General features: G+C 41.2%; 3 protein-coding genes across 5 annotated transcripts; 2 read left to right on the forward strand and 1 right to left on the reverse strand.

Annotated features, from left to right (window-relative positions):
• Positions 1 to 1446: 1446 nt before the first annotated feature.
• On the forward strand, positions 1447 to 5218 carry hrh2a (histamine receptor H2a). 3 transcript variants are annotated; one of them, XM_070836901.1, is made up of 5 exons: positions 1447 to 2576; positions 2759 to 2930; positions 3330 to 3503; positions 4578 to 5072; positions 5114 to 5218. In XM_070836901.1, the coding sequence occupies exons 1-3, from the start codon at positions 1571 to 1573 to the stop codon at positions 3337 to 3339; spliced, it is 1188 nt and encodes a 395-aa protein (XP_070693002.1). In that variant the 5' UTR covers positions 1447 to 1570; the 3' UTR covers positions 3340 to 3503; positions 4578 to 5072; positions 5114 to 5218. The 3 variants fall into 3 exon arrangements, with proteins under 3 accessions (XP_070693002.1, XP_070693001.1, XP_070693003.1); XM_070836900.1 differs by having other exon boundaries at positions 4578 to 5218; XM_070836902.1 differs by having other exon boundaries at positions 4586 to 5218.
• Positions 5219 to 16920: 11702 nt separating this feature from the next.
• On the forward strand, positions 16921 to 19436 carry tlx3b (T cell leukemia homeobox 3b). Its single transcript, XM_070836480.1, has 3 exons — positions 16921 to 17347; positions 18392 to 18629; positions 19253 to 19436. The coding sequence occupies exons 1-3, from the start codon at positions 16921 to 16923 to the stop codon at positions 19434 to 19436; spliced, it is 849 nt and encodes a 282-aa protein (XP_070692581.1).
• Positions 19437 to 21209: 1773 nt separating this feature from the next.
• On the reverse strand, positions 21210 to 35008 carry LOC139206883 (A-type potassium channel modulatory protein KCNIP1). Its single transcript, XM_070836481.1, has 8 exons — positions 34892 to 35008; positions 25151 to 25275; positions 23976 to 24045; positions 23811 to 23881; positions 23566 to 23673; positions 23337 to 23441; positions 22858 to 22920; positions 21210 to 22312 (listed from the first exon to the last, which is right to left on the reverse strand). Exons 1-8 carry the CDS (start codon positions 34947 to 34949, stop codon positions 22265 to 22267), a joined length of 648 nt encoding a protein of 215 aa, XP_070692582.1. The 5' UTR covers positions 34950 to 35008; the 3' UTR covers positions 21210 to 22264.
• Positions 35009 to 66505: the final 31497 nt, after the last annotated feature.

The raw sequence follows: 66505 nt of genomic DNA on the forward strand, positions 1-66505 counted from the left end.
TTATCAGGAGAATGATCACTATGGAATAAGTCAACATTAAAAGTAACAAATACCTTTACATTTGACAGCAACACACATTAAAAAAAACAAACACCACAGTCATAATAAATAATGTTGTGACTGTATTAATTATTACTATGGCAGTCCCACACAGAATTATTTACCATCATAAATCACACAAGTAACGTTGAAGGGTTTAAATTCAGAATCACACAAACTATGTAGACTTCTTGTTTCACAGATCATGCAGGCCAGAACTAAGTTTAGCTTTAGTGTGTGTGTGTGTGTGTGTGTGTGTGTGTGTGTGTGTGAATCTGTGATTCATCTTTTAATGTGATTACACACTTCATTGGAAACTCATCAGAGAATAAAAACAGTGTTTAAACAACAAGTTTACTTGTTTCAAAGGCAGATTTTGTGTACATTTTCCAACAAACTGTGAGTCACGATGCCAAAAATGTATCTTTCTTATCAGCTCCCACAAACCTGGTACCAAATTAGTACTGTGACTTAAGTTTGGTTGTACTTGATTTCTTTTTATTTTCTAGTTCATGTCTCTGCTCATCCAAGAATATTTTGGATATACACTACATGAGTGCATTTCATTGTTTAGTGTCCATATTGATCCATAGATAGAAAAATGGAGGCTCAGAGGGCATGTTTACCAAAAGATATGAATAGCTGTAATCATAAGTGGCTTTTAATTTTTTTCATTCAGTTACAGTTGTCATACTTTAATAGTTTAATGCATGTAAGTGTGGTTAATCTAATATATCACAGGGATTGTAAGAAATCATCTATCAACAATCAGTAAGTTATATATGATAAGTTACAGTTATAACCAAATAAAAGAAAGTAAGTGCTCTTGGCTGTGTAACATGTGAAACTCCTGATTGCCAACTGTGTTTCTCATCTCTGTCCACTAGGTGACACCACAGTGATACAAGATGGTGTTGAAGCCAAGGTGATGAAATGGACCACCAGGGATCAGATACGCAGACAGAGAGCTGTTCAACAGCCATCACAGACATTTCAAAAGCCAGGCATAATGCTGATTTGCAGTTCTCAGTAGCAGCATTTTTCAAGAGACAAACATTCTTCAACCAACTTCTTGCAAGACCTTTTTGATGCATATTTTTGCGTGTGGATGGGAAAGCTGGTTTGGACAAGTCACAGGAGAGTTGTAAGCTGTGGCAAACAGCTAACAGCAAACAGTCAAGTAAATTATCACCCAAAACAGAGGAGATATTGGGAGAGAGAGGGAGACAGGGATCACATGTGGCCATGATCTTAAGTAACATCTGACCATGGACATATTGAGATTAGATTGTATGCATCTTAATAAATGGGAGCACTCAAACTGAGTGAACATATTTGATAACATATATATATATATATATATGTATATATATATATGAGCCCACAGCTCATAATGTGAATGACTTATTTGCAAAAAGCGAGACCTCTCATCTAGTTTAAGTCTGAGTCTGAGACTTAAGAAAACATAACAATGGTTCACATAGAGCTCCAATGATGTCATCAGCCTGTCTGCAGTGAAGCACCAGCAATAATGTTGTCAAACGTGATGCTGGGTGTCCTCCTGTCCCTCCTCATCCTTCTGACTGTCGGTGGTAATGTGCTGGTGTGCCTGGCTGTCTGCGCCTCTCGACGCCTCCGCTGCCTTACTAACTGCTTCATCGTGTCGCTAGCTGTCACAGACTTGCTGCTCGGCGTCTTGGTCCTCCCTTTCTCCGCCCTCCTTCAGCTAAACAATGAGTGGCCGCTTGGCCCGGTCTTCTGCAACTTCTACATCTCCATGGATGTCATGCTGTGTACTGCCTCCATCCTCACCCTGCTGGCCATCAGTGTGGACCGCTACCTGGCAGTGACTATGCCTCTGAGATACACCTCACTGGTGTTGCCATGGAGGGTTGCTGTGGCCATGGCTAGTGTTTGGACAGTGTCTGTGGCCGTGTCTTTCTTGCCCATCCAAATGGGTTGGAACACTGTTAATGGGACAGTGCAGAACCACGGGCCTTGGGCTCCAAAGGGGAAATGTCGTTTCGAGCTGAACAGACCATACGTACTGACCGACTCCCTTCTTACTTTCTACCTGCCTCTGGTGGCAATGTGCTGGACCTACCTCCGAATACTTCGCATTGCACGGGCACAGGCCAAGCGCATTATCAGTGCCCGACCCACTTGCATCACTAGCTACAACTGCAGGGACAATCCTTCCACCAGCACCACTGTTGTCTCCAGTGTTACAGCAGTGGCTCTGCGGGAGCACAAAGCCACAGTTACACTGGCAGCAGTGATAGGAGCTTTTGTGGTGTGCTGGCTGCCGTATTTCCTCTTGTTCACAGTGTTGGGCCTGAAGGAGCATCCAGACCCTAGCACAGTACCAGAGTATCCCATTGTGTTGTGGCTGGGTTATGCAAACTCAGCCCTAAACCCTATTCTCTATGGAGCCCTCAACAGGGATTTCAGGTCAGCATACACTCATCTATTGAGATGTCGATGCCCTTCTTACAGTGGCTGGAGGAGCCGACAGCCATCTCTCACTGTAACAGCAGGTAAAGCATAGAAACAGCTTTAAGTGTGCAGGTAAAACTGTATAGTTTCTGTCTCTTAAGTTTCAGAATCAGCTTCATTTAAGAGTGGATATTTATTTTTGACCAATGAAATGCAACCAGTGCAAATATATTATATGTTTTCCTCAGTTTCTCCTGTCTCCTGTAAATCTTCCTGTCCTCAGCCAGAGAGACGCTTACAGAGGTGACACTGCTGTGTGGCCACACCCCCGACACCTGCAGGGCAGGACTAACAGATCAAAACTTCATGCTTCAAGAAATGAACAGCGGCACATCCACAGCAACTATCCAATTTGCAAATGGCACTGTTTCCACAGATGTTAATGGTAACGAAAGGTAAATTATTATTCAGCATATACTCATCTTATGCTTCAGGAAAATAAACACAAAATGTCATGGGTTGACATGATGTAAAGAAGTCACCAACATCAGCTACGCAGTAAGCTGTAACACGCAGTAACAACATTAAAAAGGAGTGATACTTCACATCCAAATTGGGCTGAAAATGCAACAACACTCACATTCACTCACAATGAGACAAATACGGGGTTAGTGTTTCACCAAGAAAGGACCTTGCAGTGCATCAGTGTGTGTGACACCCTGCTCTCAGTATGTAATTGCACTGGATCGTATATTCTGTCTCTGTCTTACTTTAAAACACAAAATCAGATCAGTGACACAGCCACACAAATGTGCCGTACTCCTCTCATCTCTCATTGCCTTCTATGAGCCCAGGTCGTGCTGAGCCTGTGCTGGTGAGGAGGGGGCACTGTTCACTATACTGTGGTTGCAACCAAGAACCAGAATTCATCAGCGTAAGGAGAGAGAGAGACAAGAAGACTGACAGATTTACAGTCCCTCTATTTGGAAGCCTTCAGTGCCACAGAAGAAGCACCCATAATACACCATGTAAGTAGATATGCATGACATCCCTATAGCTCCCACAGACCATGTCAGGGCCAGAGCAAATGAACTGTGACACAGATCCTAGCTGTGTCATCCACGGAGCATCACGCCATATGGCAATGTGCTTATTAGGCCAAGAAATCTGCTTTCAGCACAGAGGAGAGACATTATCCAGTTTCACATCCTGCTTTCATTTCTTTGTTTGCACTTTTGCAAACAACATTGACTAAGTGGTTTGCTCTTTCTTTGTACATACTTGTAAAGTGTGTATTAGTTAAAGACAAAAAGACAAAAGTAGCTTTTTCTTCAAGGTTACCAACAGTACAATACTGTAGCATTCAGCACACAGACAGAAAATCCCATACAGAAGAGCTATCTATGTATGTCTGTCTATGCAAAGTAAATGTGTGTATGTATTAATACTGTCCTCAGATTTGCTGCCTAGTACTTACTGTATTCAACTGTGAGAACAGTAAAGCATTTTAAATACATCAAATTAATTAAAAGCAACATCATATAACACTTCCCAAAATTCGCTGTGTCTGCCCACATAAACACATTCTTATAAACTGAGAGTAAAAGATGTTTAATATGGCCAGATAGGGTGAAAAAAGACTTACTAATTATGCTTAGTCGTGTAAAAATCATGTCATATAACTAATTATATATAACTAATTTTCTACTGATATTATTCCACTTAGTGTAATATAGTGTATGTTCTGGTGCAAAATTGTTACAAGTGTAATTATTTGCAGTTTTTGTTTGGAAAAATAGACTATGAACTGTACATTCATGGAAATTCATGCTCTTTTTTCCAGGTGATACAATAGTTTTGTATGTGCACACCACTTTTAACCTCTCCAGCATCTGTACTACCTTCTAAAAATGTATGTGCAATCCTGTATTGTAAGTGATTACTGATACAGCAAACTGATAAATCACCAAACCAAGAGTAGGAGCTAATTCACACTCGCCACAGCAGCCAAGTGAATGATTCTTTCCTCCCTGCATATTGTGCACCCAAAATGATTGAATAGAATGTACCTTATGATCCTCTTCATTTGTGTGTCTTCTCAGCCTCTTAGCAATCACTGTACCCATAATTTAACTAACAAAAATGGGAGCAAATGGGACCTCCGCACCTCATCAGCAAGAACCAACAGTGTGCACACAGCCAGCCTCTATCCGTTCAGGACCGAACAAATGATGACGCTTCTTCGTGGACGAAGCAAAGAGTCTAGTTGACTGACAAAATCCTTCCACTACATCCAGCCATCACATGGGACAACATGTGGCCCTGATATGCTCTTGAACTAACTGTGGAGAGTGTTGAAGCCCTAGAGGACTAAATGAGAAGAGCCGATTAATTTGTTATTAGTTCTTTTATGCTGACTCAAGAGTGCTCTCCAGTGGAAACACGGAGAATCACATATTTAACCTGGACAAAGTAAAAGGAACTTAATGTTTCACAAAATCAGGGAACGAAGGAGAGAAATTGATAAAACAGACTTTTTTACACTTATCGTTTGATTTAGAAAACATTGAAATGTGTTACATTTGAATGTGTAACATGTAAATTAATGTTATGTGTATATTTTGAGGAATTCCTCCAGATTTTGTCTTTACTGTTGCTCATTCAGTGGCATAAAGCTGGAAAATGTATCTATTGTATCATAATGTAAAAGTAACTGAGGACTGAAAAATAATGGCATGTACTGTTCCTCCAAAATAGAAAATTACAACCATGCTGCGCCAATAAAGAGTAGCTTGAATAAAGAATAGAATATATACTACCATTTTGGAGGCGATACAGATGGGCTGTAGTCAAGTATGGATTGGGATTATCATGTGGGATGATACGGAAAACACTGTATGGAAACAATTCATCACAGCTGTCAGCACACATCCCCTCAAACTATTGCCACATTAACACTTAACCTTCTCCATACTTCAAGCTATTTCCTTTGAGGGCTGACACAAGTGTACATAATATCCATCTGCATGTCAGATACCAGCTGGAAACAAATGATGGAGGGGATTTTACAACCCATTCAACCATATGGAAACACTCATTTGGCATTTATAGCAATCTGAATCGTCATTTTTTTCAATTCAGCTCCACAGATTTTGTTTTTTCTGTTATTCATTTGGGGAACATTAGCTGAGCTTTACTAAAGGAACTTCCTGCTCCACCCTCATTCACACCAACATCCATATCTGTTGACTGATGAGTAACTCTACCGGAGGTTTAGGGATAAGTTCTGAATTTAATAGTCTATCAATCTGTCAATCAATAGTCACATGTCATATGTATTTATATACAAATATAAATAACAAAATACACAGTCCTCATTCAGTCATGCACTTTAACGCCTTCCTGCGAAGATGTATTTTTGGGAGCACTCAAAGGATTAGAGGAGTTACTCCCAAAAAATACATAGTAAATAAATGTAAACCACCATTAACATTAAAGCTTAGCAAAACAACTGCACCAAATCCAAACTCATATAAGGAGGAAGCTCCATAGTGGAGAGAGTAGTGTTGGAATTAGGAGTCAGCAGTGTAAAAAAACTCCTTAGTCCTCTCATATGAATGTGACTGGATGTTACTAGTTAGCTGGTAGTTGAGATGAAGCATCAATAAGCCAGTGATACTGAGCATGAATGAAACAGCTGAAGCCAAACTGTGCTGAGTGTTTTGCCTAAACGAGTGAGTGGACGTGCTCAGTCGGCCAATAAAGACCCCGGTGCACTGTGTTTGAAAATGTAGAAATTATTATTCCATCATGTTCTATCACTATCAGCAACTACACACACACACACACACACACAATACATAACACACATCCTCATATGACCAGACAACAAATAGTAGCATAGTTCTCAAACACAGTTTTCAGTTTGTGATCACTCTACTTATTCATTACCCACATCAGAAACATGACATCATGTCCTTTTTGGGGCTGCACATGGGGCAATTTAGTTTATCAGAAGGGTAATGTTACCATATCTTTAGCCTGATAGTTTGTAGCTTTATTGCCGGTGTTGGGAAAAATAACAGAGCATATCCCTCCAATGTGGCCCAGCAAAAAGACATTGTTCATGAAAACACAGAGAAGAATTTCATACTTAATAAACTGTAACTTTGACAGCTACCCAGCTGACTTGACTTTGGCCATGCAGACTGCAGAAGCTTTTCATCAGTCTTGGCTGAACGTTAGAATACATTTTTGCACTGAAGTGGGAAAGGATTTTGGCCCCCCCATTTCTTACAGAGGAGCGCTAGACAGGACCACAGTGAACAACTCTTTCCATAAACTTTGCCATTTAAACTATAAATTATTAGCATGATAACAAACTATACCAAATCCAAATGTATAATTTAAGCTTTAAAAAGGCTTTGAAAACAATCTGACTCACACTGTGATGAAAATGACAAGCAGATGCAGTTTTTTCATGGCTGAAAACCAGGATAGTTAATAGGCTGGTTTTATCTGTAGTCTCTTCTCTCTAACTGAAAGACATTCATTATGCTTTCATGTCTTTGAGTCGATCTGTTCCTACATGAACATCGTACATCCTTTGGGAGTTATGGTCACTTGCCACCCATTTGGATCCCTCTCTCTTTTTCAGAGTGACCACTGACAGCTCAAACTACATGAAAACCATTCATCATTGCTTCTTTAACATCATATTAATGTGGGGTAAAACAGAAAATATAGACTCTTTCTGTCACTCTGACACACAGATCCACACACACACAGCGCACACATCCGACAAGCTCTGTATAAGCTATCAATCATAGATATTGTCATTATTCAACTGTGTCATGGACAAGCTCCTCTCTCTCTCTCTCTCTCTCCATCTCTTTTGTCTCCTCTTCTCTCTCTTTCTCTCTCTCCCTCTCTCTCTCTGTCACACACATAGACAGACGAGAGAATCATGAATCATAAATCTTATGAATGCCATCTAAAGACTGCTCAGCGCTATGAGAAAGAGAGATGATTGATAGATCTGAGTGACTGTGGCGAAAGCAAAGAAGATGGACAGAAGGTTGTAACCAGCAACACCGACGTCTGAAACTGCAGTTCAAGGGTCAAACACATCGGAGGAGGCACAATATGGCCAAGAAGGAAGGAGAAAACGGGGGGGAAGAGGGGAGGGAGTAAATGGTTGAAGGGGAAGGGAGAGAGGAGGGAGAGAGAAGGGAGGAGGAGGGTGTGGGGGGATGCTGCCACAGTGAGGCTAAAGCCATAACTCATCTTTTATTAAAAATAATGAAAAAAACTTAATGAGTTAATAATATCATGGAGAAAGAGATAGGGAGTGAGACAGAGATGGAGGAAGGGACAGGAGGAAGGAGGAAAGAGAGGAAAAGAAGAAAGGAAAATGAGAGAGAAAACAGAAGAGGCAGAAAACAGAACAAGGTCAATGTGTGTCTCTTTTCACCCTTTGGTCATTTATTCCTGTTTTCAAAGTTCACGCAAGAACCATTACAGCGGCAGGGAAAATCATAGCGATCTCCGTCTTTCTGCCGACATAAATCCCAAAGCGTGCTTGGTAATTAAAGGTACTTAACAACCAATTAACAGTGATGAGCTAAATTAGCAGGATATTGTCTCCTTTGACTAGGCTACTGCATTATCAGTGTATTGAAACAGCAATGAACAAACCTCAGTGGCCCGTGTTTGCATGTAGGCAAATGACGGATTAATTACTATTAAAACATCAGCATCTTAATGAGCTTGGAAACAATTAGAGAGGTCGTTAGCATGTGGAGAACGGCTGTGAACAGGAGATGGGGGGAGTGAGCACAAAACAAGAGAGAAATCTTCATTGGGAAGCAATACTGATTAAATGGACGTACGGTCGCACTCATCGCCCAATATCCATGGACCTATTAAATACATGACATCACCATTTGTCTTTTCTACCATTGAGCTACTTTTCTCCTGCCATCATCTTCCCCCTTTTTCACTGGCTTCCCCAACTCTCTGCCTTCGTTTCGCCTCTCATAAAAAGCCTTTTTCTTGCTCTTCCATTCCCTTCTCCACTTTCTGCTTTTTCACTCCCATTTCTTCCTTCCCTCCTTCATGCTTGGGGGGCACAGTCCTGTGAAGGAATTTAATATGCAACTTTTATATGAGAAACCAATCGCATACGTCTGGGTCTATTGGGCTCGCAATCTATCGGCCCGGACGGCTAATGCAATAGAGAAAGCTGGGGCTATTTATCACACAGGGAGCTATCTTTTCCTCTCTCTCTCCCACTCTGCCCTCGCTCTCTCTGTCTTTATTCAAGCCCAGATTCCTGGCTGCCACTAAATCAGGCCAACTATGAGCTATGGCTGCCCAGAGGGCATCTCCTTCTTTATAGGGGGATTTGGATTTTGTATCTACTGGTTCCTCAGTGGTCGTTGAGACTGTACTAACGGAAGCTATAAACATTCAACAAACAAAGGCAACAACTTAAATGTCCCTCCATCCCAACTGTAATGATCATGAACGTGTAGAGATATATGGAAGGAGGAGGGTACATAAACCTGATGAATAAGATATCATGGCATTTACAGTGATGCTGCAGAGATTTGTTTCTGTGCGTGTCTTCAGATAGAGAGGCAGAAACACATATGAAGACTACGCCCGCATGGACACGGGTATACATGCTATACTGTTATAGTGAGCAAATATGTTATAATTCACATAACAGTATAAACATTAGTCGTACTCAGCAGCAGCACCACTTCAAAAGTGTCCTGCTGAACAACAAAAGCCACAGTGCGTGGAGCACGCTGCCCACCTGCAGCAATTAAAATGACTCAGAAAACCAAATTCATTTCAACAAATTAGCCACATTACCGGCCACTGTGTAATCGCTGATGGCAATTAATAAGAAATTAGTCACAATCAGCCCTATATTAACATCTCACCCAGGGGCCGCGGCTGGAAATTAATAACCGGAGATTCATCTCTCTTACTGTCTTTCTGGCTCTCTCACTCTGACACACACACACACACACACACACACACACACACACACACACACACACACACCTATGCCCACCTATATTGCTCATGAATCTCCTCTAAGACACTGATTTTTTCTGTGTGGATCGTCTCATATGATCCGCAATCTGCTCGTGTCAGCTAGCCAGCTTCCTCTTTACTGGGGTGTGAAAACCCCCTGAAAGAGTTGAGTGTGTGTGTGTGTGTGTGTGTGTGTGTGTGTGTGTGTGTGTGTGTGTGTATCTTCTCACCAGAAGCTGTACTGTCAACACATGTGCTATGAACAGTTCATGGGCATGTGGACATACAGTATATATATATAGAGAGAGATATATACCATACACTGTATATCTGTGTGGTGTGTACTGTATGTGTATATGTGTGTGTGTGAGAAAGGTGCTACACAAATGGGGAGGGGGCATAGGTGGAGACTGGGCCCGCCTCTAGGGGTCCTCACACCAATCAGCACAGCGCACCAAGAATCAATTAACACCAGTGGGAGGGGGCAGAGGGTAAGGCATCACACACACTTAAACACACACACACTGTACACACGCACACTGCCCACACACATGGTACTGTCTGAGGAGATATCCATCAGATCGCACATTGCGCGATATGCCAATGTGTGTGTGCGTCTATCTGTGTGTGTCTTTGAACGTGTGTGTCCCCATCCCAGTGTGCCCCGGTCTCTCATGGTGTGAGGTTGGGGAACAGATTGGGGGTCAGCAGGGGGGTCAGGCCAGGGTCACCCCCATCTGAGCCGTGTGTGTGTGTGTGTGTGTGTCAGTTCTACATGTGTGTGTAGCACAGCCTGACCACCACTTCCAGGGCTCACTGGCAGGCAGAAGTGAATAAGATGGATGATGTTGATTCATACTACGAATTCATTGCTCCCCCTGAATCCATAGAGAATAAATACATCCACAGAAATTATGAAGCAAGGGACCAAAATGAGCATCTCACATTTTATATTCCTTTTTCACTTTTTCTCTCTATGTCTCTCTCTCTCTTTTTCTCTCTCTCTTTGTCTCTCTCTGATGTGGGGACAGCTGCCAGGTACATGAAAGCCATTCATCATTGCATCTTTACCATAAAATTATTGACAGAGAGGAGTGCGAGGAGCTTTATTGGCAACATTTTACAAGGTTGGACAAAGAGAAAAGTCAGCAGGAAGGTGAAAACTTGGATTGAAGAATAAGAAAAGGCACCCAAGGACGATTTTTAGGATAGTGTGGCTGCTTAGCTACGGAGGAGAGCAGAGAAGAGAGACCAAGAAAGCAAGACAAGACATTTCCGCTGCAACAGACAAAACAGAACGGCCAAATAAAGTGATCAAAGAGTGTCTACCATTTGCCCATGAACGTTCCACTGCGAAACCCCACCTCTTTCCTCTTCCTCTCTCTCTCTCTCTACACATTGCCGTCTCCATCTGTTAGCCCGTTGCACTCGTCCGTCCACTACCCCCCCTCCCTCGTTTCCTCTCCTCCTCTGCTCCTCTCTGGCCTTCCTACCCTGAGGGAGGTAAGGTGATCTCCCTGTGCTGGTGTAAGTGACTGGTATTAGTCTCCTTCTCTGTCTGTCTGTTTGATCCCGGCACTAATGACTCCACAGGGACTGGGGTCTGATAATGGGAAATCAATATAGAGAATAGCGCTCTGGAGTGGCCTCACTTAGCTCTCGCTCTTTCACGCCTCACAGCAAAGTGCCTCTGTGTGTGTGTGTGTGTGTGTGTGTGTGTGAGGAGGGGCGTAGTGCAGTGCAAGCATGTGTATCAAGGAAATCTGTGTAAGTGAGCAGACTTTAAATATAGGCCCCCTGGTGCATATAAGTGCACAAAATATTCTTTAGTTTCATGTTTTTCCAATCAAATGACGGATTATTTGCACTTCTTTGGGCTGAAAAAAATTCTGCAATAAATGCAGACATTCTGGGGTCATCCGGCACTAATATGCATGTGTGGCTGTGTATATCTGAGCGTGTGTGTCTAATCGGTCACACTCCTGCGCCTGGGGCCAGACAGGTGGGGCTGGTGGCATGAGGCTGGTGCCCCCCCTCCACCCTGAGGGGCCAGAAGGCCCAGCAAAGCAGGGGGCTGGAGTAGCTCCCTCTGCCAGGCACCAGAGCACTATGGCTGGTGGCAGCTGGTCCTCTGTCCCTCCCTCCCCTCCTCCCCTGCATCAGCGCCCCGCGGGCAGGCAACAGGAGGGGTGAGGAGGTCAAGAGGCAGGAGAGAATGGGTGGAACGGCAGCGACATTCAGGATAATCGGCTTTTATGAAGCAGAGAGGACACAGACAGAGAGAGACGGGAAACACGGCTCTGACACAATGCAACTGACTACAAGCAGTAATGAATTAACACATTAGCGCCACGACCAGGGGCGTTCAGGAGCACTCAGCTGCTCTTAAACACAAATCCACACTGGCACACCCTCTCTCACACACACATAAATCAGTCATAAGTCATTAAAGCAATAGCAAACACACTCGCTTATTAATTACATCAGTCATTTTGTGAATGGCAGATCCCTGTGAAAGCCAGTGACTATAATCAGGGACAAAAAATGTCTCTTACTTTTATTTGGCACTAGATAAGACAGAGATTAACTCTTAAAAGTACAACCAAGACGAGACAATGCCATGGGAATCCTCTTATCCAAACTCAAGCCATGTGTTCAATTATCATCAGCCCCAAATGATCCCCATTAATGCTTTAACTCTTTCTCTCACATCTCAATCTTAGCCATCCATCCATCCATCCTGTCTTTGCTCTCCGCTCTCCGTCCATCCCTATAATTCACGTCTGTGCGGTTACTTACTTCCCTTTCTCACTCTCTTCCTCTCCATCCTCCTCTCCCTCCCTCCCCGACTTTTAACCAGCGTGAAGAGGCAGCCATGCATTCAACCATCAGACAGGCTAACATGGTCCGCCCTCACACACGCACACACAGAGTCAAAGCATATTTTTCCTCAAGTGTAACGAGAATGCAATGTTCATTGAAACAAATATCTACTATATCAGGACATCTTTATGTGGTTAAATGTGCATCCTGATACTTGCAGAGAAAAAAGCTTACATGACTGATTTGTATACAAGAAAATCACACTGAAAATCCCTCTATTGGTTGCCGTTCTCCAAGTGAAGAGTATATCAAATAATCCACCACAACATTTTCATAATCAGCTGCTGCAACATTTTAAAAGCAACATTTTTGCTGGCATGACTTATCTGTCCTCAAATAAAGAGAACCTTTTGGGATGACAGCTTTCATATGTGGTAATTAAAATCCTTTCATATCTACAAAGCAATATATTTGACATTTACGGTGACATTTTACATGGTTTATCTGCTTTTTAAGTGCCTGGCAGATAAATTGTGTCTACACAGTGCACAGAGCAATGGTCCAGTGACAGCCAGGGGATGATGATGGCCCTGACCTGGTCCCTGATGGGGGATCCCATTCCTCTCTTCTCATCCAACAATCCCACTGAGCATGTCAATATGAAACACAATCCCGCCCCCCCCCCCTCCCCACACTGGGGCCATGCTAGGCTCCCCCTCAGTTATAGACAAGACAAGCTTATATTGACAGGGTGAGTCCGTAAACCGCTGCATCTGTGTGTGCTTGTGTGACAAGGTGTGACAAGATGCACGGCGTGCTATGGAGAAAAGTGTAAATTAGACCAAATCAAGTCAACAAACACTAAAACACATTTTCACTATATTGCACTCAATGTGAGCGTGATTTGCTACAAGGCTTTTGTTGTATGTGGGTTGAAGGAAAGCGGGCCGTAAAGCTTTGTTTACCAAACTTTAAAAAATCCACAGCCTTGTAAATGTTGTCAGATGGCCGATGCCAGTGTCTTTCAGCTTAATACTACCTATATTAAATAGTTTAAATATTTCATAAGGGCGGTTTTTAGAGCGAGGGAGGGGAAATCGTTATCTGCGGTAAAGTTTCATTAACTGGTCCCCATTTCGCTGCGAGGCAAACTCATCTCCTCTTATTGTAATAAAACAATCTCTCTCTCTCTCTGGGTGCCGCTATCCACTCAACTCTCTCCACCGCCTCTCTCCTTCTCTTTTACATCATAATAATACACTACATCCCCTTTAAATGCACTATTACTTACCGCTGCCTTTTCATATTGTAACATCACGGGCACTTTAGCGACAATATAAAAGCGTGTCATTCATTATTCAGAAGCAGCCGGCCTCGTCCCCCTTTTAAAAAGTCAGGCGCGCTGCTGAAATTGATAACGGCGCAGAGACGCGCAATAAAAACGCAGCCCCCGGGTACCGAGCTGCAGCCCAGACCCCCGATTATGCAGATCAAGTGGTAATTTCTCAAACAAATCGCACTCTTTCACTCTTTTGTTGTCGTTTCTTTTTGGACTTTTGGAATCAGGGTGTCAGCATTTATATTGCCAGTGGGGGGGGAAACGAGGATTGATGTGCGTCTTAATTGTTGGTGCGGGCTGTAGGCTCCTCAGAAACACTTTCTAAATATTTTGGCCTAAACGAAATCACCTCAAGGCTGCTGTTTAAAAGGGGGGTTGTGTGTGTGTGTGTGTGTGTGTGTGTGTGTGTGTGTGTGTGTGTGTGTGTGTGTGTGTGTGTGTGTGTGTGTGTGTGTGTGTGTGTGTGTGTTTAAATTGACTCTTGGTGTCAATTATTTTTTGCCTTTTCTGCTGTAATCATGATGCAATGAAATGATCCGACATGTCCACGTCCAGAACATCAATAAATTCATAAAGGCTGGAAGGAGGCGGGCTGGGGCTTCTCCTGGTGTGTTTTGGATAACCGGTGTCACGGTGGTATCCCGACAGGTCAGAGCTAATGTGTCATAATCACTCATAATCATTGGATTACACCGGATTACCAACACCCAACATCTGCAACCAGTGGGACCCCGTCTGCTCCGTACAGGCTGGAGCTAGGGGACTGCCTTCACTCTGTGGAGGATTCAGGATAAACGCAATAATTATTAACTTTCATAAAGCACTTGTAGCCCAAGCGTCCGTTTCACTGTAAGTGGCAATGTTATAAAGCAATTAAATTCATTTTAATGTGCGATAGATGCACAATCTTCGCCATAATTACTGGCGGGGAATTGTTTTTGCAAATGTCATCAAGAGAAACATGAAAATGTCCACAAAGATGACAGCTATAACAGACCAATTCTCCCCCATCAAAAGCCACCGGTGAGCTCACATATGGCAGGGTGGACCGGCCAACACTCAGAGTCTGTCCATATTGCCAAACAAACACCTCGGGCCTTGTCCAATCTCATATTGCTTCATAAGACTTTATTGTGAAGGGCGAGATGCGGATCCTTTTTAAAATATACATTAGCCACTATCTTTGCATTTCTGTTTGATTCTGTGGTGTATAAGCTCACAAATTACATTTTAACCGATTATATTTTATTCTATTATATGGATTATTTTATGCAGTTTAACACAGACTAGCAGATAAAGAATTTTCTTAAATAATGGATTGTGATGACAAAAACACTAATGGACTGAAAGGACATAAAATTTAGCAGAGAATAACCCAAATACTAAAACTGAATTATTAACAAAGCTCAGACATTAAACTACATGCCTGCAAAATAATGATTAATGGACATGTTAAATAGATCTTTTAAAAGCCTACAAATACACGCCCCATTGTCAGTAAATGAATATGTTGGGCATTAGTTGGTTAAAGTACTGTAACGTGATAGCTTAAAAAGCCACCTGCCGCATCCAAACCCGATGCGCATTTGTCTGTCCCTGAGACAAGTTAGTGAAAATGTGATTATCCGGTCACTTTGGGCGCCTGTTACATTGAATCTGAGCGGTTAGCAGCTTCTAGAGCCCGGATACTTTATCTGAAGTAGCCCATGGCCTTCCCTTGTCAGGTCATTTAATGTGACACTGGCTACCAGGAACAAATAAAGCCACGGACTGCTTTGCCATGCTCAATGGGTGCTGGGGATTCACTGCCAATGTTCAATTAGGATGTCTTCTTATTTAAAAACCAAAAAAAAGGGACGTGGTGGGTTTCATGTGCGTAATTACGCACCGGTAAAATGATAACTCTGTCTTTATCGTTTTTAATTCTACTTAAATGATCTCCCAGTACACACCATATCTAATAAAAGCTGTTGAAATTCATTAAAAGAAAATGTTTTTTCAGTGATTTTACATAATTTAGACAGCAAACCAAAGCGAATAAACACGAGCATAACTGTTCTGCATTTGCTTTCAAGGTGGAAACAATTCAGTGTTTTTAGTTGCAGCTTAAAAGGAGTTGAAAACATTAAACGCCACAGTGCTGGCGAGTATCAAAGAAATATAAAAATAACATTTGATTATGAGGTGTGGACGATGTAAAAGGATTTACATTAAAAATGAATATAAATTGAACCCAATATTTCTTCATCTTCTTCTCTTCTTTATAATGTAGCCATGATAAATAGTCTCTGGGTTATAAAGCATCTCCAGCTTCCAACCAGTGAACTGTGAACTGATTATTCCCACATATTCCACATGTGTCAGATGATACAGGCTGAGGAGATGGCGCAGACAGCAAGAGGACCAATGAAGCGTACTTTGTCTAATCTGAAAAGTGTTAATGAGCAGAAGCATCAATTCATCAGATCCTAAGGTGTGTAAAAAGTTTTCCATCTGATATCATTCGTCAGCAAAACTTAGACACCCGTTCACGGCGACTACATTTATGGGGACAAGCAGAAAACTGAGGGATGACTGACAAAACACGATTTGGTTGAAACGATAAAATATTACACGTTTGTCGACATGAACCTTGAAGAAATCCATGTTTTGTTTTGTTTTTTTAATTTAATTTAATTTTTTTACATATCCCCTATAAATTCCCATGAAGTTGTCGCTTGCTCTTGACTCTCCCTCTCTCTCTCTCTCTCTGCTTTATAATGATAAAAAACGACAACATCAAATAGTGACTCACTAAAAAGGCACGAAGATGCCATATCTTGCCATAACAAGCTGACGCCCGTGGTTATGGGAAATCTTGGTTATTGTGCCAAATCGTGGGCCTACCCCCATTAACATTCAATCAGTCATTGTGGTGCGAGCCAATGAATGGTGGAGAGGGATGGAGGAGGACGGAGCTGCTAGACGGAGCGTTTTGACGCGCTGAGAGGAGGACAGAGCGTCACATCTCTCCAAACGCCCATCAAACTTTCAGCACAGCCTGTAGAGAGGACCCAGTCCTCTGGAAGAGGCCTGTTAGAGACAACAAGGACACGCTGGATTCTGGACAGGCAGCTGGACAGCGATGGAGACACTACTGGCGACGACTTTTGGTGCAGTTTGACCCTGCTGTGAATCCCCCTGAAAACATCCTGTTCAGTTTTTCTCGTCCTTTTTGCGGCAGAGCGACGAGGATGGAGCAAGCACCCAGCGCGCCGAGCCCTCCTCCCAAACCGGCCCATCACGAGCCCATCAGCTTCGGCATCGACCAGATCCTGGGAGCTGGTACGGAGCCAGAAAACGGGCGCACGGCTGGAAGACAAAGTGGATCCGATCTGAGCAACGGGGACGGTTATTACAGTTTAGGAAGCCCGACCGGGGCCAGCGCGCCCTCTTACACCGCGCTGTCCATCTCCCTCTCCGGTATAATGCCTCCGGTGGAGGCTTCAGGTTCATACGGGGAGAGCAGGAGTCTGGGCAGCCGAGGAGTGATTCGAGTCCCGGCCCACAGACCCATGACAGCACCGGGACCCCCGGCCTCCGTCCAGAGCGGCGTCCCTGGGTTTGGAGGGCTGTGCTTCCCATGGATAGGAAACAGGTTCGCCAAGGACAGAATATCAGGTAGGCCAGCTGTTAGACCTAATGGGCTCCCCTCATTAATATTTCATTATGTTTAAAATGTCAGTAATGCTGCTGAACCGACTTAAAAACACAAACACCTTTGCCAAATATTTGTGAAGCCTGTGGACAGCCAGCTGGAACACTTTAATTATTCAAATGGCTTAAAACAAAGGAGATATACAACAGGAAGCAAGTTTAAACGTCCTTTTAAATAATAGAGTATATTACATTTACAGATTATTAAGAAACACCTTGCCTCTGCGTTACTGACCTCACTCTTGTTTCAGGAGCTCAATAGTTCATTTCTACATGATGTGGATGAGAAAAACAAATGTAGTAGTGCACAATCACAATGCCACTTTTGGTTTTAAGCAACCAAACAGCACCAACATGGTCTGTCATTATTTATTGTTGTGAGGAAAATTAATTTTAATGTTTTTAATAGGTTAGGGAAAAAAGAGAAATAAGAATAAACAAACCAATTGGGCAGTCAAATAACTAACTTCTTAAATTATAGTGAAAAGAAAATAATAAACCCTAAATCTAAATAAAAGAATAAATGATGTAAGATTTTTTTTGTATTTAACAAAAAGGTAAGGAAAGTTGAGGTGTAGCCGCTCACTCCGTTTATTTGAATATTGACTAGAGCCTTTATTAGCAAAGGCCTGTGATAGATAATGTAAAGTAAGATAAACAGGCCAACAGGCCGTTGTCCTCTTTAACCCAAAACAACTTTAAGATGAGTATTTATCTATTATTTATAATTGCATTGTTTCCAATCCTTTGGCCAGACTCATGTTTCACAATAAATCCCTGCTCATATATTTCACACAAGGCTTACACAGTCTAAATAGGGAATTGTTGTCAAACAGGGCTGATATCTGTGATATATGGCCTTGGATTTCCATACAGAGTGGGGAGTGAATTAGTCTGTTGTAGAAAATCTCATCTTCCACTCACCGTGGCTCTCTCTCTCTCTCTCTCTCTCTCTCTCTCTCTCTCTCTCTCTCTCTCTGTCTCTCTCTCTCTCTCTGGTCCCTGCAGCGGCTCTGGTGCCGTTCGCCGTAACCAGGCGGATAGGACACCCGTACCAGAACCGGACGCCTCCCAAACGGAAAAAGCCTCGCACGTCCTTCTCCAGAGTTCAGATCTGCGAGCTGGAGAAGCGTTTCCACCGGCAGAAGTACCTGGCCAGCGCCGAGCGGGCAGCTCTGGCCAAGAGTCTGAAGATGACTGACGCACAGGTGAAAACCTGGTTCCAGAACCGCAGGACCAAGTGGAGGTTGGTGGGACGTTTCTACTCGACTCTTTGCTCTCTGCACTCACACTTGTAGCCGCGTTTGATCAGACTTCAGCCGTAGAAGGGTGAAGTCTGTGTCAGGTGTCCCGTTCAAAAATTCAACTTTCCGCATTTAGCAGTTGACCCCCCCGCCCAAAGCAACTTCCTGTGAATTGACCCCGTTGACACGGAAGACAAAAAAAGAAAAAAACAGACAAAAAACATACATAAATAACATAAACAGCAAAAAATAAAAATAAGTATAATAATAATCTGTTTTACATACTTTTGTCCGCAAGTTTTCTTTTTCCTCATCTTGTTCATCAATTTCAAATCTAAATCTAATCTAAAATTGTTTTTTAATTACAGGTTATTACAGGAAATCTGTTTTAAAAGTCTGTTTAAATCAAATTGTATTAAATCATGTCTTCATGGCGTCGCCTGAGACATCATTTTATTTTTATACTAAGAACTTACCACTTCTGCTCTTTGTGCAGCGTGTGGATATTTTCATACTTCTTGACCCTTTCTTGCTGTCCCGTAATCTTATATGTATAACCCCACTTTTTTATGTATCTATTTATTTATTAATGATTATGTTTTTTTTTTCTCCTGTCTTCTTTCAGGAGACAGACAGCCGAAGAGAGGGAGGCGGAGCGTCAGCAGGCCAATCGCCTCATCCTGCAGCTGCAGCAGTCCGCCCTCCAGAAGTCTCTCAGCGAATCAGCGGTGTCAGATCCACTGTGCGCCCATAACTCCTCCCTGTACGCCCTGCAGAACCTCCAGCCCTGGGCCGAGGAGAGGGAATAGGGACCAGACTGCACGCTGTAATCAATAAGCATCATCTACTATCCCTGGGAGGATAAATACATTCAATTAGACCTACGTGAGGACAGTGGGACTTACTTTGATCCATGCAATGGAGAAAAAAAAAATGTTGGACCAGAAAAACTGAGGAACTGGTCGCAGCCATTTGAGTGGGTGGCTGTGAAAACGGACCTGAGATGATGGTGAGTGATGCCTGTCTAGAAGCAAAAACTTTTCTTGGAATAAATCTTGCAAGTCTGTACGTGGGAATGAACAGTGAGACTTTTTTCAAATCCAAAAAGGAAACAGAACTTGTCTTTAAAATGTCTAGTCACCCTGTGATCGTCCATGTTATGCTTGTACTTATTCTTTTCAGCAGAATAAGACCAGAAAGACATTTACCATTTAGACCTGGAGGAAATTAATTCTCTGCAGTGACACACAACATAACCAACTTCTTATTCTGAAACAAACAGACTTTTGTAAAGATTGGCTCTGTGAACACCAGCTAAATATGAGTACATGCATAAAAATGTGATGAGTTTTAAATAAATTCCCTGCTCTAGTTTATCAAAACAAAAAATCCAGATAAAAGCTGGTTCCGATAATGTTCTTTCATTGTTCTGGTGCTTAATCTTTAATCTGATCTCATTTATAAATGTACCCCCTCCAACCACAACGCGCCACCTCCATCACCTGCACACACAGGTGTGGTGCATCACCTTAGCCTAAGAAAATGATGCCTAAAATGTTACATTATAGGGAAAATGCTTTTGCGAGCAGTAATAAAAAGAAAATAGATGTCAGGATAAGAGGAAAGAGAAGTGAAGAAAATATGAAAGAGGCTGTAAGTTGGGTAATAAAGGGAGTGATGCATGTTCAGTTATGGTGGTGACGTTTTTTCATATGCACATTATCATGCTTTATTTGTGGGCTGTGTCCTTTGGGACTGAGGCACAAAGGAACAACTCTTTTTGTACTTTCATTGTATATGTGTAAATAACAGTATAAACCCTTCTTGTGACCCTGTTTGCTCATGCTTTTTATGGTGCACCTTAAAAATTATTTTAAGGTTTTAATAATTATAAGCTACAAAAAAGAAAAACGTGTCGAGCAACAAGGTAAAAAAAAAAAATAGCAGACATAAATTGATTATTTCTTGAAAAGTTTATTGATAAATATAATGATTTTATACAATATTTGAATACACACATGAATTCGCTCTGACAGTTCTAAGCTGTCTATCTGTTTGTCTTTCTGTCTGTCAGTCTATCTTGAAGTATGTCTGGGAACATTTGAGATGAGCCGCAACACATCTCAGCAAGGTTTTTATTTCACTATTGGTAGCACAGTGAGTGGGCATGACAGTAAATCATTTATAAATCTGTGTTTTTTTTGTCCTGCTCAATCTTTAAAATGATGGCTCTTGTTTGAAACATGGCTTCCATTCCTTCAAATTCAGTGAAAAGGTCTCTCTCGTCTTTTGTCTTATTCTCCGTCTTGTTCCTTCTCCACGCTGCCTCCTTCTAGCTCCCCTCTTCAGTCTCTCCCTCACAGTGAAATGTTGGTCGCTCTGAGTCGACGTTTTTAACAGACAAAACTGAAGACGAAGCTCTCCTCTCTAGCATAAACACGGTCTGTTCAGCTGGACTAATAGTGGTGACCACAAGATGAAGCTACATGCTCGAAAAATGACATTAATTTTTATTCAGGCAAACAGAAACTTTACATCAGGACACACACACACACACACACACACACACACACACACACACACACACATAAATACATGCATGTCCTTGTGTCACTTGTGCCAGTAAACCTCTAAACGGACTCTTTATTTAACAATGAGTGTCAGGTAGAATAATTACAGTTAGATCCAATTTGACAGAAAGATAGACAGATAGTCAGAATCAGAAACACGCAGACAGACACAAATGGTTCAAACAGTAAGAGGAAGCCACAAATACAACAGTTAAATATCTACAGTCGAGTCGTTACAACATTGAAACACTGACTGACACCACTGGAACACACAGAGAGCGTAAAGAGGGTTTTTGAAGTGTTGCACGCTGTCACGAGATGTTGAGACTGCCGCACACTGGCTGAGGTCAAATTCAGCTCTGCTAAGCTTTTCAGCCCTGTCTGAATTCATGAGACGTCTGAAAAGAGATGAGGTGGTTCTGTGAGATGTTGGCTTCCCCAAATTTATGCAACTGCCAAGAATATATCACCGCCAAGTTTTTTTTATGGCACATATATGGTAAATATGCAGTAGTCCTGTCTTGCATGCTTCACAATGTTGCTCACATTTGTTGGATTTACACAGAAATTCAGGATGAAAACAGCCGTTATTTAAGCATCTAATGCACAAGGTCTGCATTGTTTGATCTTCACTGCTAAGCTGCTTTTAGGAATTCCAGTCCTGCCTGATAATGTGGTTCATTTTACACATTTCTGAAAAGTATTCACCCAAATGTGAGAGAATCAGTATTTACACAACGTCCAAGACAACAGTAACTGCGACGACATCAACAAACGAGGGAGATGGAGACGAGGTGAATGGTCACAGAAAGGTCAAATGAAAGGTTTAAGTCTCAAGGACATTTTCTGAAAGCAGTTTGTCGCCATGAATTTGTTACAGCAAGACGCCTTCGATGGAGCTCTGTGGCAACCGTCCCATACAGAGTGACCACATCCTTGTTTTGTTTAAACTGCAAGCTGTGTTCTTCCTATTCTCTTGCACGTTCATCCCTCCTCCTTTTCTTGTTCTTTTCTCTTATCCCACTCTGTGCTTTCGGCTGTTGCACTGTCTCCCTCTTCTTTGTTGTCTAGATGACATTTTCAAAGAGCTGTAGAGATCTCATGATGTTTTCATCCTGTGTGAAGACGATGGAATATTAGGAAGCTGACTGTGAGGAGACAGGCACCCAACAATCACCATTTAATTCAGTTTACTGGCCACTAGGGGACAGTAAAAGCCTGTAAAATGTTAGTCAGTGGTTTCTCTGCAGACAAATACTGATATAAAAGGTAGCAGAGACCATAATTAATAGCCAGTATAGTGAAAAAGGAAAAAGAAGAAGGGTAAGCAATCTGAGGAGCATTTTGCAAAGTAAAATTACTTTAGACTTTTTAAGCAAAAAGCTTCAATAGGCTTAATTCTCAGCATATTTTCTCATTCTCATGTTGACTTGACTTGTTGCAGTAGGAAAAGCACAGATGTTCCTAACAATGTTAACAATGGCTCTGTAATATAAATGGAAATCAGATCCATCACTAAAATCATTTTCAATTTTATCATTTACACCTTTTCCTTCTGTGACATGCCAAAATGTCTGCTGTGATAACAACCTTTTGCAAAGTTAAAGGGATCCTCAGGATTATGTAAGACAGAGGAGAACTTAAAGAACAAGGTGAGTACCTCTTGACAAGAAAGGATGAACTCATCAAGAGTGACCACGCCGTCTCTGTTTTTGTCCATTTTCTGTGGAGAGAAATGCACATACTGTCAAGGTGTGTCAGGGAAGATATCAATCAAAGATACCAAAGTTTGTAAGTAAAAACTAAAACACTAAACTCAGTAGCCTGTTCTGGTAGATCACCGTTACTGTCTCATTTTGGTGTCTTCATTGCTCGTTGCTCTTTGCTGTATCATTTCTGCATGTCTCAATAATCACCTGCCACGATCACCATGCACCACGTATTTTCCCTGGATTTTATTTCATTGCATGTTTGCATGCAAGTTTGTTTTCCACTCTTATTTGCTCTTAAGCCTTGGTGGATATCTCCCCTCATCCTGACTACCCTTTTTTTTCTGCTGTTGCTGCTCATTCATCCTCATTTGGTCGACCGTCAGTGTTTGTTTGTTGGGTTTTTATTAGACTTCAGTTAAGATGTTACCTGAAAGAAGGCATCCACATGCTGTTTGGGTGCATCATTTTTCAAGACAGGGTAAGTGTACTTCCCCATCATGTCATAGATCGCTCTGACGATGTCTGTCATCTCCTGTGAGACGGAAGCACACGCACGCACACAAATAAGATGTCAAGTGTGAGACTAACATAAAAATACAAACACAATGTCCATTTAACACCATTGGAATAATAATGAGGTTTAGGGAAACACAAGCCTCTTTGTTGATGTAGCCATCTCTGTTGATATCGTAAAGGTTGAAGGTCCACTGTAGCTTCTCAGTGACGGTGCCCCTCAGCAGGATGGACAGAGCTGTGACAAAGTCCTGAAGCAGAGAAAAAGGACAGGCTGAAAAAAAAAGGGCTTGTTGGGAGATAAAAACAAGACTACCATTCGAAAAGGAACTTTTCAAAATCTGAGCATTAGTGTGCAAAAATGTGGAAATGCATGAATCTAAAAGACCTCAAACTTTATGGAGCCGGTATGTGCTGAGTCAAATGCATTGAAAAGGTAGTGTGCATAAGTGCTGGCATCTGCAGGAGAAGAAGAAAAAACACTTTTCAATACACTGGGTAGAAAAAACAGAGACAAAGAAGAAGCAAACAACTCAACACACACTCTCTTTACCTCCATGTGGGAAGAACTGGGAGTATATTTGCTTGAAAGTTTCCTCATTTACGACACCACTTGGACACTCCTGAAAAGAGAGAGGGAGACAGAAAGAGATGGTGAAGAAGTGGGAGGTGTAAGTTGTAGATACCAACCCAAGAAATTCAAACAGAGGTGGACAGTGACTGATGAGGGTTCAACAGATGGAGTCTAATTAAATAAAGGATTATACACGTGTTGATGAGAATGTAGCTATTGGTTAAACCTCTATGTGATTAAAAACTGAAATTTAAAATTATATTTTATCATTGAAATTATAATGATAAAATATAGTTTTAAATTTCACCAGTTTTTAATTTGTATAAAGTCTAATATCAAAAGTATAACAGACTGCAGTTACATATTCTGACCTTCTGTCCAAGGTGTCACTATTGAGTCTGGTTTTTACATAGAGCTTTTTATGTAGCTGTGAGTCAGCCAACGGACACCAAAATCATTCATTTGCTCCAGGGGTGACACCTGAGTCTACTATAATATTTTAGCATTTATTACAACATAGAATTAAACAACTTGAAGGACAATAGAGCCAAAACCAAACACAACTATAGTTATAAGCAAATGGCAGCCCCAAAACAAAGTCTGGTCCTCAACCTAGATATTTCATCTCCTGATAAAATAGGAATATTTTTCCCTTTCGGCATACATAAAGCCTTTACAGAATGCGGACAAACAGATCTACTGTAGCTAAACATGAAAACACATGATGTCATTTTCAATTCATGCAAACTAATGCTGATTCTCATTCTGCACCGGACTGTGTCTGTCTGGACTTTAACCCTTACAGTATATCAGGGCTGCTATAGGTATGAGATGGGTTAATGCATAAGCCAGCATGTGACTGAAGGATTCATGGTGTTTAGTGAATCTTTTTTTATCTACAAATGAATAAAAATATATTCAAACATAATTCAGAATTGTTGGGTAAAGAGGTCTTTATTCTTTTATGCCACTCTTGGTTTGCTTGCTCACAAGAAAAATGTAAAAAATATATATAAATCATAAGTTAATTGCGCAAGAGCAAAGAATCTACCAATCAATGCATTTTTGGTATCTATTGTATGTATCTACAAGGTGGATAAATCTCTAAAAACTAAACCTCTGTTCCTCTGAGGTGCACCTGTGCAGCCACTTACATTCTTAAAGCCGCGGTAGAGCACTTGGAGCTCCCTTTTGCTGAAGTTGGTTTGAGCCTCTAGCTGGTCGAGGCCCTCAGGTCGATGGCACACCATGGTCATCTCCAGGTCATCGTCAGCTTTGTCTGGAGAAACAGATGCAGGAAAAAGAAATAAAGCAATGTTCCCTGACATAACTCATATACAACAGCAAGAGAAATGATGAAATCTAGAAAAGAAGAAAGTGGATTAATGGCCCAGAAAGGGGATACAGTACAGTGAATCTGCACACGTCAAGCTTGAAATATTTTCTGTTTATTCTATTGAAAGTCTTTTTTTAAAAAGGAAAGAGAGAAGAGGATGAAAGATGGAGATGCTCAAAGGTAGAGGTCAGTCTAACAGCTCCATGTTCCTCCTCTCACCGGCCCTATCATTAACAACTCATTACTCTCCTCGCTGCAGGGGAGGGGAAAGAGGACAAACCACTGACTCTGAGACAATACACACACACACACACACACACACACACACACACACACACACACACACACACACACACACACACACACACACACACACACACACACACACACACACACACACACACACACACACACACACACGGGCTCATAGTGCCTATATGTGAACATGACCGTATAAAACACCCTCCTCTCTCCATCTCAGACACTCATCTTCCATTTGCACCAGTGCACACATACTCCCTGAAGCAATCTACAATGTAATAATTATGCATACTGTTATAACTGTGCATAATTTAATAGAAATAGTAATAAAAATTCAGAATATGATAAAGTGGTCATAATGTGCCGTAGTAAAATGGTAGACCTAAAAAAAAAAACTTGCTGGTGGTTAAGTAATAAGATGGTACATTTTATGAAGGTCATTTCAAAACAAATGTATGATTGTCCATCACGGACCTGCCTTAACCTGTCCAGCTGTGAGCACATGAGAAAGACTTTATCATCGTCTCCTGCTTCATTACACTGTAGTTAAAAATCAGAGTGATGAATAGGTGCATTGCTCCAATACAACCTTATAATATGAACATTGTGGAGGATAGACTGTTGGACTCTATGCAAACGTTCAGTCTAGTATCAGTCTAGATTGCTGTGTGTGTATCCCTCTAGTTATTTGTAAGCGCAGACTTCCCGTCCACAGCACAGCATGGTGATCAAGTACAGTTTCCTCCGTCACTACAGCAGTCCACAAAACTGCCAGTGTCTGATTTACAGATACAACGGGTGAGCTAAAACACTTTTAAGGGCTCCTGTTCTGCTTTAATGAAGTGTCACAGAGTGCAACGTTCACACTGTCCTTGGCAATCCAGATTTTGAAACATCAACACTCTTGAAATAGAAACGTTTTTATCGGTGCAGTGAGACCATTAGTGCTTTGTAAAGCTTCATTACACCAACACCTCTTCAGATCTATTTTCTCAGTGAATCATGGCTACCAGGTCGGCATTTTTACCATGCCAGGCGAAGACAATTTCATCTCACTGCTAAATGAAGCCTCAGTCAACAGCCTAGCCTTATTAGATTCAGTATCCAGTGTTTCCATTTAATAATTGAACACAGACTATCATGTAAATAATTGCAAAGAAGTGCTGCCATCATGGTTCATGTTATGTTACAACCTTTTGAACCACTGATCTTAATTGATCTAGACTCAAATATACGTAATGATGACATTGTATATTTTGATATGATTATAAAGAAAATACAACTAATTTTAACATAAAATACAATACATTATGTTATCTAGCAATAGCTTATTACACTGTGCCCACTGATTTTCTACATTATCTTTGCATTATTACATTGTGACTTTGTATACCTTCTGTTGAGTTGCTGAGCAGTCTCTCTTTATATAGCTCCTTTTCCCCTGCCCCCCACCCACACACCCAAACACACACCCACACACACACACACACACACACACACACACACACACAGGCAGTTGTTTCATCAGGCAGGCAGTTCAGTCTTTCTCAGTGTCACATTAAGGTGAAGGTTCACACTCATGCCCAAGGTGAGATTATTCACACCCAGCTCCCAGTGGTCTTCAGGTAAAGCCTACTGTACATGGCACACATACACAGACATGAATAAATACAACATGAATAACAAATATGTGCGTCCTGCACATATTCTTGTAAATACATTTGAAACACACCTCCTGATGTGACTCTGACATACAGGACATGGTAAATGTAAATCACCATCACCTGCTTTAATCTTTTTGGTTTGCTCTAACATTTTTATGATTCATGCACCTACTGTATGGAGTTAAAGAGTATGCACTTTTCTGAAAGGCTTCACTGCAACTCTATTGTCCATGCTAAAACCTTGATGGCTCTGGCACAGTCACCGTCACACTGCATGCTTAACTATAAAAACTCCCACAACAGAGGACGTCCCAACTCAAAGCACTATGTATAGAAATGCCTTCCAAAGAGAAAAGAAAAAGTAACACAAATCACTTAATGTGTTTTTTATAGCATCTACTAAGGTCCTGTGACACAAACAGAATATATGAACAATTAGATAAACTTCATTATACTTCTGTAGGTGTTGTATGTTACAGACTATAAAGCCCTTTTTTTTTTGGATTTTGGGTTGTATAAATAAAACTAACTTGACTTACAAGAGTGAGAGTCACAATCAATCAGTGTTCTGGTTTAAAAATGGTTTCTACAACTTAACTCAGTTTTTCTCTAATACCAAACACCGAGCTTATGATCATAGAGAAGGTGATCACATACAGTAAAACTATTTGTGGACAGTGCGATGACTTTCTCTGACTGGTCGCATATGTCTTCTTGTATCAAATAAAAAACAACACATCACCAGGGAAAGGAAGTTACAGATACACTGTATATGTATGCATGAAGAAAACAAATAGGCCTATGAATACACAGTTAATTAATATCACTGCTATGAAAGTATCCATACATGGAGACAAGCTGTGGTCATCCAGTAACGGTATAGTATGATTGTAATAAGCTTTCAGTTAGCTGTAGTTGTATTAGGCTCAGCAAAATTATTATCAGTAGACAAACCAGTGTGGGACAGCCGGCCACAGCAGATTTAGAATATGAAACGCAGCAGAGTAGCAAATACACAAACCCTCTACAGGAACCCTATACTGAATGAATAATGGCAATAGTTCAGGGTTCATTACTACAGTATATACAGTTGAGAGTGCAAGTCTCCACCAATGACAAATTCAGCAGTCTGCAGCTTCTAACAGTTAGTTACGGTTTGTTTATTTATGTACTTTTACTCCCTTTTGATTTTCTGAAAAAGCAGCAGTTGAAAACCACACGTCTACCATTCCCACATGAATAATCCAGATGTTTCTTTCTCACAAACTGCAACGAAAACACAACCTCACTCCAATTTTTTCTGGTTGGGTTCATGCTGGACGACAGTGATAGTAGATGTGGTACTGACTCACCCTCTACAGTGATGACTCCCAGTAGGTGCAGCATTTTGACGGCCCCACAGCACAGCAGAATGATGGCTATAGTGTGTAAGCTGTTCTCACTCTGCTGCTCTCTTTCCATTTTGATAACTTCTTTATTTCCACTGGCCTCTGGAAGCTTTCTGTCTCCAGCTCACCTCCTATTCCTGGATTTTTTAAATTCTTAGACTTTAACTATATTGTACTGTGCAAAAACAAACATGTTCTAAACTTTTAAATATTGTTTCTGTATATGTCTCTCTCTCTCATGCCTATAAACTTTCTGCCCATCCTGCTTCCACCTACAGTGAGAGCAGCACTCACCTGCCTCTCTCTCTGTCTCTGTCTTTTTATCCCCCTGTCTCTCTGCTCCCTGGGGCATCTCCCTCTCTTATCCTGACCTTCGCTCCATCCCACTAACTCACTCTCTCCCCCTTCACTCCCCCCTGAAACATGCTCCCCCTCATTCCCACTTCCCCCTCTGTTACAGTCACTGTGTCCTTCACTCTTTGGAAACTGAGCTTAAACTTGAGGGTCCCACCTGAGTGCACTGTAACAATAATAAACTCCCCTCTACTGTATGACCGTGTGTGCTTGTTTTGACTGTGTGCTTGCGTGCGTGTGTGTGTTCACGGGCAGATCAGCACTTGATTAATTGGCCCCATTAAGACACACAGTCATCCCCGAACAACATAAGGCTTAATTTACTGCAAAGTGACTTTTCCTACTAAACATGCTTAAGTCATTTTAATACAGCTTACTATGCAATGTAAACAACACTTTATCTCAATCAGCCATTATGAATACACCCGGTGAGATAACATGATCCATCTGCATCATGGACTTCATATGAAGAGTCTGAGAGAGCGGAGAACAGGAACAATTAAACATGCTTTAACCTGACTGTATCAGCAGGGGGCAGCAGACACTAACACAGAGGACGACGGGTTTTAAACCTTCTAATCAAGATCAGTAGTATGTTTCATTATATGTTTTATCTGGTTTGTTTAATCATATAGTGATAATACTCAGAATCATGACAAATATCTTAATTATGAAATAAAATGTGCTGTATCTCAAAATATAAAGCAAAAACCTCAGACAATCACAATGATATAAACATAAAATATTTCTAGTAGTATCTCTGTAGTGTGACCAGCTGGCACTCATTTTTAGTCTTGAATGTAAAAAGGATCTGTGACTGTCCAACAACCTGAAGTGCAGACTGCAGGGGGCTCTGCTGTATCAAGAGGTTTCCCACAGAGATGTCAATTGAACGTTTGCTTTATTTACTGTTCAGTTTACTGTTGAGGAATTGCTGGGTAAAATTAAATTTAGTGCAGAGAGTAGCATTTTAATTTCATTTGCAACACATTTAAAATATGCTCCATAGTGTAAACATCACTGAGGATGATAAGGATGATTGAGTGTATATTGTGTTCGTTCACTTAATCAACCTTCAGCTGTCTTTCACTGTGACCAATCAGCAGCATTTCTGTCATGGTATAACACACAGGCACAGTGAACCCAGACAGCTTCCTGCCACACTTTATCCACACGGACACACCTCTCCACAGATACTAGACAAGTCCTGTACACCAAAGAATTATAGAAAACCAGCAAAGGAGAGATGTGGCACATGTTATATGTTCTTAAAGCAGACCTTTAAAACTAGGCATTAATAAATCCATACTAAATCCAGAAAAAGCACCTGTGAAAATAGCTTGTGAATTTATCACATGCAAAACACATTTCACATGTTTATCACATACCAGTACAAAAATGGACAGCATATTTCATACAAAAACATGCCCTGCAATGCACAATGGCAAAATACACACACACAAGACATTCTAAGAAATATAATTATAGAAACAGAAAAGACATGTGGAAAGCCATTTCATGTTATTAATTCACGCAGAGGCACATGTCATTTTTTTTAAACATTTCACATGTAAAATGCAGACATCACACATAATAGCTTTCATTTCCCATGACAACACGTGAAACATATTTCATTTGTGATGAATTCACATATATGCACATGTGGCTTCAGACCGTCTCCATGTGATGACATGAATTTTACATTTTGTTTTGTAATCAACATGGTAGTGGCAAACACATATTCCAGGTTGGAGTTTGGGATCAGGTCATTCCTGCTTTTGATCAAGCTATTTGACAGTGGGGTTCCTGCTTTGGGACCTGCTGACCCACTGGGCCTGGAACTGCTTTTGCAAGCAGAAGTCTAAATGCAAAAGTCTGAGTAAAGATAACTTTTATGAAAGAATAAAGTGAATAAGCTCAGTAACAAGTTCTGGGGCAGTCTACTACTGCAAACTTTTTATTGCAAACAGGTGAGAGCTAGAGACCTGCGTGTTTTGTGTTCTAAAACTGGATGTGCAAACTTAGCAGGTTAGGAAAACCTAGATAAACCCAACCTAGAAAGCCACCTCTAGAGCCTCTCTTCCATCTTTTACACAAGCTATTATAAGCCGTGGAGTTTGACAATGACCAAAAGCCTGAACCCTTTTCTTTCAGAGCTTGTTTGGAGTATTAAGCGGTGGCCTGAACTGTCAGCAAAGAAAGACTGCCTGCCACTCTCCCCCAGCCAGCACCCTGTCACAAAGAATACCTCTTACATCGACACACACACTTCCTCAAGCCCAGAAACAGTTATTTAACTCCTATCTTCCCTCTAACTGCTGCTGGCTCTGGTATTTAATGTTAGCTCCCATTTCTCCTCCATCTCTTCCTTTCTTCTGTTGCCCACTGAATCCTCCTTTCCTCCTTTCTTATCTCTCTCACTCTGCCAAGCTCTATTCTCACTCTGCCACTCTATCTCTGCCATGCTCTCTCTTTCCTTTTTGTGTCCTGTAATCCTTGCCACCAAAGAGTGTCATTTGCATAATCGGAATTATCTTAATCTGTCGTCTAGGTAGCGTTGGACAGGCCTCGCTCTCACCGGCCTCTTCAATGGTGGAGAGCGTTCTTCAAGACAGTAGCAGCTCTACTGGCCATGGGATCCCTGGAGGTATGGAGGAAGTATCTTAAAAATAGATTTCAGCTACAGTCCTATTTACACCATGTGAAAGCTGCACAACATAATCATGTTCAACGGTGTGAATTCAAGCCCTCGTTCTGAGACACACTGTTTTCCCCAGTCAGCATCCAAGCCAGTGGACGCTGGGCCAATCCCTGCCTGGCCTTTGGGTGGTTCACTGAAAGTCCAATGAAATGTTGTGGCTGAAAACACACACAGACACACACACAGCACGTGGAGGGCCATATGTATGTAGTCATACACCCTCGAACAAGACAAACATGAAAACATTATTTCAAGGGTCACAGATAAAATAACAAGCACCCGTGTGAATAAAACAATATACACTCTCATGCTTGCATACTCTCACACACACACACACACACACACACACACACACACACACACACACACACACACACACACACACACACACACACACACACACACACACACACACACACACACACACACACACACACACACACACACACACACACACACACACACACACACACACAGATCTGTTTGCTTACTAATCCTCAGCCTGTGAAGGAGGACTGAAGAGCTGGAGGGTGTTTGTAGTGTTGTGTGCTAGTGTGTACGTGAGGCGGATACATACACGTGCACACACAGAGAAATCCACCCAATGTCACTTCCTCAAATGCCACTGTTAATCATGTTTGGGAAGAGTGAATCAAAAACAGCTCATTTACACACACACATAGTAGCATGCCAATATTGATTTTTGAGTAAATACATGTCTAGACTCAGAATCTGCAGAAATACACACAAACACATGCACACACAAAGGCACATACACACACGCTGCTGGATGCCAAGAGAGGAGAATGACGAGATGACTTAATAAGCACTCACACCAGCTAATGGGAGCCTGGGTGATGGAGAAAGGAAGCAAATGAGAGAAAGAGCGGTGACATAAAAGAGAGAGGAGAGGGAGAGAGGTATGGAGATGAGGGTGCCAGGAGCAGATTGTGGTGGTGGCATGGGAGAGCGTGGCGGGGAAAATTAGAGGTAAGATAAAGAGAAACAAGCGTGGAAAAGGAGTGAGAGAGAGAAAAGGGGGAAACAACAGGGAGAGGAGAAAGCAGCAGGGTAAAATGGAAGAGAAAAAGATGGGAAACGATGGAATATTACAACTAAAAGACAAGGTTGAGGGGTGGGGAGGGAGGCAGCAGAAAGCAAAAAAAAATAAGATAAGAGGAGGAGCAGAGGAGTGACAGAAAAGGAAAGGAGAGAAGGAGAGAAGAAGAAGACTGAGAGAACGCCTGCAGGGAGTAAGTGAGGGAGACAGAGATACAGGGGCTGAGAAGAGATGAAAAATTCACCACAGAGGGGAGGAAAAATGCCAGGTGGAAAAATGAGTTGTCAGAGGCCACCCAAACAGATGAGGAGGAAAACAACCTGCCAGACAAAACCAGGCAGACAAGACAACAGGTAGGAGGAAACTACAGCAAAGGAGAGGCTGTCAGGAAAAAGGCAAGAACACTTGACAGAAAACAAAGCAAGTTGAGAACTGCAAGCAGCCTTGATGAAAACAGACAAGCACACATGCAAATATTCAGGAAGGCACAGGACACAAACACGGTGAGGGATTTATTTTTTATTTTTTTCAGAACACAGTGATGAGCTCGTGCTCAGAGGATCAATCATGTAGGAATCTAATCTTGCAATATTACAGCCGCACACTGTCTCCCTCTCGGTGTTGCTGTCAGTGACACGATCCCGGATAACAAGTTATCTGCAACACCACAGAATAGTCGGCTGCACACATACAAGCCCTGCTGCACTAATCCTGTATACAGCAAACATGTTAAAGCAGGAGAGGGAGAGACACTGAAGTACCACAACACAACAGCAGAATTACAAACAACCTCTAAATAGCTCCAGCTCTACATCCCATTATTTCATGTTTTTGTAGGGGCTTTTATGGAGGTAAAAAAAAAGCCTTGTTTTCATCTGAGTCAGATTTCACACGTTTCCACAATGTGAGAGCATCTACAATCATCCCATTATTCAAAATAGCAACAAATTTACGCCTTGCCTTTTTAACAACCCATGGGAAAAGGTGTTTGTTTGGGCTTGTGGGGAATAAAAAGAGAAAGATGAAACGAGCCATATGCACTCACTTGGAAAATGTCCTGTATGGTGTAATTTGCACTGAAAAACCGATAATAGCCTGCCTCAACAAATAACTTTAAATGACTGCACACTATTAATAGGGGATATTTTCACTCTGGCACTGATCTCCAGTTCGGTGTGCCTATTCATTGGAACAGTCAGTTTGAATTTTGTTAGATTTATATAAATGAGGTTTACAGGGTTTTATTAGAATGAGAAACAAGGAAGTGAAACATTTCTCACAGGCAACAGGTCTTCATAAAAGCATCTCCCTGCCTGCCTTATCTGCACATTTGCATTTCTCACTATCTCATTCTCTTTCACATGGCCTTGACTTACTTAGGAGTACCCCAATCTCATCAACACCCCCCCTCACCCTACACCCCACAACCCCTCCCACCCCAAAACTGACATCTTTTGTTGCCATGGCTACCGTGCTTCCAAGGTAACAGCAAGACGGAAAAGCAGTGTGTGAGCAGAGTGACAAATACCTTCAACATGTGTGTGTTTACCAGCATCGATGCCTGAATCTGCACACACAGCCAGCAGACGGGGCGACACACACATTCTCAAGCCCACACAGACACACATGCAGAGTGAAACACAGCCAAAGAAGCTCTCTCTTACTCTGCTCCCTCGGTTTTCTCTGTCAAAAAAGATAAGCTCAACCAGAATCACATGGTTGCACACATGCTGTCGCATTACAACTTTGTTGTAGAATAAAAAGATACTCTTTTTCCTCCGGGAACACCTGTTGGTCGCTCTGCCTCTTTCTCTCTCACACACACACATACACTACAAACCATATGCCCCGTTTCTTTCACTGCATCTTAAGTGAAATGCCAGCAGTTATTAATCTTTGGTCTGCAGCTTGCGTACGTGTGCTGTATATTTATACTGGAGTGTGTGTGTGTGTGTGTGTGTGTGTGTGTGCGCGTGTGTGTCTAGACTCTAGAGGATACAATAAAAACACACTGTTAAAGTTTCACTGTCCATATGTGTGCATGCATGTGTTAGTCAGAAACACGTTTGTATATGAGTTTATAAGGCATGTGCATATGTGTGTGTTTATGTTTGTGTGTGTATTCCCTCACCCCTGGACGGCCTCCTTTGCTTGGTCTGCATGGTCAGCGTACCCACCACAGCCCCCATGTTTGCTGTCGTCGTCGTGGAAACAAGCCCGTCTGTATGCTGAAGTCTGAGTCTCTTTGTCACGTGTTTGGACGGCTAGAACGCATACACACACTCCCTCGCCCTCTTTCCTCTTCTCATCCTCCTCTCTCTCTCTCTCTCCTCCTCCGCGCTCGACAGAAACCCTCTTCCCATCATTCCTCCTTTCATGCTTTCTCACTCCATCTAACAGCGCTCCTCCTCCCTTTCTCTCCCTCTCTCTCCCCTTTTTTTCCCCCACATGCTCTCCCACTCTCTATCTTCCACCCTCCCATTTCCTTGTTTTTCATTATGGGTTGTGGCCTCCCTCCTTCGCTCCCTCCCACCTTCACCCGCAAGCCAAGAGCCTGAGCATCAGTGATTCGGTATGAAATCGCAAGGATGTTGATTCACTAAATTATAAATTAATATGAGTGTACCCATTGATTTGTAAATGATCACACTCCGTGAATCACTCTGGAAAAAAAACAACAAACATGCTCTGTTACATTTCACACCTAAATGCATCTGTTTTCTTCTGATGCAGAACAAATATGCAAACAGATTCAGGCTGAAATATTGACTAGAGAGGTATGAACTGAAATATGAATTATGGAGGGAAGGGAAAACATGTGCATGGCAAGAAAAATTAGGAAGAGCCCAGTGCATTACCTCAGTTTTTCCTCAATGTCAGGGTTTGTTCATGAAAAGGCCACTTCAATCCATCAACGCCTTCATTCACTCCATCCATCATTCCTGTTCATCCATCCATAATACCCCAACATACATGTACACACAGACACTCTAACACACTATAAAGGGACGAGTGTGTGCGTGGTGGCGGATTGGCTCCCAGGGCAGGAAGAAAAGGGAGGGAAAGAGACAGGCAGGCCGCAAGAAAGCAGAAAGGAGGAGAAAGGCTTAAAGTCAAGGATGTAAGAGGAGAGAGAGAGGGAGAGATTAAAAGCAGGAAAAGGAAAGGGATGAGAAGAATGAGATATTTAATAGGGTGGAAGTTGAGGGATCAAGACAAGTGTCAGATAATACTGCAGGAGTGTGTGCTCTTGCCTATGAGAACTGCACACACACACCAGATGAAATAAAAGTTTGATAACAGCCTGATCAACACAAACAAGGTATACTATCTTTCATGATAAAAGTACAAACAGACAAATTGACAGACAGGTACAGAAGAAAAAACAACACGTGCTGCGCTTGTACACCCACATACAGAACATGTTTCAAGGATTCAGCGGTGTAAGAAGTATTGCGTTGTGCTGAAATAAATGTGCATTTGTAAGTATTCACATCAAAATCAACTTAAGTCATAAAAAGTGAATGCAGAATAGCTGTTGGCAAAATGTTATATTACTACATACACTCTGTGGCCACTTAATTCAGTACAACAGTGCGATCTAATGCAACCCAGTTCTGTTCTGCCCTAAAATCTACTTTCATGATGACTTAAATCAGTTTTTGTTGACACTGTCATAGATGTTTTAATTCAATTACGTTTTAGCATCAAGGTCATAGTTTTGATGTGTTGTGCTGCATTATACTCACAGATTCAGAAGTGTTTATAGTATTTTTACTGCCCTTATGTATGTAAAAAGGACAAAAAAAAATCTGTCCACCTCTCAATATAATGCCATGCAATACAACAACCACCTTTTACTATGACCACAGTAATAATTCATTTACACACTTCCGACAATGTCAACAAAAACTGAACATTATGAACTTTGTAAAAGTACCAATAATGGCAGAGCTGTAGAGCTGTTGATTCTTTTGCAATACAGTGTACAGGTGTACTTAATAAAATGAACACTGATGAAATTCTTATGCGTTTGTGTGTTAATCTGAATCTGCAAAGTAGATTAAGATGTCAAATAAATGTATAGTAGTGGGGTTAGCAGTAATAGTGTCACACATTAATATCAACACTCATCACTGGCCTGGCTGCTGCCCCAGCTTTGAGACATAAAAGCCACCAGCCTGAGGACACAACATGTAAAAATGTCATTGTCAACTAAGATCAAAGTAACAGTTTGCTTCAAAGATGAAAACATTTCAAATCATCTTTTTGACATTAAGTGAGCAAAAAAATAATGATTAGACTTATAGAGTTGCAACTGCCTCTGCAAATGATGCATATGTCAGGTTTTACAGCCAAGTTGTCAGCAGTCGATTCGGAGAAGAAACACATTGTCCTTTTATATCAAGCCAGCCGTCCGTAATAATGCTTCTGCAAATGTGGCAACTGCTCCGAATATGGGCCACTTTTTGTCTGCTGATGGTGAATAATGAACAAGGCGTGATTGTTAGGAAGCCATATGGGAAGATTAAGCTGGAAAGATTTAGTTTGGTGAGTAAAAAATCTGCAATCTGCTTCTGTGAAAATGAGCTCATGAATGCTCGGATGTGTGTGTAGTTTTTTTTTTTTTTTCTCAACAGCGAGAGAGACAGAATGGGCAGCAGTGGGGAGTAATGCTTTCACCCTGCCTACACACACACGTGGTTACACACACAGAGAAGCACACATATGTACGCACATACAATTTGCACATGCACCAACCGTGGGGAGAAAGAATGGCTGATCATAGGATGAGGTCTCTGTGGACTCAAGTGGCATCCACACAGTACACAGTACTGTGGAGCATAACCATTTCCTGCCACACGCACACCCGCTGCTCTTCCTCTCTGCTTGCTCTGCTATATACCACACTGCCTGTACAGTATTGAGCCTATAGGAATTTACAAGCTATTAAAGTGATTTTGCCCTATCTTCACTGCTCCCTACTTCATCTCTAGCCTTAAACCATATCCATCCATCCCTCTCTCTCTCTCTCTTATCTTTGAATTTGTCTCCGGGCATACAGCTTTCGCCAATACACCTTTATCAGGCCATCTCTCCCTATAAATCTCTGCAAACGTATCAGAATAGTGTTCTTGTCGTTTCAAACACTGTTCTCAGCTTGTTCCAATCTCCCATCTCCATCCCTTTCTATCTCCCTCTGGTCTCTGACAGGACCATTTCTACACAGTGACAGAAATGTTTCTCCTTCAAGTAATCATTTCAAAGTCTGTCTGTAGAGCAGAGCGAAAGAACGAGAGTTTGGAGTGAGTGTGTGTGTTGTTTTGTGTTTGTGTGTACAACATTGCTGCTGAATTGCCTGGTGTTTCCCTGTAGGCATGTGAGGGAAAGGCTGCAGGCTGTTTTAAAAGACCTCTATCACACTTTTAAGAAAAGAGAGGATAAGAGAAGAAGAGAGGAGAAAACAGCCAGAGAGAGAGAGGACAGCAGCACATAAGGAGGAAGGAAAAACCGAAAAGCGAAGGCGTATATGGAAACATATTTCACAATGAAAGAAGACGAAGAAGGAGGAAACACACCAAGAAAGCTTCCAGCTGGAGATTATAGTGCGATGCAGAGAGCGAGAGAAAGAGAAAGAAGTGGGTAACAAGAGCCAGGAGAGTGGGCGAGTGGCAACACAAGAAAGAAAAAGCAGAGGAGAGAGCGAGTGGGGCATGCAAACACAAAATTTCCGGAAAAGCAAATGGGAGTAGAAAGAAAATGGGGGAGAAAAATGGGAGAATAAGCGTGAGAGAAAATTAAACTCTAAAAGATCTTGATTAAGATTAAACCGCCGACTCAAAGCTTCAGAAAATCAGCTCAGCTCCTCGAAGCAGCACTTTCAGACCAACATCAGTGCTAAGCTGCAGGCCTGCAACGTAAAAACGCACCTCCTAAAGGATTCCTTCTAACAGTTAAATCTATCATGTTGTTGCATGACGTTGTCTTGTCAGCACACAAAGCTTTAGCAATTATTCATCAGTGGCTTTGCACGGGGGAAGAACATGTCTATTAGGAAAATCAATACAAATATCTACCGCTGTCCAAATGACTTTTCACACAGACGTTCCTCTGTATCTTTATTAGTGGATGCATGCTGAGCCTCTTGCCGGCTCCCATCACATTATGAAAAAAGGGAATAATTAAAGGAGCCTCCATTATTGATCTGTCATCATCTAGGGAGAGGAAGAAAAGAGAAAAAGAGTGATGGGAGGGGGTAAATAGAGACATAGATAAATGGAGAGAGTGAGAAATAGAGATAGAGAGGAGGGGGAAAAAAGGACCCCAGCACTAAGAAGGAAGAAATGTGGAGGCAGAGAAAGCAGGAGATATAGTTTGAATGGGAGATGGAGAGTGATTAAAGAGAGAATCGATGAGAGAAACTAAAGAGAGACAGGGACAGAGAAAGACTAGGCTAAGGGAACAGAGTCATATTCCTCTTCGACAAGGGTTCTGCTCTGTCGTTATTCTCACTAGCAGGAAGACACTCTTCCTCATTCAATAGGATGTTTATAGAGGGTTTTTCCTACCAGATTGAAAGAGGTCAGAGTGACAGTCAGTCTATTGTACACGCAAGTCCTGTGAGGGCTGAGTTCCAGTGTTGGGTAGTTTCAGTCCAACAGAGTTAAAATAAATTGTCAATTAATAGTAAATTAGTAGTCAGTTGACAGAAAATTAATTGTCAACCATTTTGATAATTGATAAATGGTTTAAAATATTTTACATTTAAAGTACCAAACATTTCACTTGTTCCAGCTTCTCAAATGTGTCTGCAGAACAGAAGTACGATCCATAAATTGTCACACAACTTGTGTTAGGGATGTGTGAAAAATTATTGCCCTGACAAAAACAATTGATACTGAATGAAAATGATCAGGTCTACGGTGAAACAACTGTAAAAAAAAAAAATTCATTGTAAACATTAAAAAAAAATTGTGTATTGTATTGAAATTGTGTATTTCTTTCTCTTTTGGCTACATTTTACATACAGAGATGAAAATATTCAGCAACCACATGACAACCGTGAACCATGAGTCACTGACCTGTTGCTTATGAGGGCACAAAGATACACCATGCATTATTTACACACACACACACACACACACACAAACCCACATTCTTAGAGTCAGATGACACTTATTTTCAGCTGAACAGACATTGTGTTTTTCCCAGTGTCAGATTGTTGTGTAACACAAACAGCAGTACAATGAAACAAACAAAAACACTGCATACTGCAGAGCGTTTGAATGTCAGGAGAATGATAAATGTCCTTCATTTCTTATTTTTTCTCACAGATGCACTTGACTTTTTTTATTTAGCGGATAATTGAAGCAGTTCATCTTCCGTCTGTCCTTCCTTCACACTACGACAGACTTTTATTTCTCAGGGGTCACAAACCAAGCTGAGAGGTGTAGATTTACTTGATGACACGCAGTCCCTTCATTAATAGCTTGTTTGTTAATAATTAAGAAAAGAACACTGATTGGTCTGTGTGACAATAGATAAGTTATTTTTATGTTATTCTGCTGTCCCCTTTACAAGTTAAGATATAGATTTTTTATCAGGCATGAAATCATCCCTGTAGAGCTTGATTAGTGTAAATGAATATAAATGAATATGCAGATAGAAATAATTTGTTGAGTTTGCATAATGTCCAACCCCCATGTTTACATTACACAAATACTGTACAGGTTGGTATGGGAATGTAAGCTAAATAAAATTAAAATACAAAATTTAGACAAAAACAGCATACAGCATCATGTCTTTCCAATATGAAGCACATGTGTACGAAGAAGTGTTTGAAGTTTACAACTAACTCTATTCTCAATGGACATGTAGGCTGCTATTTATGTCCAGTAACTGCTGAAAAGAAAGCAGTTTTGATGTGAAATCAAATTGACTGAGATTGCTAGTTGCAGTGCTTGTAAAGTACCATGCTACACTGTCAACATCTACAGTTTACTCTATACGTGTCTCATTTCAGCTGTCACATTAATTTAGTTTGACAACTGACGTGCGTCACTGCTGTCATAACTGTGCGTACAACCCTAACCATATAGTCAGAGCTAAGTAGCTATCTATATTCATCATCTGCGTTTCTCTCATTGGCTCCAGTATTACAAAGGCCTGAAGGCAAGCACAGGGCTGAGCTGTCTACGGAGATAAATTGCATGGAAAATGTTGTTTATCTTTGAAGAACTGAGAAAAGCATTTGACTGCAAACATTATGCAAATAAAGTATCTTTATTTATATAGTATATTGATTTTTTATTTAATAAATTGCTCGAATGTGGGTTTAATTTACAACACAGAAAGATCAAACGCTGACAGAGGATCTTAAATGGCAGGCAGATTTTTAAAAATGGAAATGATGCTTCATGTGAAAAGCTACAGACTACAGACTAGGGTATAAAGGCATATGAGATATGAGGTTGTAATATCACAATTTCATCATTACATGTTCATACTCACAGTCGCACACAAACATACACATCCTTCGGGCATAGGATTAACCAGAAACCCGTTTTCATGTTGCCATGTGCCTAATAAAGCTCTTTTGCTGTCCTAATTGGCCCTTTTGGTGCACTTCTTTTGATGTGCAGGGATGAGATAGAGGGGTGGAAACTGTCAAGCCTATTAAAGAAACAGGGCTCCTCTCCTCTCAGCTCTTTGGCCCTGCAGCCGATGGAAACTCACACATACACAAACACACATCTATTTACATATACTTTGCCGGCCCCAAACTAAAACTCCACATGAAAGCATCAAGCAGCTGTAGTGATCTTCAGAGGAGAACAAGGCTATCTTCTGCACAAAACTCTGAAAACAAAGAGATGTGAGTGTTTGAAAGAGACGGAGACAGAAACCTAAGAGACAGAAACCTCTGAGATAAACAGCACCGACAGACGAAATAGCCATAGATCAAGAAGAGTGGGGTTCAGAAAGTAAAAGAGAAAAACCTGAAGGAAGAAACACATAAAAAGACTAAATGAGGGGGGTGAAATGAGGTGAGAGTGAGCAAGACAAAGAGAGGGAGAGTGAAAATTCACTTGACAGAGTGAGAGAGTACAAAGAAATGAAAGTAGAGGCAAAACCAAATGGAGCGAACGGACAGGGAGATGAATGTGTTGGCGAGGTGCAGGTTTTGTAGTTTATAACATACCTGCTGGGAAATATTTCAGAGGGGCAGAGTAGTTTGTGCACAGTGACAGTGGATACATTTATTTATTTTTTTCCCCCAGGTGAAGACAGATACATATAGATAAATTCCTTAACACCAACCTATGGCCATACAAGCTGGCCAGGACACTGGCTAATAACTCTGCTTTGTAGCTTCTCTGGAGGAAAAGCTATGGCTTTATGTAGGCCACAGCATCAGCTGGGCTTTATTTAGCAAGCCACAGCAAAAACAAAAACACCTGCTTCAGTTTGTTCAGCAACTCTCTTTACTTCGTTTCAGTCAATTAATCACTATAAAATGCTTTAGATAGGACTGTAAATGGACTGCATTTGTTTAGAGCTTTTATACCAAAGCACTACACAGCATGTCTCTCATTCACCAAACACAGCACAGGCTTTACCTTGGTAAACAACTGGAGTTAGTGCCTTACTCGAGGATACTTTGAAATGAAGACAATTGGCGCTAAGGATCAAACCACCAACCCTGCCATTAATAGCTGACCTGATCTGCCTCCATGGGAGGGTTAAATCATGGATGGATCATGTGTAAGATGCAAACTAGTCAATCTAAGGCGAATGTTCTACTATGCTCATTTCCAGAACTATATTGTTATTTTGGGTCTCCACTAATGTAGCTTTGCATGATTCATGGTCCAAAACATCCTTATTTATCTTATATTGGCACTTCATGCATCCCCTCAGTACATTGTCAACCTGAAACTCTTACCAGTGTGGAGGTTCCAAAATCAAACCATAAACCTACTAAGTAATATGATTTATCATTCTAGGTTGGAAATGGCAACTTTTCAAATCTATCCATACATGTTCAAGCCCGAATTTGATCCAGGATATGAAGATGGACAGCACAAACATCAGCAGCAGCAACAAAGACTACAGCGGGACTTCTCTGTTTGGTAAATTGCATTCATTACCTGCTTATTGTGTGACATAACAGCGGATTTAGTCTTTCAATCCCAAGTGGCTAAAAAGCCGGCTGAGGTGGAAAATGTCTGGTGTCGGGAAATAACAAAGGTAACGTAACTAGTAAAATGCTTTTCTGCTGTTGCAAAACAACTGTATAGTATCTCCCAGCACCATCAGTTGTTTGTATGCTTGGTTTGGGGCTGTGTCTGGAGCTGAGATCACCATGGGCCTGCTGCATAAAAATAGACCCGGTCTTTGACTTAAATATAAATTTAAATCAGACTTCTTATAGACATTTGAGTTTACCTGTTACATAAATGATGACTAAGGTAAGACTGACTTTGCCTGTCGTGCAATATGTTATCTGTGAAATAGGCACTTCATAATAGGTCCACTGTTTAAATAAAGCATTGTCTACCTGTAACCCCTTGTCATAGTTTTAATACAGTGTATCAACCACAAGTGATTTTCCTTTCTCAATTTGTTTTAGAGAACTGAAGGCATAAAACTATTTCATTCATTGCTTCTTTTTTTTTTTTTTTTAATATACAAAAAAGCAATGATTACGGGGCATCCTAGTGGTCTAGTTATTAAGATCCATTCATCCATCCATTATCTAAACCGCATACCAATTACAGGGCAGACACATAGAGACAGACAATCATTTACGCTTACATTCATACCTACTTGGGCTGTGGGAGGAAGCTGGAGTACCTGGAGAGAATCCACGTAAACACATGGAGAACATCCAAACATGCAACGTATTAAGATGCATACCATATAATCCCAACATAAAATATATATATATTTTTTTATATCTCATTAATCATTTCATGAAACTCAGGTATATTTTGAGACCTGTTTGGAGGGTCCTGATCCCCAGGTTGGGAACGCCTGCTCTAAAGAGCACTGCTTCTCCATCAGGTTATCATACTGGTTTGTTTACCAGAACAACTTGTGCCGCAGAACACCGTCCCAAAGATCTGAACACAGAAGCTTTGCAGTAGTCTGGGTAGGAGTCAGCTCTAGATGAAGAATCAAAAGACTTCAGAAGCTCTAAACCAGTTTATTGTGTGAAAATTCACTGCGCTAAATAATATGTAGACACAGTTCTAATAAGAGTTCTTAATGCACATTATTATTTGTAAAATATGGTCTTACAAAATTGTCAAACAGCTGATGAACCATCAGTCACAAAATTACATTAGAATATTTGACACTTTTTGTAAAGTCATTAACTGACAAAATGAAACGTTTGCCGTCTGCTCCTGGAAAATTATGACATTCTGTTAATGATCTCCAAACCTAAAATGTGACTATCCAGTACTTTTCTCATGTCTTAGCTATAAAGTCCTGACTCAAGTCTCAAGTCAAGCCAAGTCTTGAGTCCTAATCAAGTCATGATGCACCCTTCACCACTGCCATGTACAATTGTTTGACACGAGAGCTCAACATCTAAATGTGATAAACTGAGGTAATAAGATAACAATCTTTAATCTTAGGAGGATATCAAGTCACTCCAAATCAGGGATGGTGAGGTTAAAGCCCAAGTAAAGTCACAAGTCATAAAGTTGCAAGTCTTTTCACTCAAGTCCATGTCACATCTGAAGTCAGCAGACTTATGAGTTTGACTGGAGTCTATCACAAGTCCGCACCTCTGATTGTAAATATTTTTCATCCCTGAAAGTTCTGCATCCTCAACAAGTTAACTATGGGTCCATCCCAGCTGGTGGCCGTGTCATGTTGGGTTGTGATCAAGGATGGGCCAACCTTCCATATAAAATGAATCCTGCCCTGCTTTCATTAAGCCACTTTTTATAACACTGCAGCAGATGGTGAAACGCACACACATACACTGAAGCTCACACTGCAGCCCCCTGAGGAGTAACCTCGCCTCCTCTCTCAACTTTTCTCAATTTTTCTCTCCCACTTTTACTCATCTATCGCCTCCTTCCTCACACCCTAACAGTGCAAACTTCAAAGTGGCTGCTATTTAGAGGTTACTCTAACTAGAGTAGAGCTTTTCCCGCACAAAACCGTCTAAAAATACATTTTAGTTGCTTCATAAGCATTGTTGCCTTTCCCAACTAGTAAATGGGTTATGCTCAAAAAGGGAAGGGAACAACATGTGTTTTCTCTGTTGTCTCAGTAATCTTTCTATAGGCTTTCTATAAGCTTCAGGAAAAAAAACATCTTGAAAATGTGCTTCAAGTATCTGCTCAGCACAGATCTGAAGTATCTGCTGAGAGCTGTTGCCATGCAATGAAATGAGGCACAGTTCGGGAATTAAAATAAACAACCCACGCGGGATGCTATATATGCCTGTATTTCAGAAAACCATTTAGAGGGTCTCTAAAATGTTTTTAGAGCTATTTCAATTAATCTGTCTGGTCTGACTGTAGTGTTCGACAGGTATAAGTCAGAAAATATGGACAGCTGACAGACATTTACCTAAGCGACTTACACAACATTCACAGCACATAATTTACATCACTTACATTGCCTCCACAGTATTTGACACAGCATGTGTAACGCACAGCCTGTTTTTCATGATCTCACTGACTAAGTGATGGGTTAATGGAGCAATGAGGAATTTCTGCACCTTTTCCTACATGTGACAGTGTGTTGAAACATGATCCTGTTTTCTGTCTCCTCAGTCTGTGTGTCTGCTGGTGATAACCATCAGGTCTGAGGTCAACAGACGCAGAACAGACCACGGCCAAAGGCTGACGGATTGCACCACACTGATTTACTGAGCACATACACACATAGAGCTGCCATAACCGCCACACAGCATACTTAACATGTATGCCCCTAAACACACCCCTACATTTTAGGAGTGAAATAGGTGGATGAATATTTTCATGGACAAAGCTGCACACACTTATTTATGTCTATGAATACGCACAAACATTGGTATGTGTGTGTCAAGTGTCAGTGCCAGTTTCCTCCTGTCAAACAGTAGGAGGCAGACAGGAAGCAGGTTGGTTTGGAGAGCACACAGGGGTAAATACCTTTACCTTTTATAGACATGCCCAATGGAAAGGCTGCATAAACAAAACACCAACGCCCACACACACACACACACACACACACACACACACACACATATAGTCCTAAATCCACAGGACAGGTGGCCTGGAGATTGCATCACAAACCAATAATGAATGATGTTTTTTTGGCCAACTTTACATAGCTGCTCAGTATATATTCAGCTCATTCCCATAATGCACTTCTTGTGCAATATTCATGACTGAGTGCAAACATACATGACTCCATCATTAAGGCACAAACACGCAACATGACAGGTGCTTCTCTCATATGACAGCCACATGCATGCACTCACATTGAGGAAAACTCACACATCCTGACTGTGTTTCAGAGAGAAATTTGATGATAATTTAAAAAAAATCTTACCTTTGTGGTAGTTCACCTGCTTGGTTTGCATGGAAAAGGTTCCCATCACAAGACCCATGTTGACTTCTGGCTGCAGACAGGTTGAGTGTGCTTGTGTGTGTGTAGGTGCGTCTGCCTGCCTATAATCAAGGTGTGCTAGTGAGTGTTCGCACAATAGGTATGTGTGTTGTAATTAAGTTAGTCCATCAGCCAGCTGTATGTGTGGAAGTACAGATATCACTTCTCATGCTGCCTCACACCCACACAGCTCTCCTGCTTCTGCTCGAGGGTGTGTGCGTGTGTCTGTGTGAGTGAGAGAAAGGGGGGGGTGTGTGTGAGAGAGAGACTGAGTGAATGAAATAGAGGGCGCACATGCACTCTGAAGCTACCTTTGTCTACGCTGTCACTGAAGCTGCCTATTTTACATCCCCTCGATCTCTCTCTCTACCATGCACACCCTCTGTCTCTCTCTCTCCCTCTCTCTCTCTCTCTCTCTCTCACTCTCTCTCTCAGTGTGTCCCCTGCCACCAGACTGTCATTCCATCAATTCCTCTGTGCCTCTTTATGTATCTGCCTCTCTCTGTCTCCGCTTCTTTCTGCTCCCTCTTCCCCTCCAATTCGTCTCAGTCGCTCTCTTTGTCTGTCTAGTGGGGAAAGAGGGATTGCACACTGTTGCACAGGAAAAGATGGAGACAGAGAGAGAGAGAGGGAGAGGGGTGTGTGAGAGAGAAGAGGAGGACAAAACTCAAGGGAGAGTGAGCGAGAGAGGGGGAAAATGGAATGAGAAAATGACGGGAAGGGAAAGGAGAAAAAAGGGGGGAGAAGAGACAGAAGGGACAGAGACAAATTAGGATGATTCACAAATGGCACAGGAGGTGAGGGGGATGGGGGTGAAAGAAGAGATAGAGAGAAATGAAGAGTGCAAGAGGTGAGGGGAGATAAGGGAGGGCTAGACTGATCAGTCCCCCTTTGCTATTCAGCAGGCAAACTGTCTGACTGTGGAGAGTGTATTTGCTGCTTTATCTGTACATGCACAAGTCTGACAGGTTGTGTGTGTCTATGTGTGTGGGTATACGTGTGTGTAATTATTCCGCTAGCGGGGGGGTCACAGACAAAGCCCTGTACATTTGACACCAATACATTTGCAGAAACACCGCCTCGCATATGTCAGCGCTGTAGACGTCAGACGTGTTTTTGCTCTCTCCATTCTGCTGATGAATCCATCAGCAGCACACAGATACACAACCATGCCACACACCCTCCATGGTAATACAACCAGGGGAATGACGCCAGTCCACAACAGAGTCCCCCTCACACATATACTCCTCTGTCAGTCACACTTAACCCCTTGATGCCCCCCATGTAACACCCTGCTGTTGAGATTGGCAGGCTGCACCGACGCTATTGACTGCAGCCCCTACTGAAATTCCTCACGTGGCTTTACTTAAGAAAACAATTTACAGCCGAGCCATCACTGTGGCTGAGCTGAGACCATCAAGGCCAATGATAAAGCCATTAGGCCATGGCATTCATTAAAAGCTACTGGCTGCAGTTGTGTGCACGCAGCTGATCAATGCAGAGTAAAAACAAGAGAAGGAAAGAGGAGGTGTGAGAGACTGACTGGAAGAGAGAAAGAAAATGAAGGAAGAAAGGGAGGCAGAGAGAGGTAGATAGACAAAGAAAGTGGGAAGAGAAAAGAGAAAAGGGAGCACTGCAGGGCAGGTGTGTGCGCGCGAGTGTGTGTGTATAGTGGGGAGGGACATTTTTGGGTATGCAAGAGCTCACCCCAACACACACACAGACATCTCCTCTTTCTCCTTTTGTAGCACTGCAGAAAGAGACAGATCAGACAACACTTTCTAATCAAAATCAAACACATCTCACACACATACACTCATGCACAAACACCCACCGGTTACCACAAGTAAGCCTGGCAATATATCAACAGAGAGACACAGGTTTTTAAATACACACTACAGCAGCGACACACAGCATGCTGATTAAATTCTGAAAGCTCGGCTGAATAGACGAGATAAGGGAGCGTGATTTGCTGTAGTGATGATGTTTAACTTCAGTGGAGGGGTTGCACACACATCTTTCAGTGGAGAGAAAGCCTTTGGTTGATCAAACACTTTGAAAATCCACTGAATAAACTGAAAAACCCCACAATGGAAAAGCCAGAAAACAGGCTCTTTTGATCAGTCTCTGCAAAGCTGACATTTTCTAAATACCAAATTTTCAAACAACAGCCAGTGAACTTATTTGAAGGAACCAGAATGTAGAATACAATAGAGTAGAAAAACACAGCTTCTAAATGCCCCATGTGGTGAGATTGGTGTGCCAATTAATCTTTCCAAGGTCAAGAATGATTCTCAATCTCATAATTTACCCCAAAATGGGCAACAAATTCTTCACATGCTCAGAATAATGGAAATGTGATCATCCACAATTATATAAGAAATGGGCAAACACAGCCTTCTGGGGGGAGACAGTGTGATACGATCAAAAGCTCCACAACAACTACTAAATGAGCCTGGTGGTGCAATTGGTTTATCAACTAGAATAGAATAAAATAGAATAATGAATGAATGGTGAATGAAGCATTCAGTACTAATGTAAAACCTTGTGCGGAAATGGGAATCTCCGGAGTGTTGGTAAACAAGCTTTTGTTATCAACCTATAAGAAAGGAGCTTTTGCCTTTGCTTCCCTCTTAGCTTGTAGGATATTAGATTTAGATTGGAAATCCCCTAAGCCACCACAGCCATCACTTTGGCTTAGTGATCTGACGCTTTTCCTAAAATGAGAAAAAAAAGAAAAGAAAAAAAAACGTATTATAGTACTGACTAAAACATTCATAAAAAAAACTTGGAACCCATTGATTTTGAAGGACTCAAAACTCTCCCTACAAACTGTCTGTAGTGGTATTTACACAGTACATATACAGCCTGATTCTTTCACCCACTAAACAACTTCACTACAGCTGACAGCTCAAGCAGAGTGTATATGTTTGTCTTTTTATTTAATTTTTTTAAATTAATTTTCTATTTATCTATTATCATTATCAATATAATGGTCATGATTATTATTAGTAGTAGTAGTACTGGTAGTTTTAGTATGTTGTAATATTTTTCATTTTAGTTCTCTTCCTTTTGTAACAAGGCAGCACAGGTTGGGGTGGGAGGTGTTTGAAACAGAATGGTCTGAAAGCAAACATTTCAGACAGTTTGTACAAGGAGATTCATTCTTGAGTTTGGGAAGTCCAACAGCATCCTGCAAGCTTCTTCAGCAAATGTAGCTGTATTTAAGTAAAGAGCTTTGGTCAATTACAACAATTAATCACTTGGTTGCCATCTATTGAATAAGTCGCTTACTATTTTTTTTTGATAATCGATCGAATCAGTTTGAGTAATTCTTTAAGAAAAAAAAAATGCAATTCTTTGATTCCCACTTCTTAAATGTCGATATAGTAAACTGAACATCTTTGAGTTGTGGACAAAACAAGACATTTGAGGACATCATAACATTTTCTAGACCAAACAACTAGTCAATTAATCATGAAAATAATCAACAGATTCATCGACAATAAAAATAAGCATTAGTTGCAGCTCTCTGCGCACACTTACCAAGGGTACCAAGGGACCCTTGGTAACAGAGTGACAGAGCACTAGAAACAGACGACATCAGCTGTCAGTGAACATTAGACTTAAAGAGGTCACAGCATCAATTTGAAGGGGTTAAAGTCATCACCCAGGAGTCAGTGGACGAGTGAAGACAGATCAAGGAGGACATTCACATTCAAGGTCAGAGACTGTCACAGACAGTGTTTTCAATATCGCAGCTTATTGGAACCACCTGCTATCATGTGACCAAAACTCCTTACTTAAGTGATGTGATAACACCTGAATATGTTCCATTTTTGGAGAAAGTTGTGGGTTAATGCAATATTAAACAACAAAGTAAGTTCACACACTTTTTGACCGTATCAGCATTAATCATTACCTTCCAAAACAGTTACAAATCACTCAAGGTTATGCTAGTTTAGCATCTAGAAATAATTGGGACTAATTAATTATTCTCTATTTGAAGATGTTTTACCACATATATCCAGATCTACTGTAAAACCTCCCTAACACCTAATCATTTTCAAGGAATCTAATACATAAGTCCTTGAGACATCCTGTTGACAAACACAAATAGACAATGTAATTGATGCTTTAATTTCTCAGTGGTTTAAACAAGGAAACAAAAATAGCTTTGCAGACCTGTGCTTGCAGTGCAATAAGACAAACAGCAACAGGTTCATCACATTAGGCAGATCGCCAAACTCTTCCAAGACATTAAGCCTGACATCGTCTGTGCTGCTACTCAGTCCTGTTCGGGGTGCTGTGGATCATTCTGAGTGCCAGCCTTCCTCTCTCTCATCATTTATTAACCATTACACAATGAACCTTTTACTAGATTGAGATGGCTGCCTGGATGAATGGACGGAGGGTAAGGAAAGGATGGAGTTAGACTGTGGAGTAGTAAAAAGAGGTGAAGTGTTTGACAGCACAGAAAGAAGGTGTTGACAAGCACAGGAAATGCGGTGAGAAGGCAGTGAATAATAAACTGACTGGGTAGCTGCTGCCCGGTCTTATGAGACGAAGGCCGGATGGAAACTGTCATAGTGATGACCACGCAGAGGAGAGGAGTTGAGGGCAATGAGAGCAGAGGATTGGGAGGGCAGCATGGAGGGAGGGCAAGAGGGAGTGAGTGAAAGAAATGAGACAGGGGGGCAATAACAGCAGAGAGGGAGGAGAAGAGAGCAACACAGATGAGGGTGGAGAATTTGTAAGGCAAGATGGATGGGGGGAGTTTAGGGAGGGATAGGGAAAGGCGAATGAGAGCAGAAAATTGGGAGGACAAAGTAGATAGAGGGGATATAGGTGAGGAGGGAAGAAAGCAGGGAGGAGGTAGATGAAATGAGGGAGCGAGGGAGTAGAAAATTATAGAAACAAGATGGTGGGACAGAGCAGAATAAGGGGGAGGAAAAATAGGCACAAGAAAGAGAAAGAGTACAAGGAGGGAAAACTGCAGCTGGCCACTAACAGGCTAAAATGGGCTCGGTGCCGTCTGACTCATCCCAGCAAACATTTTTATTTAATGGAGTGGAGAGTGGACGAGACAAGCTCAACGATGCTGACAGACATGGGAATGAGGTGTAACGCCGCTGAGATCAGCCAATTCCTGCTGTAAAGAGTCAATCACATGTCTGTTTTCCTCTGGCAAAGCCAAACGTGTCAGCTGCTGCTACACAGAGTCCAAGCTTTGCAACATGGCCTGACTGTAATCAATGTGCAGCGAGTGAGTAAACACTGCCAAAACCATTTTGCCTCTAGAGTAACATAGAGCCACAAATACTGATGCATATCATCGTCATCAGTTAAAGGATCATTTCACTCAAATTACAAAATATAAATTACCTCTATTACTATCAAGCCCTCCAGATAGTCCTGCAAAACTGCAGTAATTTCACTGGTTCCAGCTACTCAAACATAAATAAATGCAGATTTCTCTGAGTGTAGACTGATTATCTGTGAGATTTAAACTGTAATCTGCAATCAATATTTGATGATCACATGACCACTTGTATGTGAATGGGGTCACTTGTAGTCCGTGGTGGCGTTGGTAATCCAGTTATTTGTTATAAAAGTCACAATACCACAGTGTAAAAATACTCAGTTGCAAATAAACGTCTCGCATTCAAAATTCTACTACCAGCAAAATGTACTAAAAGGTAGAAGTGTTCGCTACACAAAATGGCAGTGAGAGTCAGAGTGTCAAATTAGGAAGCCGTCAAGGTCATGAAAGATGATTTTTTTTTTATCTTATGCACATGTGAATAATTTGTATACACACATTATCATCCTAACTGTTTGATGTCCTGGCTTCACAATGGTGGAAAGAACTCACCACTGATATCAGGACAAGAAAAACCCTACACACCATCAGTCAAAGTCTGAAAATATCCCCTGGTCAGTCTGCACCTTGCCCCATTAGAAGAACATTATAAAAATAAAAATCTTCTCTACCTCCTGACGGTTTCTAAATGCTGCACTTGAAGCAGTTCAGTTTATGAGATGAATGCTATGCAGGGCACTCATTCTTGTAATTTTGAATGCACTTGTAAGTCACTTAGATAAAAGACTTAATAAATGTAATGCAATCATGTGCACAAGATTAAAAAGCTTTTTTCAGGTTATCCCCTCAGTTTTGTTGAATCACTAGTAGACTTTATCATTGTTATGAGTAAAAAGAAACAACTTAATCTCCAACCTGAGTATGTCTCATCAGCAACAAAGCCAAAAACACCTGTGAGGGTACATAGGGCCTTTACTCTTTAACAATTTAACAAATAAATGTAGCGAAGTAAAAAGTGCAGTGTTTCCCTCTGAAATGTGGTGGAGTAGAAGTATAAAGTTGCATAAACTGGTCATACTCTAAAACCCAGAGTACACTATCTGCACAGCGGCAAGGAGACTAAAAAAGACGTTTCCTTGCTCAGCAGCAAATAGCGAACAATCAAAGTCAGCGGCTAGCTGGTGAACATGGTGGAGCCAAAACGTTAGATATAAAATACAGACAGATATCCATCTCAAGAGTTGGTGAAAAGCAAAAAGACCTATTTGGAGGGAATATTGGACTTACACTCGCCAGGGCCCTGAACCAGGAGGCGAGCCTGGCAGGTTATCCAGCTATCTTTGGGCTTAACTCCGGTTCTCATGAAGCTAGCTAGTTTACTCCCAGGTCACCATAGTAACATGTGCTGCAAGGACTAACCTGCTCCGGTACTGACCAATCAGATGACAGGAAAATATGACCTTCCTACAGGAGCCCGACAGCGACAAAAGAGTTTACAATACAGTCTCAAGCAGCTTCATACACTTTTACATATTTAGGCAAACAATATTCTTCCAACAATTACTGGAATATTTACAGATATAAATGCACAGGTATAATTGTATTTTTATTGCTAGATGTCACATTTACGCTCTGCCTATTTTATCACTGATAACAGAAATTTGTGATGATAACTATACCCTCTGAAGTTCACACATTGTTCAACATTAATATTATAAACATTTCAGTCAAACAGACCTTATAAGACAGTGACTACTTGTCTTCTCTCTCAGAGTTTATTTGGAAATTATTTCTAATGTTAAGAGCAAAACATCAACATGTTGTCATTGTCAGTATGAGCCTGTCAACATGCTGATGTTAGCATTTAGCTCAAAGCACTGCTGTGCAGCCACACACTGTCAACTCTTAAGCCCCTTGTTAAATGTAATTTTTCAATTACAAACTAAAAGTGCCACAACTTAAATACTATTCATAGAAATCCTAATGCCTTTTTATTTAATCCATTTGATATAAATGATGCAATTTCCAACTGAGAGCATGAAACTGATGTGAGTGTTATAGCTACTGCTAATTTTCAGCTCTTGTCCCTAGTTGGGCTTTCACATGTAAAATGTAGTTAAAATATACACTTTAATAGATTCAAACCACAATGGCTTTTCTGTCTCTGTGCCCAGTTCTAACAGACTGATCAGTGGTAACAATGTTATATCTGGAGGAACAGGGGCCTGTATTGTGAATCAGTTCTGCCCTGAGCTTTCTCTCCATGACAACAGTCTATTTCTCTCCTCAAGGCCACGGCTGCTGTTTTTTCTATCCCACAGTGAATCTCTTAGAAAGATTCACTGCTGTAGGCCGCCCACATATTTTATGTCACCTGTCAAGATGTGAAAAACGCCACTTTGCGGGGACCATATAACCTACTCCCTCTGGTCGATAGACGACACATTTGGCAGAGCTCTTTAAAACCTGGTCAGCATGAGGTGTTATAAACCAGGAGGGCACACCCATACTAAGCTATTTATGCATTAATTTTTCAGCTTGGTTGCAATATTCACTGTTTTTTGTTGGGGGGGTTTTTGCTATCAATGTTAAGACAGCATCACCTTGCCTATGGGTGCTACTGTACTCGAGCCCTGTCACCCTCCACAACTATTCTTGGATACAAACAGTTAGCACATGACACACTAGGGTGATGCCTTATTCAAAAGTGCAATTTCCATTTTTGTTAACTGCAGCTAAATCTTATTTCTTTACGCAAAGCACCCTAGTGGTTTCTGTGAACTGAATACAAACACCTCTATTGATTCTCCCTCTCCCTGTCTCTCATTTCCTCCCTCCTTAGCAGATGATAGTGATGGAAGTGTTAATTGTATGCAGCTTGGGGATTGATTACAGCATTGGGGGATGAGGTGGTGGGGGACGGTGTCTCCTCCCCTCAGAGACTTTTCCATATGAATTATTATGCATTATATTTTCTATTAAACATGCACTCTGCCCCCTATGGCACATTAAAAGTGATATGACAGCATTTTGGAGTTAAGCTGCAGTACACACACACACACAGAGGTGCAGAGTGCACACACTGGGAAAAGCACACACTAATATCCACATCAAAGCTTGTGTGCACAGAAGACACACATGTGCTCACTCTCATGTGCAAAGAGTGAAGTCACGCGTGCACACACACACACACACACACACTTCCCTCCTCTCCTTTTTCTCTGTCCTCATTTAGACATCAATCCCTCCTTCTCTTCTTTGAATACAAAAGTACAGCCCAAGTCCCCCTGACTCAAAGTAGGGGGGACCTGAAGCGAATATCTGATGGAAAAAAGGGGCTGCTGAATATTTCATTAAGTACTTATGACAAACACCTCAGATCTGAGTCCTCCTAGCCAATGGTGAACGGTCAGTTTAAAAATCCACCTCCATATCTGTCATCATTCATCAACCATCAGAGTAAGAGCCGCTTCATCAGCAAGCACTTTGAGACGCTGCATATTTAATGCTTCATTTGGTTAAGACTCAACTTCACTTTTGTTCTCATCTGCCCTGACAATGTGGGATCACAGGAATGGTGTGAAGGGGAAAAGAGGAATCTGGCGCCATCTGCTGTGCAGTCTGAGAGACTCATAACTGGGAAGAAAAGGAATAAAATGTTGGGGGGAAAAAAAGAGTCAAACCTTTCCAATGAAAGACTTGGTATTTGAATAAAACATTTAAAATGATAATTAGTGAAGTTAATATACAGAAATTCTGAGCCCGTGCCTTCTTTTCTATTTTTTGCCTTTTGGAAATTTGCTCTTCCAGGCGGGTAAACAGACAGGAAGGTGGAGAAGGATGATTAAGATTGCATGTTCCTCCCATTCCCAACAGAAAAGTGCCTTGAAGACTGGAAGCAGTGGGAGATGTTTCCTCTGAAGGGGGTTTGTCAAAGAGCCTCCGGGGGCAAATGTATAAAAGTTTGAATAGATTTCTGAAGAAAAGGGTTCATTTATAAGATGGTTTTAAATACAATGAGGTGGTGAAACAGACAAACAATGGAGGCAATACAGGTCATGAGCTGGATTTAAACTAATTTAACATTGAAGTAGCTGGAGGCTTCCTTGTCTTAAATTCTAGCTGAAGAAAAGGAGGAGTTCAGATGTATTTTCTGTATTTTTGCAGCGGATGTCCAGCCAAAGGCTGTTTTGTTTGCTTCTGCCTTCAGGTGCCATCATACGTGTCCAGACCACCACAGAGGACACTGTTGAGCATCCAAGCAGGTTGGATCTGTATGCCAGTGGGAAGCGCCTGAAAGCAGGCTGTATGGATAGGATAAGTGAAATCATGCAGGCTGTTTACAGCCTGGCACAGCTTGACAGGATGTTTACAGGGTTTTCAGAGGTAACAGGAAGCTGAAGAGAAGTTTAGGGCTAAGGCAGTGCATAAAGTGACACCCTGACAGCCAGAGATGAACAGAGAGGAAAACCAAAACGTTGAAAGGGATTTTGTTTGATCAGTAGCAGCAGCTAAAAGATGGGAGCAGAGCTTAAAAGAGGTCTGGAAACCAGCCTGAGGTTTCTGTGAAGTAGAAGCAAACAAATCAGAAATTCATCCAGTGCAGTTGTGTTTTAAGATTGCTTACTGATATATTATTTGGCCTTAATGCATAGTTGATACTAGCGACTGACAGGAAACAGGGTGGATAAACAGCTCTCGCTACAAAGAAATTGGGGGCACTGCAGTTATATTTTAGTATCGCAGACTGTTAGACCGACCTAACTTAGGCAATTTCCACATAATATCTGAAATTAATTTTGGTGAGTAACTAATTACATTAAAAACTGATCATCAGTGAACAAAAATGGCACTTACCCCTAGAAAACAATATAAAATAGCAGTAAGATCTAAGCCACTGCTTATTACACTCGATGTAGCTTTTTTACAATACACAACCTATGTGAGGTCAAAAAGTAACATTAGACAAACTTTTACACCAGTGCTTCCCAATCCTGGTCCTGGCCCTGCATATTTGCACAGATGTTTCCCTGCTCCAACACAGGAGATTCAAATGAATGGGTCCGTGTCAGGCTTCTGCAGAGCTCGATGATGAGCTGTTCAGTTGATTCAGGTGTGTTGGAGCAGGGAAATGTCTAAAACGTGCAGTGGAGCCCAGGACTAGGTCTGGGAAACACTCTTTTAAACTATCCCTGACATGTGAATGCCAACAAGCTATGTTTTATACATGTTTATATTTGGCCATTAAATGAAAACCGTTTAAACATTTTTAAACTTGGAAAGTGTGCTACACATTATAAGTTCCTGTCTACATAAAAATGCCACCACTTTAACTCAATTGTAGTGATTTTTTTTTTCCTGAGCCTTTATTTCTTTACCTTGCAAATTCCTCTAAAATCATACTGATTATCTCTGATTTTAAACACCTCTTGGATGTCATTTGTTTTTTACTTTATACACCTGCAGACCTCATTGTGCTGTTTTAAGATAAAATCTGTCAGTGTGAAATACCAATATGTTGGTTTCTTTGGTATAGTGATAAGTGATAAGTAGTGTTTTTTTAGCTTTAGCCTAGATTATAAGTAATTTAGTCCCAGTTTGCTTGATACATCTGGGTCCAGTCTGATTAAACAAAAAAAAAGAAAACAAAAAAAAGATGGAAAAGAGAGAATTGTTAAGTTTCTTCTTTTGGGCTGCCTATCATGTTGAGATGTAAAGAATAGATAATCAAGAAGACTTTTATCAGACCTAATCATCTTCCTCATCCACTCTTTTTCTTAAAGGTTCTTGAGCAGAATAGTTCTATGAATGTCACAAGATGTGATGTGATATCAGAATCAAGTGCAAATCTTTTTCGAGTTTTCGAGAGCTGTACTGCCAGTGTTTGATAGTTTAAAATGATGAAGTTAGTTAGGCATCAGTTTAGCATGTATGATTTTGTTTCTGTTGAACTGTATTTTCTCAGTGCTACCAGCAGAGGTCAATGCTGCTCTGATAGTCATTCTACATGGAGCTCAATCCTTTGAGTGTACCTCTATTTACGTTGACTTTCAGTACACAAAATATGCAAAATCTCAGTTTTTTCATTTAACACACATGCCATTACTGTTTCAGTTTCAACTATTTCAGTCCCAGCGGTTAATTACTGTGGCTCTTAAACTGTCCTAAAAGGCTGACACTAACTTTCAGTGAAGTGTTGAAAAGGCAGCCAGGCCCGTTGGCTATAGAAAGTACTGGCTCTCTTTGCCCTTTAATGTCAGCAGCTTTCTGAAGAAAAAGAGTCAGTGGATGTGCAAGTGAATGGATGCATAAATGCATAGATGGACGGATGGACGGATGGACGGATCAATACCTTAAAACTTGCCATTATTGACTAATTTTACTTATAATAAATCTTTCATGAATTCCAAAGGCAAGCTTCATATTTAATTTTTGGAATGAAGCTACTGTACGTCAGCCACAAGTTCATGGTGTGGCCTTGGAATTTTTGCGTACAGCTGTTAAATAGAGTCACATCTAGTCTTTTTCAGTAGTGCATACCAAGCACAGGAAGACAAACTTCAAAGTCAGAGTAATGGCGTCAGAGGAAGCAGCAGTTGTTTTTGTAGTACTAGCTGTATTGTAAAGAACACATAGAAGAAGGGTTAAAGGGGCACTCCACCAATTTTAATAACTAAGGGTCAACGTACTCATCATGACTAGTAGTATACAGCCTATGGGAGTTTGTGGCTTCAAAGACGCAGGCATATAATTCTAATGAACATGTGTTAACCAGCTGCATTATGGGAAGTGTAGGATCTAAGGCTTTTGGGGGTATGGCTCATACTAAAAATCATGATATCTTGGCCTGTCTTGCTTTGAATTAATCTGTCTCTAGCAGGTTCTCAAGCAGTAGAGGGCATCTACTTTTAGGAGGACAATGTTCAAGTTATATTACTTAAACAAGCTCCTGCACACTCTCCTCACCTCCATCGACACATTAGTGATGCAGCATTTTGTCATTTGAACTTGATCAGCTGGATCTCGAAAAATGATCCTTAAAAACAACTAAATATTCATATATTAGACACCATTAGAAGCCATTACAGAACATAAAACCAAGGAAAACTACATTAAATGAGACTCTCATTCCATTTACTCCAAATGGCTTCATAACAAATCAGTTTACTACTATCTAGTTTCTGATGCAGATAGTATTTGAAATTCATTTAAAATGGACTGTTCTGGGTAAATATTTCAGCAAGAAAGTTCCAAACTCTCTATTTATCAAATCAACAAAGCAGAACTATACGTTATTCATTGTTTCCAGCTTTGGTATTGAATAGCAATAGGTAGTAAACACAATCTATAGGACTACAAAATTGTAATGGCCTTTTAAGGAGCTGGACTGTGTGTGTGTGCATGTGTGCCTGTGTGTGTGGGATACAGAGACAGAGAGTTAAGCTCATTTGCCTTTATGGCCGTTGTTTAATCTGATGTTGTTGCAGATGCTCTTGCTCCCATCGGAGCACAGAAAAAGAGCAGATGCAGACCTGTGAGTGCCTATGTATGTGTGTGTGTGTTTGTGTGAGTGCCTGTGTGTGTGTTTATTTGTGTTTATAAATTTGTGTGTGTGTGTCTGATATTTTGCAGACCCAGATCTCTTGTTCCTGCAGCTCATTTCCTTATTGTCTGCATGGGTGTTTTAATGGCAATGTATTAGTGGTCTGTGTGGGTGTTTGTGTATATGTGTGTGTGTGTGTGTGTGTGTGTGTGTGTGTGTGTTTGTATGTGTTCTGACACACGCATGCTTGTGTTAGTATGTGGGTAGTATATATTTTATTTTTTTGTGTGTGTGATGTAGGGATTTCATGTTCATGTTTACTGCTGCTTCATTTTTGACTATGAGTCTTTCTTCTGTGGAGTAATTTGTTACACAACCAAATCTCAGCAGCAGTTCCTTCCTGACGTAGTATGTGTGTGTGTGTGTGTATGTGTGTATGTGTGTGTGTGTGTGTGTGTGTGTATGTGTGTGTGTGTGTGTGTGTGAGAGAGAGAGAGAGAGACCTTGAGGGCAATTCTATCCACCGTGGTTGAATGCTTGAGCCATCCACAAACATGTGTGTGAGTGTGTGTGTTTTCATCTGAGTATGTCTTTGTGCATCTACTGTATGTTTGTGACTGACTTCTTTGATGTTTCCCAACCCTCCAGACAAAATGTCAATTGGCTCAAAGAGCATTATACTGTAAGTGTGCGTGTGTATGTGTGTGTTTGTGTGTGTGTGTCAGTGTGTCTCCAGGCTGCTGCTATGCTGCATACAGTTTCTGAAGCATGTCTTTGTGTTTATTTCCTGCACCTTTTCAACGATAAAAGCACCAAAATACAATTGAAAAGTACCACTTTGAGGTTACACGCACAAAAACTAACATAACCTTACATATGGGCACCAAACCATGGATGCACACACACACACCAAATAACAACTAACCCTCCCCTTCCTCTCAGCATCATGTGTGTACGGCTCCTCTTCCCTGTTGCCACACAAACACGTTTTATTACTCACATTTATCACAAGCGTGTGTGCGCGCACACGCACACACACACACACACAAACACACAAACACACACACACTCTGCTCTATATCAACTTTATCTCTCTTCTCTATTAGCTGCTTACTCCCTTCATCTCTGTCTCCTTCACTCCTCCCTCTGGAGAACATACTGAACAGAACGAGGTCAACTGCAGACAACAGTGGAGACAGAGGAGAGTAAAGAAAAGAGTTGTATGAGCTGATGATGAAAGATGACATCGATTGGACTTTTCATTTCTGCTTTTGTGATGCTAATGTTCATCTGTGGCCTTGGTGCAATAAAACACCACACTGAATGCACACTTAGAACTAGCGTCAGTGCTTGCAACTTATATGGAATAATATACAGGAACTGACACACATTAACACCAATTTGCTTGCACTTATAACATAAACCATAAGACATATTCACTTACATACCTTTAATGAGAGTCCCAGTGACCAGTTTGTGCAGGGACAAGGCAAACTTGACAAGTCCCTGTTTGCAGCGTTTTGCACACCCCGTCATCCTGACAGTGACCTGGGACACAGCAGGCTGAGCAGGGCCAGAGCAGGACAGGGGCTTCCAGGTCCAAATCAGCAGCAGCAGCTGTGGCAGCACTCTCAGATCGAAGTGGGAATCAATACAACTTATTCTGGTGGAGTGAATGAATCCAACAGAGTGACAGAAGCGGAGGAGAGTGCGTTCTTGCTGTGTCGCCTTGCGTCCTGCTGAGCTGCAGGGAGAGAAAAAAAAAAGAAACGGTGATCTCCCTCTATTACCCTCCCCCAGTCCTCCTCTGCCTTCGCCATCCCACCTCTGAATGTGTCCAAATTAGTGACTGCTTGAGAGTGAGGTATGCATGGATCAAGAGAGAGAGAGAGAGAGAGAGAGAGAGAGAGAGAGAGAGAAATGAAGTGAGTTAAAGAAATAAACTATTTTCAAGTAAGACAACTACAGCTTGTTAGAAGTGCTCTTACAATCCAAGTTTCCAGGAACTTCCTTCCAATCTGCTGTCAGCCTCTGGGGTTGTAGTAATGAAACAATCTCATGAGCTTTTCATGCTTTTCTCTCTCTCTTCTTTCTCTTCTTCTCTTTGTCCCTGCTGCTTGTCAAATTCATCCCCCCTTTTAAGTGAGGAAACAGTAATCCACTTTCAGCACTAGTGACAATGGACAGCTCCCTACAATGCAGCGCAAACACACTGAGCTTGTTCTTTTTTCCTCTCTAGGCAAACACACACACAGACACACACACACACACACACTCCTCCTTCAGCCCCTCCCACAGACCTAAACGCGTAAATACACTTCATCATTTTGTAAAAATGAGCTGTGTGTTTATTTATGACTGTTCTTCTTTTTTTTCTTTTTCAAACGAGAACACTATCAGTAGAAACACAATATACTAAACGACTACTATACTACTACACTACTCTATAAAATGTAAATACCTTGAAACAGATTCCAGTATATAATAGCTTTCAGTGATACATGTCTTTACTGATTTTATCAGTAATTTACATATTGATCAGTAAGTTACATATAAAATAAAATATAAAACATGTACTGTTTGCTGGTTTAATCTATTGCTATGCATCTTATTCTATAAAGCATTATATATTTGTTTGTATAATCAAGTAATTGTGGCTGTGAGAGAAATGTTGTGGAGTAAAAAGCATGAAGTTGCACAAAATGAAAATAATACCTCAAAATTGTAGTACAGTAATGTATTCAGTTACTCTCTGCCACAGCAGGTAAGTACTGCTAACCACAGTATTACACTAAATGTTGATATATTTACTGGTTATCCCAAGATCCTCTACTTTATTGATTTGCTTTACTTTTGACCCCAATCTCAATTTATCAATACACCTCCAGTCAGACAGCAGGACTACCAATCAATTGATCAAGTTGTATCTGACCAGCCTTGTAATGGATTACATGCTGTTAACCTTTACCAGGCCCCTGATCCATACTGACCAGGCTTTACACGCTATCATCATCATCTGAAGCTTGGACGTAACTGGAGAGAAATGTCAAGATTAAAGGAGGGGAGAGAAGATGGGAAAGAAAGAGGAGCACAGGAGAGAGGAGGAAGGAGAAAGAGGATGCCAGGCTAATCTTATAAAGTCCTTCTGGGCTATATTTAGTACTGAATCATATATGACTGCTGGACTGCGGGCAAGAACGCAAAATACAGGAAAAAAACCCAGCAATAACGGCAAAGTTAAGAGGAGAAATGAAAAAGCAGATGTAAAAGGACACTATGGAGGGAAGAGAGAGAGATAGAGAGAGAGAAGGCAAAAGCAATGAAACAATAAAAATGCAAATGAAAGGCATAAAAACAGAAGAAATAGAGAGAATTGATGGAGGAGAAGGGGAATGAGCTGTGGAGTCTGCCAAGACGAGGAGGAATGGTGTTAGCTGGAGGTGGGATGTAAAAGTCGAATTCCCACAGAGTCATGGTGTTATTTGAAATCAAAATGAAAGGTTCGACAGGGACTGGGATCAATACTTTTCCGCAGATTCTGAATGTTCTGGACATACTTCATGAAGGCAGAGGACGGTGGAATGAGGAAAACAGCAAGAGGGCAAGAAAAGCAAGAAAGCAAGAGGAGAGGCGGGGGAAATGAAAGCAAGTCAAACTGTGGAGCGGAGGAAAAGAAGGGGGAGGATTGTTTTCTGAGACGCCACCACTGTTTTGGCTATTAAGCATGAGGGAGATTACTGTGTGGGGGAATTTGCATAAACATGCTTCTCTATTACGCCCCCATTGTTCATGATTAATGAGATTAGGGTTGCTTTTGCGAACAGATTCAAGGATGTAATAGCAGCTAATTGCTTGTCTCTTCCCAAATTAGAAGTTGTGTTGTTTGATGTTTATTTCAACATGGATTTGCTCCAAATGATGAAGCTCTCATTTCTCTTCCTGGTAGGAAAGAGTGTACCTGATCTGCTGCTGTGGATGATAAAGATGTGCAGAAAATTGAAAGGGAACAAGAGTGGAGGAGAGGAGAGGAGCTTGAAGAGAGAGAGTTTCATGATGCACAACAGCAATAAAGCTTCAAATTGAACCGGAAAAGGGGCAAACTGGCAGAGGAAAAGCTTGAAGAAATGAGAAAAAAAGGAAGTAATATACTGTAAACTACTCGGTGAGAAGGAAAGAGAGGGGGTGGAGATAGGCAGACAAATCAACGAGACAAAAAGAGAGGAGGTTGCTTTGAATGCTGTAGATCTGTCAGAATTGAATCACAGGCAGCCAGCTGTAAGCTCTGATAGTGCTTTGCCTCTAAATATAACAGGCTGAGATGGACAGATACGGCCATAACAACAGACACAGAGATGGTGAGAATAAAAGAGGCATCACAACACTGAGGGGCAGGAAACAAAATGCCAAATCTGTAGACATAGAAAAAGTGGAAAAACCCAGCAGCTGGTAATTTTTATGACATTTTTAGCATGTTTGAATGTGTTGGTATAATATGTAAGTCCCACACACACATATACACACTCAGCAGGGATAGTGGCACAACCACGGCACTGCTGTCGGAGAACACAACAAAAGAAAACACAACAACCTTCCAGCATCAAGACCCATCTGCCCAGACACTGCAGTGGGAGAAACCCACTTTTAGAGCTCCTCTCTGGGTGTGAGCAGCAAACGTTACCCCGGAGGTCTGGAAGTTGACTCCAGACCGCCATCCCACTTGAGGCCACGGATGCTTAAGGTGTCAGTAGCAGTGATGGAGTGACAATGTCCCCTCTGGGTGAAATTAAAACCTCAACACACCATCCCTCCTCTCCTCTTTCTCATCTGCCGCTCCTTTTTTCAGCAAACCTCCCCAGCTCGAGACACCCCGCTGATGGCAACTGTCTGTCTGCACATGCACAGATGCCCAAACACACACACACACACACACTCCTGCAACAAGGAGATATCCCCTGCAGCGCTGATAGGCTACACTCACACACATAAAGACAAGGCTCCAGAAGTGTCTTTTAACGTCACAAATGAAAATTCTAGCAGGAAGCTCGAGCCCAGCTGTTGTTGTCACTGACACCTCTGTGACAAGTCATGCATACACACTTCATTTTATCCACACCTCCTGTTTTCTTCCTTCTCCCCAAACACTCTCTGACTCCCATGTTGGCCTAGACTCAGTCAGAGCTCTGAGTCTGACATCATTAACATCCAACACGGAAAATTAATTAACAACGAGGTCACTAACTCATGTAAACAAGACCTTCAGTGTGCACCACTGTACCAAGGCATACGCTTCATATGTGTTGGAGTGTGTGTGTGTTAATAATGAAGGTGAGTCTCCCTGGAGAGTGTAATGAGAGTCCTGTGGGTCCAGCTGAGCTTCTTTAGGCTGATTCAGTGGCGTCAAGCAGCTGCACTGCAGTTTTTATTGAAGCCTCTTCATTTGGTGCAGTGCAGGACTACAGAAGACCACCGATGTATCTAAAACTTGAGTCCACTTGAGATCCAACACACAGTGCAACTAAAAAGAGGCCCGTTGTTCCACATATATGAATTGGATTTGTAATGTAATGCAATGTTTGTCTCATATACAGTATAGAAAAACACTGGTTGAGTAATTTTCGCTTATGTAGCATTTGGACTATTATAGTGCAAATGAAAAATATACAGAACTACAAATTAGATAACATTTTATGATTAATATACAGTTTAATCAATATCATTATAAAATCCTGGAGTAGATACACTTGGGCCTTATGTGCCTGACCTTTCCTTCACTCATCCGTAGTGTGAGAATTTTTTAGTGCGTGTCTTAGTCTGTGTGTTGTTCACACAAGTATGATGCTGGTGGAAGAAGAATGTAAAATCTTTACTAAACTAGAAAGTATCGATACTAGTATCAATACTGTAATATGAAATATAAGTATAAGTATAAGCCCTGCATTAAATATGTCACTTAAAAGTACTTAAATATACTCATACTCATGCAGAACACTAGCTCCTGCGTGTATAGTGTTGTTGTTTGATAGTTCAATCTCCAACAGTGCATCATGTTTTCTAAAGTCATCATTACTTAGATGTGAAATCTTTATCAGTAGTTTGCAGTAGTTTATCATAAATCTGTCAAATCAAAACAGTAGAGTAAAAAGTGCAATACTTCTGTCTGAACTGAAGTGGAACAGAAGGATAAAATAACTATGTTTAAGAACAGTATTTGAGTAAATGTGGTTCCACCACTGCAAAATGACAGGTAAGGGCTAAGATGTCTCACCTTTCTTTTGGTAAATTTGGTTCATCTGAGATTTAATTTGTTTGTGTGCTCGTACAGTGTACTGTGAGAAGAAGAGGAATGAAGGTTTTTATGTTTGGTTACAGATGAGGTGTGCTTCCTATACACACACACACACACACACACACACACACACACTCTTCTGCCACCTGGTACTCTTTCTGCTGAGCATGAATGATGACGTTCTCAGAGGAGCTCCTAAAGCTGCTGAGCACAGCGGGGGATCATTAAGCTGCTGATGCTTCTTGTTCTTCTCCCACTTCAGTTTCTGGTGCTGTGCCTGGTTTGTATTGAATGGGAGAGGAGATGCACTAAGATGTTTTAGGCCACTTGAGCCCGTCTTTATATGCACGCCAGCATCATCCACTCCACTAAATCTCTGGTCAAAGCACGTCAGACGTAGCGAGGTACCTCTACTCAAGTATTCCCACTGTATGCAACTTTATACTTCTACTCCACTGCACCTCAGAGGCAAATACTGTACTTTTACATTTGTCTGAAAGCTTTAGTTACTAGTTACTTTTCAGATTACATTATTTCATACCCTGTGAAAATCATGCATCTGGGTGATTTACATTTTTCTGGATCACATGTTCCTCTGTGGGTTATGAGTGTTCCTTCTTAAATAAACAATTTATAGTACCAACAGTATATAAAATACTTAATCATAGCACAACCATAAACAACTACAGCAGTAAAAGGCAGCATACACATTAACGTTGCAGTAATATTCATCCAAAAACATCGTATATCTTTAACAGTAAAACACTGACAGCAACCATTTTTCTGCTGAGTGAGTTCTTTTACTTTTATAAGTAAACTTTGATGATACCTATTTCCAATATTTTTATTTAAATAAGGTTCTGAATTCAGGACTTTCACTTATGGTGGAGTATTTTCACAGTGTGGTATAGATACTTTTAACCATGAATGGCTGCCATCTAGTGTTCAATTAAAGGAGGTGTTTGAATTGAACAAA

The sequence above is a fragment of the Pempheris klunzingeri genome, chromosome 9 (assembly GCF_042242105.1).
Source record: "Pempheris klunzingeri isolate RE-2024b chromosome 9, fPemKlu1.hap1, whole genome shotgun sequence".
Lineage (NCBI taxonomy): Eukaryota > Metazoa > Chordata > Actinopteri > Acropomatiformes > Pempheridae > Pempheris > Pempheris klunzingeri.

Bases quoted from the DNA above. Each gene is read 5' to 3' on its own strand.
- LOC139206883 (XM_070836481.1), bottom strand. From the start codon at position 34,949: ATGGGGGCTGTGGTGGGTACGCTGACCATGCAGACCAAGCAAAGGAGG. The intron at 24,046-25,150 runs GTAAGTGGCTGC...CTCTCTTTTCAG, and splicing joins TCTACCGCGGCTTTAAGAAT to GAGTGTCCAAGTGGTGTCGT. The intron at 22,313-22,857 runs GTACTCACCTTG...GTCTTCACACAG, and splicing joins TCATCCTTTCTTGTCAAGAG to GATGAAAACATCATGAGATC.
- tlx3b (XM_070836480.1), top strand. From the start codon at position 16,921: ATGGAGCAAGCACCCAGCGCGCCGAGCCCTCCTCCCAAACCGGCCCAT. The intron at 17,348-18,391 runs GTAGGCCAGCTG...TGGTCCCTGCAG, and splicing joins CGCCAAGGACAGAATATCAG to CGGCTCTGGTGCCGTTCGCC. The intron at 18,630-19,252 runs GTTGGTGGGACG...GTCTTCTTTCAG, and splicing joins AACCGCAGGACCAAGTGGAG to GAGACAGACAGCCGAAGAGA.
- hrh2a (XM_070836900.1), top strand. From the start codon at position 1,571: ATGTTGTCAAACGTGATGCTGGGTGTCCTCCTGTCCCTCCTCATCCTT. The intron at 2,577-2,758 runs GTAAAGCATAGA...TCCTGTCCTCAG, and splicing joins ATCTCTCACTGTAACAGCAG to CCAGAGAGACGCTTACAGAG.